General features: G+C 35.9%; 1 protein-coding gene across 1 annotated transcript; it reads right to left on the reverse strand.

Moving 5' to 3' along the window:
* Nucleotides 1–15,569: 15,569 nt before the first annotated feature.
* On the reverse strand, nucleotides 15,570–50,769 carry DSG1 (desmoglein 1). The gene is made up of 15 exons (XM_044243221.1): nucleotides 49,865–50,769; nucleotides 41,032–41,067; nucleotides 40,633–40,764; nucleotides 38,623–38,778; nucleotides 36,891–37,035; nucleotides 35,178–35,344; nucleotides 33,325–33,459; nucleotides 32,831–33,016; nucleotides 30,480–30,739; nucleotides 29,366–29,505; nucleotides 27,381–27,743; nucleotides 25,833–25,963; nucleotides 25,432–25,498; nucleotides 22,871–23,079; nucleotides 15,570–20,381 (listed from the first exon to the last, which is right to left on the reverse strand). Exons 1-15 carry the CDS (start codon nucleotides 49,907–49,909, stop codon nucleotides 19,335–19,337), a joined length of 3,219 nt encoding a protein of 1,072 aa, XP_044099156.1. The 5' UTR covers nucleotides 49,910–50,769; the 3' UTR covers nucleotides 15,570–19,334.
* Nucleotides 50,770–72,089: the final 21,320 nt, after the last annotated feature.

A 72,089-nucleotide genomic window follows, 5' to 3' on the forward strand; every position in this document is an offset into this window, starting at 1 on the left:
TGAGTTAAAAGCATGGAGATAACCCCCAGAAGTATAACAAGGGGTCTATACTGGTGATTCTCTTTTTTAAAAATAATTTTTTAGGGGGGCCTGGGTGGCTCAGTTGGTTAAGTGACTGCCTTCAGCTCAGGTCATGATCCTGGAGTCCTGGGATCGAGTCCCACATCAGGCTCCCAGCTCCTTGGGGAGTCTGCTTCTCCCTCTGACCTTCTCCTTGTTCATGCTCTCTCTCACTGTCTGTATCTTAAATAAATAAATAAAATATTTAAAAAAATAATTTTTTAAAAAAGGATTTTGTATATTGGAGAGAGAGCGAGTGAGAGAGAGAGAGTGTGTGAGCACGAGCTGGGGAAGCGGTGGACAGAGAGAGAGTGAGGAACAGACTCTGTGCTGAGCTGGAAGCCTCACGCGGGGCTCCGTCCCAGGACCCTGGGATCATGACTTGAGCTGACAGCAGATGCTTAACTGACTGAGCCACCCACATGCCCCAATATGGAGAATTCTTAATTTCTATTAAAAATTGAGTCAGACTCTTTCCTTTTCCTTTAATAACATAAGTAAATGATGGTTATTTTAACAAGCAATTACACTTCTTTTTGGAGTTTTTCAGTTTACAAATGTTCTTCAAAAGTGGTCTTATTTAATAATCTCCCAAACTCAGAGAATGGAATGTTCTACCACTATTCCCTTCCAAGCCTGGGCTGTGTGCTCTTTTGGCAGTGTTAGGCTCCTGCATTGCTTTTGAAGCTTGTGGAAACTGTGAAGCCCAAACGAATGGCACCTGCTGGGCCAACTGGGTGGCCATGTGTTCCCTTATCTCCCTAGCCTTGGCTGTGCTCTGCCTTTTAGAACTGATGTACAGATGAGTCCCATATAATGCCAGTTGCCTGAGAATATGGTGGAAATCATTTTCCAAACTAATATCTTAGTATCACTGTGGACATTCCTGGGAGACTGAGGTAAGGTAAAAAAATAGGGTATTTGTCTTTATTTGCTTTGAAAACAAAATATGTATGATTTCCTAATGATCCTCTCTTCTCCTTTACTTTTTCTTAACTGTGTTGACTGAATTGTTCTGTCATTTGACCATCAATAGACTTAGGTCTAATGTAATCTAACTTAGTTTAATTGTTTTTTTTTTTTTCAAAGATTATTCACTTATGAGAGAGAGAGAGAGAGAGAGAGTGTGTGCATGAATTGGGGGAGGGGCAAAGAAAGAGGGAGAGACCCTCAAGCAGACTCCTTGCTGAGTGCAGAACCCGTCTCGGGGCTCGGTTCCACTATCATGAGATGACATGAGCCAAAATCAAGTGTTGGATACTTAACTGACGAAGTCACCCAGGCCCCCTCAGTTGAGTTTTTAAAATAGATTTTTCTAGTTGAAAATTAGTGAATTGGCCAGCCTGATCTTCATTCTATAGGGGCCTGGCATCAGAAGCTGTCTTACCTTATTCAAGGATAGGATACTTGCTATGCAGAATACCTGTCTGGAAAGTAGTTCATGCCTTGAGCACCCAAGGGTTGGAGGAAACTAGTATAATATCCAAAAGTCATGTTTATTTTAAAGAAATATATCATTTAAATGGTTCCTTCCTGGACTGCAGGAATACTTTAATAGTGCCAGAAAGGGTTTGTCCTAATGACTTGGTTTTCTTCATTTTCTTTAGCCATTTCTGATAGGAAAAAAATTCTCATATGAGTTAAATATTTCATGGTTATTCACAATGCAATTTTGACATAGCTAACATTCCTTCATTTTTGAAACAAACCCACAGGGAAATAACGGCCTAAAAGAAATGGGCTTGACCAACTTTACTTCCCTACATATATAGAATCCATTTGCACTGGGAATTTTGACAGAAACCTGTTTGGTTTAAGTATAAATAAAAGAGAATAGAAAAATAATTTTGTTTCTGACTATAAATTTTAGAATTGTTCTGGTATTTAATCTGAATTAGACTATGCCTGTGATGCCATTGAATTCTAATCCCCCTGCTTTTCTATGGCATTTGGTCCCTAAAGCATGAAGAGTCCTTTCAAATCACCCCTGGCTAAACTCACAGAACTCTCTTTATAGCAACAGGTTTAGAAAGGAATAAATCCCATGCAGAAAGTCTGACAACTGACAGAAGAGTTAGGCCTTAAGTCTGCATTTCCTTTCCAGGCCTTTAAATTCTACTTACCATTAAAATGATCAAAAGGCAAATGTTTCTGAAAAGGAGCCAATCCATTCCTTCGAGTCTCTCTTGCACACAAACCCCAGTACAATTTGATGTTAGTCCTAATCCTCTGGGTTCTGAATTCGGCTCTGCAGCAAGATCTGTTTCAAGATGCTCTTTTAGGAGGGCATGGGTGATAACTCTGGTGCTCTCTGAGCAGAGGAATGAAGATGTTCTATAATGACTCTGTTTCCCCACCCCAAACTCTTGGGCTGGTCTGGAAGGCTGGCATTGTTTGAGTTCTGGGTAAGAACATAGACACACCTTGATTCTTATTGCAATGAAACCCTTTGTTGGACACCAAAGAAAAATCTTATAGAGTGAGGACAAGATTTACAGGGAAGATACCCAGTGAATAATAAATTACTCACAACATGAAAAATAATTAAAATGTTAGGGCCTATCATCATGCTGAATAAAATTAGTAGGCTTCTTCTTCTGCCAACATCGTAAAAGCAAAATTATATATACTGACAACACACACACACAGGTCCACTACAGAACCAACTTCAAGGACTGACACTTTGAGCAGAGGGCCTTGTGAAAAGGTATCAGGCCCAAAGGATGGTGTAGGGAGAGAGAGTAAGGAAACTCTCATCTCTTAATTCAGGTGGTTCCTGCTTCCCTCCTTGAGAAATCCTATCAAACCGCATTTCTCAACTTTAAAGATGTTCTGAAAAAATAAGGTTAGGATAAAGAGACTCTGATTTCACTAGTATGTTTGTTCCCACATTTTTGCACTTTCTTTCCTTAATATACAGTTGAACCTATTATATATGGTACTAATCGAATAAACTGTTTTAAGGTAACCACAAGACAGAGTTTGCTCATTCTTTGTGGTATTTCCACTGGTTAAAAAAAAAGAAAAGTATGTAACATGGGTAAAGAACACATTTGAAACCCTCTTAATTATTAAGGAGAAGCTGAAATCAGGAACCTGAGAATTTAAGGGGTAAACAGAGCTGCAGCTAGATGTTCCTGAAAAAATCACTTCCCTTTTTCCATTTCTCTTTTTATCCATTGCTAGTGTGGGTTTAAGATAGATATATTTTCCCCACGAAAAAATTGCAAGTTGGCAAGTACCATTAACGGACATAAAAAGAAAATGTGGTTGAATGTTCTCTAACTGCTAATATGTGTTGGTTGGGGAATTTGATAGTTCTTTACCTGCTAATACAGGTCGGTTGGAGACTGATCTTGTCTTCACTACCTCACTACTACAATTCTGGAATAAGAAGTGATCTATCATTGGTTGGTGGAAAGTATTCTAAATAACATTTAATCTTTGAGAATATTAGCTGGCATTTTGGGGAGCATAGGAGAGAGCAATAGAGGGCTGACATAGTATCCTAAAATGAAGATAAATGAATTATATGTTGAAAATATTTATAAGAAAGCAGGAAATTATATTTAAGCAATGGAAAAAGTGAATTATTACAAAAACGTGGTATTTGGATACATCCGTCCCAGCCAAATCTAATATTTGAAGATATCTACCTAATTCAGAAATATATAAATTGACCTGATTAAGCATGCGTATGGTATCAAGTTTTGAAGTACATCCAGAGATCCTCCAGATATTAATTTACTCTTCCGTTGTGTGTGAGATAAATACTTAAACCAAGAGTTATGGAAAACCATGCTTGAGTAAATAACCTTTTAAAAAAATTCTTTTACAACTGTTTTACATATAACTGAGCTTTCATCCTTTTTTTTTCATAAATTGTTCAGAGGTTTGAAATGTGACAATTGTCTCTACCTTGGAAAAACTTTATTTTATAGCAAGGTTAGAACAGCATTAAATACTTTTATTCTTCAAATATAACCTCTATCAATAGTGCTAGTGAATTTTGGGCTTTGGGGACACAGTGGCATTTTTCCTGTGTTTCTTAACATGTGAGAAATATAAAGGGCACTGTTGCTTGAAATGATTTCCAAGAGACAGGATGGTGTGAAGTGGTTCTCTCCAATCCAGCCCACCAAAGACCTTTTCATTGACTATAACTGTGTTTTGGCTTTGTTTTTGTTTTGTTTTGTTTTGGTTTGGTTTTTGTTTTAATTTTCACACAAAGCATTCAAATTATTTTAGAGTAGAGAAGGAAGGATGATATGAATATGGCTATATCAATGAATAGGGATAGTCCTTGGTGAACTGTGCATTATTATCCCTGTGAACATACCAGAAACAGCTATGGAGATGGTTTGTGTCTTGTGGAAATTCAGTGTGCTGTGCTGCTTCAGATTTGAATTATAGATATACAAGAGGAGAATACAAAGTGTGTCAAATAAATGGAATTTTAGGTTTTAAAAAAGATAAGGTTGACATCTTCTTTCTTTGTGCCCCCCCCAGCTGACCATGGCCCATGTACATGAAATTTCTTTTGGTGTCTGTAACGAAAGAAAAATATGAAGGCATAGAAGAGAATGCACAGCTTCTGGGCCATCAAGCAGAAATGAATCTGAGAGACCCTTTTATTGTAATGGGACTAACTGCAGAACAGTGGAGAATGGGATAAGCCAGTAAGGATTCTTAAACAGACTTATGGTTATAAACAATGGGTCAGTCAGAGCTTAAGAAGGAATTAAAAGTTCAGGGAGAAGTCAGTGGCTGTTATGATGGTTTTATTTCCACCACTACTTCCAAATAGGCTCTGAGTCAACATATAATAGTGCATTACATTAATATGCATCGTAGGGCAAGTTGATTATTGTGTAGTCAGCTAAAGAAATTCATTTTTGTATTTTGATTAATATTGAATTAGAATAATTTGATTTAGTTAAGAGAATTAATGAAACAGATCTAGATCTCTATGTGTTATTGTTTTTGACAAGGAGAAAAAATTATACTCTTCTCTGGCTATGTTTGATGGAGGTATTTGCAAGGGTTTCCAACCTTTGTATCGTGATTGGTTGATTTTTTCTGAAATATAAAATTTTCTGCTTGTCTGACTTGCTATTTATTCATAAGGTGAGTTTCAAAAAAAGAAAAGAAAAGAAACAGCAAGGAATAGACATAGGTACTAGATCTTTTAGGTGATTCCTCCATATTTCCCCATTTGTAACTCCTGTTCTCAGTGATTCAGAATTTGAATCTGGAGATTATGATTAGACACAGATTTAAAAGATTTTGCAGTAACTGAGAAGTGGACACTTGATGCCCCATCACCTCATTTGTATTTACTCCTTGGGACAGTTGTGGAAGTGATCTCAAAGTAGAATCCTGAAAGAAGTTCAGTTAGTGGCTAGTTACTAACCGAGATCTTTTTCCAGGCAAAACGTAGGTCATGATTTTGAGCTTAGGTAGATAAAGAGCAGTTACTTTTGTTTCTGTTGTGGGGTACCAGACATCTTAAAAACAGTATGAAAATATTAATGCTTAAAAATACCCATGAGATGATCTAATGCAATCTCTCCTCTCTTCCTTCTCTCTGATCTATGTTATAGGTGTAACACTGGGAGGCTGTACAGTGTAGTAATGCCAAAGGAGGGGAAGAATTCTACCTCCTGATAACAGTCCATTTCTATAAATACCACCATTATTCAGTATTGACTGGATATATGAAAGCAAAATAAAAAAGAGTTGATGGCCAAATGCTATTATCTGTTACAAAAACTCTTTACATAGTTTAGAGTTTACCAAACTATCAAGTTTAATAGCTAGTACTGCAAGCAAATTCTAAAAGTAAGTTTGTCCTTTTATTAATCTTTGATATCAAACCAGTAGCATCTCATTCGCTCGTATGAAAGTATGCATAGAATTTCAGGGATGCTCTTGATATTTAAGTATTGTTCTGTGCTTCTGTAATGTTGTCTTGTACTGGGACATTTTTAAAATAGTGGGACATTCTCATATTCTCATTCCATACATCATGTCCATCTAAAAGAGTATTTTAACACTTATATTTTTTAAAAAGTAATGCCATCAAAAACAGGTAATTGAATGCAGGTCAGTACAAATTATTTTTGAAAAAAAAAAAAAGAAATGTAATACGTTTCGGCCAAATAACATGATGTTAAGGCAGCATTTGCCATCAAGTTATCAGGGTCAGGTTACTGGGGGATATTATTTAAGTATCCAAGAGCAGCTCTATTTCTTCCTAGCTAGTCTTAGAAGAAAGGAAATTTAAAACGTGTATATATAGTTTTAAACTATGTTTGTCAAATGCCGAAGGCAAGTAGGTTCTAGAGTTGACTCAAGTAAGAAGGTTTTCATTAGCATAGGCCTGGGGGGGATGAACAAAATGTAAACAAAGCTTGTCTTGGTTTTGACTTAGAGCAGTGCTATGAATACACTTCTGTCTGTCCACCTTGAGTTAATGGCACTGAAGATAAACAAACTGTCCCCTTGTTAAAGCCAAATTTATGTATGGCAACCGTGGTGCCTGCAAACCAGGTTATTTGGGAGGTGTTGGAAATCACAGAGATTAAATGTCAGTTTCCTAAAGAGTTATGTTAATACCATAAGGATGATGTGAGTTTACACCCTAAAATCATACTTACACCCTGACAGAGGGGCCTTGTTGACTCTCTCTGTGACGTCATGTCCTCAGTGTGGGATGCCTTCTCAGTCAGTGCAGAAAGAATAGTGTAGCTTCTCACTCTGTGTTAATTAAAGCATGCCCTTACATACTTATTACATACTTGCTGCAGCCTTATCCCACAAAAATGTCATCTTTGTCTGTCCCCTGACTCCTGGTCGTGATGACAGTGGCCGCTCTTCTGCGCTATGATAATTACCTAAGTGTCATGCTGGTTTTTTCAGTGGCTCTGGCCATGACCCTGTTTGGCAAAGCTGTACTGTGTATGTAGTTTACCCTTTATGCTGTTAGTTTTGCATCTAGCAGTCTCTGAAGTGGGATGTGGGCTTAGGCTGTCTAGGAAGAAATTCAGGAGTAGGCAGGTCAAAAGCTAAGCAGTGGTTTTTGAAACAGATTCCTTGAACGGCTTGGACCCCAAAATCATAGGTCCAGTATAGAGTTACCTCTTCGTGCCTCTCCCTCCTGCCTCATACCCAAAGATCGCTATGGGGGGGGAAGCTTAGTTACAGAAAATAAAGATGACATCTTTAAGGAATCTGCCTTTCGGCTTCAACTTCTCTATGGACCAGTGATGTGGAATGGGTTCCTAGAAGAATGTTTTCTGATAATTCTATGGCTTGCTTACATCACTAGATCTTGAAAGAATGTGTTATTATCACACGTGTTAGCTTTTGTGTAGAATTCAATTTTATTTATGTAGTTTATCCCTAATTATAGCTTTGCACATAGAATTATCTATTTGTAGTTAAGGTAAATGTGTGATGCTATTGCAGCAGATTGAAATGGATAAAGATGCAGATCTGGTTCAAATGTCAGATATTTTATTAACTTGGTCTGTTGCTGTGGGTGAGTTAGTTTATCTCAATAAATTGTAATTACCTCATCTATTTTCTTACTGGTCAGATTTTGGGAGTTATATTAGATACATTTGTATAGAGAAACTAGCACTTAGTATGCTCTCTTTCACTAGTATTCTTTCTTCATCATTTCTAAAGTGAATATGTCTGTAATAGACTTACCATTTATTAAAGCCTATGGCATGACGTACAAATATGCTATTTTTTCTATTTACTAATATTTCATTTTTGGTGACAGTCAATAAATATGTCAATAAATATGGTTTTCCTTATTGCTTGCTCCTCTAGTTTATAGCACATTAATTTCTGACAGTTTCGTACTTGTGTTTGAAATTTTATTCTATGTAATTGATTTTAAATCTTCATTTGGCTTTAACAATTTTTAAAATACATTGTATATCTTTTTAAAGAAAGTTTATTTTTAAATATTTCATTTATTTGTTTCTTTTAGAGAGAGAGAATGAGAGAGAGAGAGAGCATGAGACAGGGGAGGGCCTGAGGGAGAAGCAGACTCCCTGCTGAGCCCGGAGCCTGATGCTGGACTGGATCCCAAGACTCCAGGATCATGACCTGAGCCGAAGGCAGTTGCTTTACCAACTGAGCCACGCAGGCTCAAGTTTATTTTTTATTTTTTAGATTTTATTTATTTATTTGAGAGAGAGAGAGAACGTAAAAGAGCACAAGCAGTGGGAGCTGCAAAGGCTAAGGGAGAACCAAACTCCCCACTGGGCAGGGAGCATGATGTGGGGCTCAACCCCAGAATCCTGGGATCATGACCTGAACAGAAGGCAGACACTTAACTGACTGAGCCACCCAGGCACCCTAAAATACATCATATGTCTTTTTAAAAATTTGGTTCATTAGGGGTGCCTGGTGGCTGGTAAGTTTATATTCAAGCTTTCTAGGCTCAGATTATTTTCATCTTTATATTTAAAGTAGATTATTTTTCTGGTAATTCGTGTTTAATAATCATGTTTACAGAAGATGATTTGTGAAGTAAAATATTAAATTATTAATTTGCCATGGGGAGAGTTTTCCACAGCAGGATAACTATAGAGTTTATATTCTTTCTCTGAATGCCTTCCACCTACCCTAGCAATCAAGGTACTAGGTCAAAAATTGTTTATTGGTCATGAATGAAAAGCAAAGTTGAATAGTTATTTTGACATGCCTTTCATCTAAGCTGTAGGGGTATCTAGTAAGATATTCTTTCACTAGGAAAGAAAATACCTTTATTTATTCTCCCATACAACAGCATATGGAAAGGCCCGAATTTCTACAAAGGTTTGGTTTAATCTATCAGGTGTATGTTTTAGAAAAATTGAGTAGTGATTGGATCACATTTATTTATCTGTCCAACGAATAATTATTGAGTTTCTACATGTTGATTTGTCAACCTCACAGAGTTCTGGGAACACTTGCAACTGCCCCCATGACCTTTGTCATACGAAGAAAGCCACATTTTCATCCCAAGTTTTTTTGGACTCTATTTTCCAAACACTGTCCACTAAAAACAGTTTAGTTATATTTAAAAATAAACTATTTTGGGGTGGCTCAGTGGGCTAAAGCCTCTGCCTTCGGCTCAGGTCATGATCCCAGGATCCGGGGATTGAGCCCCGCATCGGACTCTCTGCTCAGCAGGGAGCCTTCTTCCTCCTCCTCTCTCTCTCTCTCTGCCTGACTCTCTGCCTACTTGTGATCTCTGTTTGTCAAGTAAATAAATAAAATCTTTAAAAAAAACCAAAAAACCTATTTTTTAGTTTACCCTCTAATTCTAACTACATCCTAGTAAGATCTAATTTTTTATATATCTAACCCTTCCCCAAAGCATACTTAAGGCAATTGGTCAAAATTTATTTTACAATCTAAAAAAAATAAGTTATATTGTCCCTTATTTTAAAGAGGAATCATCAGGTCAAAGACTAGTTTAGAAGAAGTCCTGTTGGGAATGGTGGAATTTGACAAGTAATATAGAGTAGTCTGGGGACTCAGTTCTCATATAGATGGTCAATGCAAGGATGGATTTTAGAAAAGTTGTGTAGTGAATGGATTGCATTTATGTATGTATTCAACAAATAATTATTGAGTTTCTGTTTGTTGCTGTGCTAACTTCTATGTATCACACATCAATTCAAAATTTGTTATTTAATTACTTTCATATCCAAGGAATGACAAAACAATGTTTGATGTACCTTTTTAAATAAGCCAAGTGCAAGAACATGTCTTAGAAAGGGAGTGAATTAACATGGTGTTATTGGAAATAAACTTTTAAAATGTTGGGTTGTGTATTAAAAAAATGACAACTTTAATGGACCCATGACCCTTCTTTCTAGCAGTAAATAGATATCCAAACCAATTGTCTATCAAGGTCACTCCTAAGTTTATAACAGTAAAGCTAAGTCATCTCTTATAGGAGGATGATTATATGTCTGAACACTTTACAGGGACAGGCATCTAATTAACATGAATCATACAATATCATAAAGGTACAAATTAATGACGGGGGGACTTGAAGACTTTCCTATTTTACACCACCATGTTTTTAAATTCATTTTATCAATATACTAATTTATGATCCATTCTTGTTTACCGTGGAATATTTAGGAAAGGCCTATGAAATCTGAACGTTTTGTTTGTTGCTAGTTGCATATTCCACCAAAGTGCTGCTGAGTATAGCTGTGGTTGTTACACATCCCATTGGTGCCTTCTCCCTATATTTTGCCATTATGTTTCAGTACCCACACACCCAGTTTCTGACTGCTGCTATTGTGTTTCTTCACTGATGCTATAGCCACTTGGCCCACCTGTGCAGCAGGCATAGGTCATCCTCAACTATAAACTGATGATAGGTGTTGTCTAAATACACGGTCTCCCTCTTTTCTGGGATGGTTTAACTCTGCAATGCATGCGCTAGACCGGCTTCCAACATTTTCCCCAGGAGAGCTGAGCTTCAGTTGCCCATGGGCGTAACTGGCCTCTATTGGCTATTTTCCCTTCACTGTTTCGTTTCATATTTACTTACCAGTGTTCCTTTACATCCATCCTCTTCCCCCTCAGACTGCCTACAAATCCTGTTTCTCAGGCCCTAATTCTGGGTAAACCCAACCTCAGACGTGATCAGAACAGGTCAGTAATTTATCAAGTAGAAACTGGCATTCATTTTGAAAAAGATATCTATTAATTTGAACACTGCAAAGTATTTTCCACTGAAAAATATGATAAATTACATTCTGAGCCCAATCAGGCATAGCGCTTTTTTTTTTTTTTAAGATTTATTTGTTTATTTGAGAGAGAAAACCCACACAAGTGTGTGTGTGTGAGTGTGGGGAGGGGGAGAGGGAGAGGGAGGGAAACAGACTCACCACTCACTGAGTACAGAGCCCAACTCGGGGCTCAATCTCATGACCCTGAGATCATGACCTCAGTTGAAATCAAGAGTTGGATACTTAACTAAGTTACCCAAGCACCCGCAGATACGACCTTTGACAGGAATTGGAGCTTGACATTTTGAGCAGTTGTGGGAAATTTCTTGAAGCAAGGGCTCTTTCCCCTAGGTTTTATTTTATTATTTTTATTTTTATTTTATTTTAATTTTGGTTTAATTAACATACAGTGTTACATTAGTTTCAGGCATGCAATATAGTGATTCAACAATTTTATACAGTATGTGGTGCTCATCATGATAAGTGTATACTCTTAATCTCTCCATCTATTTCACTCATCCCCCACCCTCTCTGGCAACTACCAGTTTGTTCTTTATATTTAAGAATCTGTTTTCTTGTTTGTCTCTTTTTTCTTTGTTTTGTCTCTTAAATTCCACGTATGAGTGAAATCACATGGTATTTGTCTTTCCTTGATTGCCTTATTTCACTTAGCTTTATACCCTCTAGGTCTACCCATGTTGTTGCAAATGGCAAGATTTCATTCTTCTTTATGGCTGAGTAATATTCTATTGTATGTATCTATATGCTACATCTTATTTATCCATTCACTTATCAGTGGATACTTGGGCTGCTTTCATAGTTTGGTTATTGTAAATAATGCTGCAGTAAACATAAAGGTGCATATATCTTTTCAAATTAGGTTTTTTTTTATATTTTAGGTAAATATCCAGTAGTGGAATCACTGGATTATACGGTTATTCTATTTTTAATTTTTTAAAGAACTTCCAAACTGTTTTCCAGAGTGACTGAACCAATTCTCATTCCTGCCATCAATGTACAAGTGTTTCTTTTTCTCCCCACTTCACCAATACTTGTTATTTCTTTTTATTTTTTAAATTTTTAAAATTTTAGCTGTTCTGACAAATGTGAGGTGCTATCTCATTGTAGTTTTGATTTGCATTCCCTGATGATATGTGATGTTAAGCATCTTTTCATGTGTCTGTTGGCCATCTGTATGTCTTCTTTGGAGAAATGTCTGTTCATGTCTTCTGCCCATTGTTAAATTGTGTTGTTTATGGTTTTTTTGGTACTGAGTTGTATAAATTCTTCATATATTTTGGATATAACTCTTTATAGATGTCACTTGCAAATATCTTCTTCCATTTAGTAGGTTGTCTTTTAGTTTTGTTGACTATTTCCTTTGCTGTGCAGAGGCTTTTTATTTTGATGTAGTCCCAATAGTTTATTTGTACTTTTGTTTCCCTTGCCTCAGGAGACAGAGCCAGAAAAATGTTTCTATGGCCAAGGTCAGAGAAATTACTTCCTGTCTTCTCTTCTATGATTTTTACATTTTAGGTCTCATATTTAGGTCTTCAATCCATTTTGAATTTATTTTTGTGTATGGTGTAAGAAAGTGGTCTAGTTTCATACTTATGCATGTAGCTGTCCAGTTTTTTCTAACACTTGTTTTGAAAAGACTGTCTTTATCCTACTTTGTCGCCTCCTTTGTCAAAATTTAATTGACCATAGAATTATGGGTTTATTTCTAGGCTCTCCATTCCATTCTATTGATCTATGTGTTTGTTTTTGTGCTAGTACCATACTATTTGATTATTCTAGTTTTGTAGTATATCTTGAAATCTGGACTTGTGATACATATGGTTTTGTTTTTCTTTCTCAAGATTGCTTTAGTTATTTAGGCTCTTTTGTATAGTGATTCTATACAAATTTTAGGATTATTTGTTCTAGTTCTGTGAAAAATACTGTTGATATTTTAATAGGGATTACATTAAATCTATAGATTTCTTTGGATAGTATGCTCTTCCCCCTAGGTTTTATATAAGCAAGGATGGCTATCACATAGGCACAGAACAGATGGGGATATACAAGGTTTCTCATAATTAAGTTTTGTTTGTAAAATTAGGAAAAGTAAGGGTCAGCTAGAGTTTACCTTATTTGAACTCAGTCACTAAGTACATGCCCCCAAATTGGTTCATTTTCAAAATTTTTGAACCAATTTAATATGCTCCATTTGTGCTTACTATGCTTGATTTTTTTCAAGACACTTCTCTAATGAACTTTGGATTTAATCTAATAAAAATCCATCAAAATTCCTAAAACAAAGATTATAATCTAATTTACATTTATAATTAATTATAATTATATAATTAATTATAATCTAATTTACATTTTAGAAGGCCACATAGGCTCATCTGTAGAAAATTGTTTGAAGAAAGCCAGTATGGAAGTAGAGAGACTACTTGAGAGACAGTTCTAGGATGGTGGTGGCAGATGGGGATAGAAGCTGTTGAATGGCCTGAGCTATATTTTGGTCATAGAATCAGTCAAAGTCATAAGCACATACTAATGGGTCAAATGAGGGAGGGGGATGTGAAGGAAGGGATGAAATCAAGGAGTACTTAGCTTCTGTCTTCAGCAATGGATTGTTGGGGTCATGTTTATTGGGGGTATTGGGGAGTACAAGTGTGTTTAATAATTTTGAACATTTTAAAAGGGGCTTCGATGATGTCTCGTAGAGACAGTGTAGAGTGTTAAGAGCAGAGGACATGGAACCAAACTTTAGGGGGAACATCACCATTTAATAGTTGGGTAGATGGGAAAGAAACAAAATAAGAGAGAACATGGCCAATGAAATGTAAGCTGTATCTTGAAAGGATGGTATAAAAGCCAAGAAAGAAAAGTGTTGCAGTGAATGGAGAATAGTTACTTTTTTCAGATTCTTCCCAGAGGTTAAGAAAGATGAGGACAGAACAGTAGACCTTGTGTTTGGCCATCTGTAGGTCTTAGACAAATTTGACAAGGGCCATTCTGGCGGATGGATAGGATGGGGTTGAAGTTTGATTGGACATGAGAAAGTAAAGAAGGAACATATATATGAGTCTTAAGAAGGTTGGTGAGACGAAGTGCCTGGGTGGCTCAGTAGATTGAGCCTCTGCCTTCGACTCAGGTTGTGATCACAGGGTCCTGGGATTGAGCCCCGCATTGGGCTCTATCCTTAGTGGGGAGACTTCTTCCCCACCTCTTTCTCTGCCTGCTTCTCTGTCTACTTGTGATCTCTGTCTGTCAAATGAATGGGTAAAATCTTTAAAAAAAAAAAAAAAAAAGGTTGGTGAGACAAAAAAATGAGGAAGTAGCTCCAGGAAGGGATGCTGTTGAACAGGCTCTGAAAGAGAGTGAGAGATGGTTTCAAAAAAGGACTACTAGGGAAGGAGCAAAGTCATTGAGCAGAAATGGGGGATTGTCTTTTTATATAAATAGGACACTAGCTCCACTGTAATAAGATGGAGGGAGAGAGTGCAAGTACAGGTGGATGTCTCGTGAACAGTAAGAGTAGGTCATCAACTAAGAATGAGGAGGAAAAAAGAGGTGTGGGAGTTTTGACGACAGAGAAGGTATGGAATAGTGAGCTAGTATAATGAGATGAGAGGTCTATCAGAGTAGGTTGGATTGTGGGGAACCATGTTATATTAATCTGAGATTTGAGACTGAGTATTCAAAATGAAAAAAAAAAGTCAATTCTGTTGAATCACTTCTTTAACTGTTTGTGTGAGGACAGAGATGGAATGTGAGAGATTTGGGATGTGAAAGGGAGGAGCGGGGCAAGGAGTTCAAAGGCATTCACCAAAAGGCAGCATATTTGAACTCATGAAGCTTGATTAGACACGGAGGAAAGTGGGGTGGCAGATAGTGGAAAGTGAGAGGAGTCAAAACAAGGAAGCACCGATGAAGTGGAGGAACTGTGCCATCAGAATGCAGGAGCTAGTGAGCTGGAAGGAGAAGGGGGAGGAGGAAGTGGTCAGAGGCTGGGAAGACTGACACAGGGATCCAGAAACTGCCGTGCTGGGTTGGGAGGGGGAGAATGGAGGTCTGAGAATTCAGAATTCCAGGTGTCAGCTGCCTCCTCTGTGGGGTCACTTGAGTTCCTGTGAATGCTCTCTGGAGTTGGAGAGGTCACAGTGGACTCTGGGCCAGACTATGAGTCTTCAGTAAAAGTGAGAACCTTGTTGAGAGGTCAGGGAAAGACGCAAGCAGTAGAGAGGGGACAGGCGGTTCAGACAAGTCTGGAAAGGGTAAGGTTTTGGGTAAGAGGAAGGTGATCATGTTCTAAAAGTGGCACTGGAGAGCCAAAAGGAGATGTACGCCCAGGAAAGATGAAAGGGCATAATTTGAAAAGAAAATCTATTTTAAAAGAATTACAATGCCAGTGTAAAGTTGCTTAAGTATCCAACAACAGATGTTTAAAATGCCAGCTACTTGTCATTTATGTATTTGTGCGAGGCTGCTCAAGCCTGTGCTCAGACACTGCTGGGAAGCCCTCTGGAGAGAAGGCATCCCAGGAAGCTGAAAAAAGAAAAAAAAACCTAGACAATGGAAAATGAAAATAAGTTTTAACAATGTGAAAATAAAATAACAATGTGAAAAAAACAACGTGAAAATAAAAATATGAAAATAAAATAAATCATCTGGACTGAAAATGGTCATTAGACTTGCTGACCTCTAAGTATTCCTTACAGTCTAAACCTCCCCACCTTTACCATTCAGAAAAGATGATGGAAGCATACCAATCATTTTATTGCTGTCAACATAAGCCTTTGGAAATTACAAACCAACTTAAAATAGCCAATAAAGGACCAAGCAAGGAATTAGCACCCAAATAAGCCAAGAACTTTTATATTGAAACCTGAAAGAAAGCACCTTGTTTTAAACATCACCAAAGATGAATATTAGAGTTTAAAAATACTTGTAAAATAGCAAAAGAAAAATAAGTTAGACTAGGTACCACTTGATGATAAAGTGTTCAGTAATTCAGATATAACTAGATGGAAGGAATACAGACATTTAAACAATAGGTTATTTTTTGTTTTAAAATTTTTTTGGTGGTTAATAAGTTGATCCATTCATGCTTTTGTCCTAGCATAAATTGAACAATCGAGAACTAGGAGGCAGATTCTGTTTCATGAAAACTAGTAATCTGTGTGGACTGGGGTATTGCAGTGCAAAGGGAAGCAAGTCTTAAAAATACCAGAAATCCTACAAAAGTTTGGGGTTTATTAAATAGGCATGGGAAAATGTGGCAAATACTTTTAGAAGTTTTGGATTTTGAATGTCTTTCCTAAATTGGCTATTTTAGCCAATGATTAAAAACCTTTTAATTCCTACTCTAGCTAAAGGGTATCGTATGTGTTATACAATGGTTGACCTTCAGATGTTGGTATAAATTCAGAAATGAGTTGTGTATACAACTAAAAACATCCAGTTAGAGTGAATATGTAATGTTTGAAGGTATATAATTAAAATTCTGTCAGGAAATTACATTGAATGGAGATTACAAGGCTAAAAACTATATGCCAATAGAGAAGAGATGTCCAGATGAAGGCCTACGTATATCCCTAGATACATAATTTTTCTGTAAATTTTTCGTGTACATACAGTTACATCAGGCGATATACATCAAGGCTAATAAAATGTAGTAGATGTATCTGGAATTCAATGTCAAAATTAAGCTCAAGATGGTATTTTGGTTAATATTAAATTATAAAGAATTTATGATACACTAATTTTTGACCCTAAGGGCCATCTCTTTAGAAAGTCAGATGTTTTATAAATACCCCTTTCTTTTCAAACTATATACACATAATATTTAAATTACTATTTCTTCCTTCTCCCTTTTACTAAGAGTATGTTGATCTGAGATACAGCTTGCAATATAGATTTGAATTATAACTATTTTCTTATAAAATAATTTCTGTATCTTAGATCTGTAGAATGACCTAAGGTCTATGGGTTGCAGTAAAGGATCTACAGAGAAGAATTGATTTCTGCCCAAAGGTTGTTTATTGAAAAAAATGACATGTCTTTAAATGATTGTTAGAATTGTATCTTAAAAAGATAATTTTAAAATTTAAGAATAAAGAGTTAGAATATCAGTGTGTAATCCTGACAAAAAATTTATTTGAAAGTATCTTCCTAGAAGGATTGGCAACTAGTACTGTCACTTTTTATATCTTCCATGGTTTTTTTACTAATAGATCTTAATAATAATAATAGTTATTAAAGATGGTAAATCTGGCATTTTTTAGACAACTTAAAAAACTTTTTTGGAAGATATCAGGAGTCTTTAAAGAACACTTCTGATGATAAATCAAAGTGACACATAAGCTACTTATCATCAGATACCATCCCATTAATTAATTAACCATAATTATTTTTATTCCTTCAAACTTCTGAGCCCAGCATACTCAAGTATATTTCAATAAATACCTTTTGGCTTTATTTCTGGAAAGATCATCCATCATTAATGGAATACCCCTCCCCAAATGGGAGAGAAAGAAATAAAAGAAAGAGTTCCTCTGAATGACTTTATTTATACCTCTACATTTTGGCATGCTACAGACTATCAAAATTTCACATGGTCTACAGACATAAAATAAGATGTATATTGTGGCTTTGAAAATATTGACGTCATCTGCTATAATATAGAGCAAAATAGCTCTAATAAATTAGTTCACTCCCTGGCCCCCTTTGATAAGTGTTGGAAGTTGAAGGACTATTCTTTGATCTTGTAACACCCTGGGAAACTTGAGTAATTGGCAGGGAATAATCCTTTAAAGATTTTGTCATATCCAGTTTCACTTTCGTGAGCTCATATTAACGCTGAATTTAGAAAAGAGAATAAAATTGCTCTACTTTGCTATAGTAAACTTACCCATGTCTAAGAATGCTTTGATTCTATTTAGAGATTTTTAAAACCAGGTAATAACTATATAGCAAACACACAGAAATGACATACCATAAATAATACATTATTAAATTTTGAAGGTAGAAAAATATATCATACTATATAATTTGGGAACTGTCTTATCAATTGGAGCATTTTATAAGCCAAGAGCTTATAAGCAAATCAAATCAGGAATGTAACATTTATTCTAGTGAGAAAATTTAGTTAGGGAGTGAGAGTAAGGATATTTGGTGGTCTAGTACAATTTCAATTGGGTCAACACAATACCATCAACATTATTGAAAGTTTTTAGTTGACCCCTTTAAAATAGTAGCAGAACATTGTCTAGAAAAGTACTAAACTCAATTAAAACTAATAATGTGGTATTACGTTACAGAATAATTCTAACTTTTTGCATTAAACATTTTACATGTTCTAGAAACTTTTTTTTAGATCCCCTTAAGAAAAAATTCCCCCAAAGCTTAGCCATACTGCAGGCTTTTTTTCACAGCTCAACTTAAGTAAATTATTTTAACTTAAGAGATGTATAATAAAGAGCTGGATATAAATGAGTAACATTTAGTGAATACACATCTGAAATACTATGTGATTTCCATCTGCTTCTTTGGAAGGTAATTTACCATTAGGGATGACAACCATGTCAGGTGTTACTTGCTTCAGTCAGAGAAGTACACCTGGCAAATTCATACTATTAGGTCAGAGCCACAGTGATAAGGGGAAAAATAAGTGTGATATCCTGCAACCTCATCGGTATGCAATATTTATAAATACTGCATCTATTACTAAACACAAGCTAGAATCAGAAAACTCCTTGACTCTATGGGAATTTTAGCTGAAACCCCTTCTCAAGATCTGGGATCAGACATTGTCAATGTCCCCCAAATGAATCTCACCCTATTACCATTCTCTTTTGGAAGTTTCCTCCCAGGAAACATTTCCTAATTTAAGGTTTATTTTCTCTGGTACAATTATTAGGGTAGGAGTGCTTGGTGGCTTGTGAGCTTGTGAGCTGTGTAGTCAGATTTGTTTTCTTTAATTGTTAATCGTGGTCTGAGTATATGGTTGGATTTTTATTTCTATTATCTGTGAAATTGACCAGGTGCTTGGCACACATTTCGAGTTCTTCCTGAATACGTGAGCTCATATTACATGTTTAGTCCTTTTTGAATATTGCTTGAGCTACATGGCAATCAAAATAGGGCAAGGAGAATTGTGCCAATAGCCATCTCAAGGCCATTTGTTTTGCATGACTGAGTTTAATTTATTCCATGTGCTGGAGATACAGGACCGGCCACACAGAAGATCCTATCACTGTACTGGCACAGGAAAGACCCTGTCTCAAGTTTTAGTTCATTGTCGTGATTCCATTAGTATTAATGTAAGAAAAAGGTTTACAAATGCTAGGGAGAGCTCTTGCCCAACAGCACTGTTTACATATTTTTCTCATTGTGGTTTCCCACCTCACTCCACAGTTACGTAGCACCTAGTTGTGCATCATAAATCACGATGTAAGTTTTTTGGTGGTGGGAGTTGAAGCTGAATCACCACAGCTGAGAACAAGTGTGCTGGGATCCTGGCTACTTCGTATATTGTACTGTACTGTACTTCGTGATTCGACTTCGGGCAGTACTAGGGGAGGCAGATCCAAGGGTCTGGCTAAAGTGATGGTCAGAGGAGCTCCTCATGTGGCCAATGGTGGCTGTGCCCCCCATGCTGCTACTCAGGCCCCCACCTCCTCCCAGGCTGCTCAACCCAATGCCACCACCACTTCCTCCAGGTACACTGCCAACCAGGCCACTGCCTCCAGTCATCCCAGCTGGGCCACTAATTCCACTTATGCCAGAGCCAGAAACAACCCTCTCTGTCACAATCACATTTTGGGCATTTGATAACTCAGGGTGTATACTTAGATTGCCCATCATGCCAGAAGCTGGTCGGATTACTCTTTCTGTCACTACCACATTTGATGACTCTCTAGGATCAGGCATGGTCAAAGAGGTGGGTAGACTTGAACTTGGTGCTATTACCCTTTCTGTCACTATAATGTTTGACCCATCTCTCAAGTCAGGCATCTCCAACATTCCATGCAAATCAGTGCCAGAGATTGGGCCGACCACCCTCTCGGTCACCACTACATTTGATGCATGTCGATTATCATGAATATGGACAGAGGGCTTCAGAGTGCCAGAAGTGGTGTAAGACTCGGTCACAGTAACATTACCATAGCCCAGAGGATCAGGAATGGGCATAGGATGCTGTACACCAGGTCCAGAGGGGTAGGTACTCTCAGAAATGACTGTGGTGGCGCCAAAATGTGAAGAGATGGGTGGATGTCCACCAGGGATGGGGTCTGTTCCCTGCTGAGGGCAGATCGGTTCAGTGCCTTCAGGTGGCCAAGAAGGATCAGGGTCTGGATATGGTTCAACTTCTTTTCCTAGGCTGATATCTGCCAACTTCTTAAATTTAGGCCCCAGTGTATCCAAAAAGCTGTCATCCAAGTCTTCTCCAATGAAGCTACAACAACCCACAGAGCCAGCAGGGGAACCTACACCTTCAATGTCATATATGAGCAAACAGTCATTGGATGGGCGTCCTTCATCTTCATCTGCATAAGCATATGCTTTCTGGATTAATAGAGGAAAGAGAAAAATGAGATTATGGATACATATTTAACAATAATAGAAGTCTTGATCATTCTTTTTTCTTCTGGGACATTACCAAAGAGGGACCTAGAAGACAAAATTCTGACCTCTCCTAGAGATGCATTAAAAATAATTATATAATTTCCTGAAAGAATTTGGTTAGAAATTATTTTAACTGTAAGCCTGTTAATACATTTTGATTTTTAAAATTTATTTAAATGGACTTTCCTCTCACAGTGCACTTTGGATACAAAAGCACATGCAAAAAATCACATGAATTATTTTATAACCATGTTAGGAGGTACTTAAAAGTACTGTACAGGAAGTACACCAAATTGTGGGGGGTTTTCTTTTCTTTTTCTTCTTCTTCTATTTTGTTTGTTTGTTTGTATAAAAAAGGTAGCTCGTAGTTGATTTGGGTTCATTTGGGATTGCACTTTCTTTCCTCCAATGAAGTGAATGTGGTGGCTCTATAAAGATTTATTTCAGTGCAGCTTTTTCAGTAAAAAAGAACATTTGAATTTGGGTCTATGCCATTTTGGGGTTCATAATGGAAATTTTTTAAAAATAGGATCTCCTTCACAAAAAAAAAAAAAAAGAAGAAGAAGAAGAAGAGGAAGGGCACCTGGGTGGCTCAGATGGTTAAGCATCTGCTTTCAGCTCAGGTCATGATACTGGGCTCCTGGGATCAATCCCACATGGGGTTCCCTGCTCAATGGGGAGCCTGCTTCTCCCTCTGCCTCTCTCTCTCATGAATAAGCAAATAAAATCTTTTTTAAAAAATAAAATAAATAAAAATAGGATCTCTTTCAATTCAAAGTTAAAGCCCATAGACATGTGCGCTTTTTTCCTTTTTTTAAGGATTTTTAAAAAAAAAAATTTATTTCAGAGAGAGAGAACCACCACCAGGAGGGGTAGAGGGAGAGAGAATCTTAAGTATATTGCCCGCTGAGCATGGAGCCCGATGTGGGGGTCCACCTCACAACCCTGAGATCATGACCTGAGATGAAACCAAGAGTTGGACGCTCAACCAACTGTGCCACCCAGGTGCCCCAAACACATGCACTTTTATTTCATTTTTGTTGTTCATAATATTGGATTATAAATTTTCAGGTTAAGTATCAGAAATATCTTTATTAGCAGACCAATTGTTGCCATTTCCTTCAAAAAATATTTTTGAGTCCTTACTATTTGCCGGACACTCAATTAGGAACCTGGCAATGCAGTAGTGAACAAAAGCAGACGGAGTCTCTCTCTCTCATATGGCTTACCTTTTAGTAGGAGGAGACAGGCAATACATAAACATATGTGTCAGGAGGTGGTAAGCTCAGAGTGAAGGGATAGAGTGGCCACCGGCAGCCTCTCATAAAGTGATGTTTGATCAGAATCAGAAGTTAGAATAAAGCATCAGGGTGAGGAAAGTACATAGAGTGTACCGGGCAGAAGGAGTCATAGATGCAAAAGTTTTGAGGCAGAATTGTACATTCATTTGTAGGGACATGAATGGGAAGCATCCCTGTGGATTTAGCAACAGATTTATTATTATTATCTACTACTATTTGAAAGGCTTTTATCACTGTTTAATTTCAATATATCAGCCATCCTCTAAAGCAATAGAAGAGTTAAAGAAGGTATTTTAGGCCAGGATGTAGAAAGATGCAGATCTGTTAGAGACAGTTTCAGAGACGGGAAATCTCTGAAGGCTTAAGTACCATCTGGTGTGTAGCCACAGGCAATTTTGTCTCTACCTGAGGATGGCAAAATTAATTTTGCTGGTTCTTAGAATATTCTGGAAGTGTGCTATGGTTCTTGAACCCACACTTATGGAGTGTTTACTATGTGCCTGGAACTGAGCTAGGTACTGGCAACATGATATAGAGAACATATGGACAAGGCAATAAAAACCATGGTAGACATATAAACATATTTTAGCAATGATAGGTTCTATAAAATTTATACACAGAGCACTACAGAAATACAGATAAGGACACATCAATTCTATTTTGGATGTGAGGGTTATCAGTAAAAGGTTCAGAGAAGCAGTGATAGTTGAATTGAGTCTTTAAAGATGAATAGGAGTTTATGATAGAGATGATGGATAAAAGCATCCTGGGAGGGCAGAGCAAAGGCAAAGGCATAGTGTGAATGAGGCAAAGACACATGTGGGATTGGTGGTAAGGAGTAATTGGAAATGAGGGAAGAGATCATTTTATGAATAATCTTAATTGTCATATTATGGAGTTAGGACTTCATTGCCTTAGACAAATAGAACTGGGAGTCATTGGCTATTTTTAAGTAGAGGAGTAAAGTGATCAGTTCAGAATTACAGAAATGTTATCCAGCAGCAGTATGACTGTCAGGCATAGACTAGAGGCTGGGAACCTGCCAAAGCCCTGTTGAAAAATAGTGGTAGCCTGGAGTAGAGCTAGAGGCACAGAATGGAGAGGAAGCCATGGCACTTGAGACCTTACCTGACAGAAGTAGCTTTCCATGAAGTTCATATTCAGACCTCCTTCTCTACATTCTCTCATAGAATTTCTTCTTAATGTTCCAGAATATTCTTGACATATCTCAGGTACTCCTGAAGTTTTAACTCCTTCTGTTAGTTCAAATCCTGTTGTTCTTTCTCCTCCTCCCAGATCTTGCATTTCTCTGCCACCATACTCATTCGTGTAAACCCCTAGAAGTGTTGATAAAATTAAGTACACTTTCTATATAGCGTATTGTAGACCCAAAATAAATAACTTTCTATAATGTACAGTTTCATCATTGAGGTAAAACAAAGGTGATACATAAAGGGCTATACATACAATATGGAGTTCAAAATAATATTAGTAATCAGTTTGTTCATTTGTTAGTTGTTTGATGTTAATTATTTATTGCTAATTATGTGTCATGCTGGAAGAGCGGGGCTGCATAGAGGTTATAAAAACCTATGCTTTAGTGAGTTTGATTTCAAATTGAGGGAGTTTGGCGGGGGGGAAATACCCAAATTCTAAAAGTTAAATAGTATAAGAATATCCCCAACATATTGGAAGCACAGCGCTTCCAGAGGAAGACCTGAGAACCACTGGCTTTCAGAGAAGCCATGACTGTGGTGATAGGAAAGGTTGGCACCGAGACTCTTGCGTTTTCACTTGGATGTGATGGGTGACTAGAAGCTCGTTACCATATTCAAGGGAAGTTAGACAAAATGATTGTTCAGTCTGTGGAAGAGCCATGGATAGGGAAAGTATTGGCAGTGGGATAGGTGCCCTATGGCTTTAATATTTCAAAGATCTTGATTTTGGGGGACAATATGTTTTTCATCCTTTTATGACTCTGGTACGTCTCATTGTGCTTTGTTCCAGATTTGTGTAAAAAGTCTAGTAGATGTATTGAGGGGATAAATGCAGAAGTAAATTCTGATGGATCTGATGAGTTGACAAGTCTTGAGAACAGATTGGATGTCAAGAATAGGGAGATAAAAGAGTCATCCGGGGCTGCTGCTCTTGTGGTGAAAGGATGTTGATGTCATTAACACAAATGGAAACATCAAGAAGAGAAATAGGTTTAGAGACCAGTGTGTCTAGTAGTTTGAGTAAGGTGCAGTCCTATAAACATTCCTATGCCTCTCCTATTCTAAAGAGTTCAAAATAGGAACAAATTTGAAAAAGACTGGGAGAAAAAGAAGGGAATGACTAACTTTGATCACTCTATGAAAAAGTGAAACAGTACAACTAGTTTTCAAAGATACAAAAAGTTTAAAAAAAAAAATTTATTAGTATGGTAGTTATCCCCTTGCTTTGAAATTCAAATTGTTCCCTTGTTTCTGCCTGCAAACTGGTCTAGACCCCTGTTTCTTGTTGGTTGGTTTGTTTGTTTTAAGCTTTTATGTATTTATTTTTATTATTATTATTATTATTATTATTATTATTTTTATTTGACACAGAACAAAAGAGCGAGACAGCAAGAGCAGGAATACAAGCAGGGGAAGGAGAGGGAGAAGCAGACTTCCCATTGAGCAGGGAGCCTGATGCAGGGCTCGTTCCCAGGACCCTGTGATCATGACCTGAGCCAAAGGCAGACACTTAATGACTGAGCCACCCATGCGTCTCTAGCCCCTGTTTTAAGGCGTATTGTCATTAGAGTCTTGGTTAACCATGTGCAAGGAGATACTCTACCCCCTGCACATGGCCTCAGCTGACAACCTGGAAAGATTCTGATAGTGTTTCATTCACTTACTTTCAGTTTAAGAAACGGGACAAAATTTTTCAGATTAGCTTTCTGCTCATGCTGAGAATGGATGCAGTTTTGTTTTTTGTTTGTTTGTTTGTTTTGTCATGATAGCAGCTCAAGTTGGAGTGGGTTTGTATGCAGATAATTTTTTTTTAATGGATACAGTTCAGTAATAGAAATATTTTTATCTTCCTTGTGATTTTCTTAATAACAATTTCTTTTCTCCAACTTACTTTATTGTAAGAATACAGTATATTTTACATATATATACATATATATATGTATATATATATATATATATATATATATATGACATACAAATTGTGTGCTAACCAACTGTTTATGTTAACAGTAAGTCATCTAGTAGTTAAGTAAGTAGTTAAGTTTTGGGAGAGCCAAAAATTAGTACTTGTATTTTTGACTGATGGAAATCAGCATCCTTAACACCTGTGCTATTGAAGGGCCAATGGTATTTTTTTTTCTGATAAATAATGTTTTCTCTATTAGACAGAAAATGTGGACCAGAATTGACTTGTGGTTCTTCTCTCCTACTTATAGAGTTCTGATACAGTCATCTCCTAAGTACTCTCTGATGATTGAGGAAGATTTAAAAAATTCAACATATAAGAGTAATAATTCCTGGAGATTTTTCCCTTACCATTTGATCTGCAAATTAGTCATTTAAAAATGAATGAAAGAAACAATGTTAAAGAAAAGATAATTGAGAAATAGTAAGGTATGCAGGGTTAGAGCAGAATTCTTTCCTAATCATTTGAGCTGTTAAAATTAAAAAGACCAAATAAAATCTTCTTACCTGAAGTGTCAATGCATTCAATTAGATTTACCTCAGGAGGTGAGATGGGTGGTACACAGACAGTGTCCTAAAAGATAAGAAACATGTCCTCATTTGTAATGGCTCTTTTCTGTCTATCCTTTTACATTGGGTTTCTTCGCAAAATAGACTCAGATTCTAAAAGAATACTATTTACAAAACTTCTGAAATCCATTTAAAACTTGCACTTCATTTGAGAAAGCCTTTTCTGATGACTTCCATCTAATTTGGGTGTACCTTTGACTTCTCCTCTTCATTTTCCCACCAACTATCCCAGAACGAAGAACAGCATAGACTGTGAGGGGTCACCACCATCTGGCTCATGTGCACGAGAATGAGTTTCGGGGACTACCAAAGGCCATTTCTTACAAGTTAGCACTTACAGGAGGCAACTGTGGGCCTTCTACTGCCCATGTGTGAAGTGCTCCTTCTGAACATTCGGGGACAGGTTCAAAGCCAGCTCCCCCGCCAGGGGCACCTCCACATTCACAGCACATCAACAAAAATGGGACCACTGTTGGTGAAAAGAAAGGAATACTGGAATTAGCAGTGGAACCACATTAAAATAAAACAACTTTCTCTTTTATGATTACTTCTGAAACCCTAATACCATTGCATTTGACTTCAAAATTCTTATGAAAGTTTCAGAAAACAAATTGAACAATGGTTAGATACCAAAATCAATATGAGCTTCAGTATACTAGACTGCAATCCATTCTGATTTGTTATATAGTATTCAAATGGCAAGTAGTATTATGTCATTAAAACAGATGAGTCTTTTCACTGTCATTTCTCTGAAAAATATTAAAGGAGACAGGAGAGCTGCTGAGGACAGGCCATATGTTTGAGTCTTTGTGTTCCATCCTCCATGGCTTTCCTTTTGTTCCTTTCAGACATGCCTATCGTTTTAATTTGCACAGTAAATAAAATCTTACTCATGCCTCAGGTAATTATTCCCTCTATTATTTTCCTCTACATGGATTTTCTTTCTTGAAATTACTCCTGCACAAATGGAAAACATTATACTGGTTAACCATGTCTTTCTGTTAAGCAGTTGGGTTTCCTTATTCACCTAAATACATGTCTAGCCCAGAGCCTTTTATATAATACAATCTTGGTAAATTATTTGGAATGAATGGATGGATGAAGGAAAGTATGTGTAAGTCGAAGATGTGATGAAGGAAGAAAAGAAACAAGAGGGAGGTGAGGTAGAGAAGAAGGAACATAGTAAGGATAGTAATAAGGGAGGGATGGTAAGAGATGAAAAAAGGAAAGAAAGGAATGAAAGAATCCTGTGCATTTTGCTTTCATCAAGATTTGCTAGGCTTAGAGAAATCTTTGAATGTAGAGGTGTTTGACCCCAAATACGTAATTTTTCAATTTTTTATTAACTACGCTACTCAAAGGCAATCAACAATATAAAGGAACAAGCTCAAAGTCAAAGTCATGTATTACTTGCCATAGAGATAGTCAACTCCTGGGTAATTAAGTTACTTTTATAAAGTACTTAATTCTAAAGTTTTTAAGTGTTGGTTAATACTTAATATGGCTAACAAAATGAAATTAGAGTATGATCTTTTCTCATGTATTTTATGTTACATTCTGCAAGTTTGCTTTCTCTGTGTAGCCGCTTCTGATTGTTTGGATCCTCTCTGACTGTCTTCTTCACTCAAATAGCAATCCGAGCCTGCCTGTTAGGGCACTTTCCCATGACACTGAAATTGAATGCAAAGAAGTTTTTATCCTCCACTGCACTGTAAGTGGTCAAGAAGCTTGATTTTTTCATCTTACAGACTCAACAGTAAACAAGCATCTCTTGATAGGGCACAAAATAAGATTTGGTAAAGTATATTTTATCAAAGGATCAAAAAGCTTATCTCCTCCCCATAATTTCAGGGGGAAATATGAATAGGATTGTTGAAAGTACTTACGTCCTAGGACCAAGAATCCCATGATGAGCAGTCCAATGCCAGCAGGACCAAAATGGACATTATCTGAGAGATTTGCTCCTACCCCTTCACCACCTTCCATTGTCTGGGTCCCAGTGCCATATTCACTGGAAGTTTGGTCGCCTGTGCCAGTACTGGTTTCACCACCTTCATTCATATTTTCAGTGCTACTTCCACCAGTACTCCCACTGCCTCCACTAGTACCCTCACTGCCTCCACTAGTACCCTCACTGCCTCCACTAGTTCCGGAATTGGTATCACCATGAATATCCTTTTCATTCTCAGCCCAGCCAGAACCTTGAAGGTCAATATTAATGGTTCCAGTACAAGTTCTTTGAAGATTATCTGCAACAAGATTCAAAAGGGAAGAAATATGTAACGCATGCAGTGTAATACTCATTGAACAATCCAAAACCACTTTTCTTTTCTTTTTTTTTTTTGCATCAGTAACTTATTTCAAGGTCTTTATTCTCATCAATTCAGTAACTTCCCAAATCATCTTTTGTTTGTGATTTGGTTTTTAAATCAAACCATGATGAGGATTAGTGCTCCTGAAAGACTGTGCCATATGTTGAGAAGCATAAACAGTAAATGCCATGTCATAGATATGCTGTCATTCACCTTAGATAAATAAGTCAGTCATATTCCACATACTATTTAAATGAATGGAAGCTACTTGTATTTGTATTTTATATGCAGTAGTTAGTTGCTTTATTTTCTTTTAAATTACCTTGACAGGGATTCCTTCATCACATCTGCACTATCCACTTCCCATAAGATTTGAATATATGATAATCTCTGATTAGGAACTGCTCAGTGCAGATAACCCACAATACTGAAAGTTCAGGTATGATTTTTTTTTTCTCCTTCAGAGAGAAGATTTCCAAAGTCTAGAATCTACCTGTAGAGCTATTAGGTCAGAAATGTGTCATAACTCTGAGACTCTGGCCGGACATTGGTGATTATAATTCTTACTACAGTGTAGGAATGATACTGATGGAATATTATCCTTTTCTGTAGCCCAATTAAAACTATTTATATGTAGTTATGTCTGAAGTGGTTTTTTAAAATTCCATGATAAACCTTCCAATTTCATTGAGATATTATAAAAATGAAATAACATTGTATAAACTTGAGTTCATGGTGTGTTGTTATGATATACATATATATATTGCAGTATGTTTTCCATCTAAGTGTTAACCAACATCTCCATCACCTCACATGACTACTATTTTGTTTTTTGTGATGAGAATATTTAGGATCTACTATCTCAGGAAGTTTTAAAAATATAGCAACTGTACTGTCATTAATAATCATAAGGCAAGACTCTGCCTTAGATCCCCAGAAATTAATCATCTTGTGACTGGAAGTTTGTAATTTTTAACCAACATCTCCTCACCTCCCCATCCCTTTAGTGGTCAGCCTAATTTTAATTTTGTTGGTTTGGAAAAGTAATATAAGAATGCAGCTTCCAAATTGTTCACACAATGTTGTACATCAGGTTTTCAAAGATTACATAAAGTTAAGTTAACTTTGCTTCTGGACCAATTAGTTGAAAGTAACTTAAGAATATAATGTTAAAATTTCATTTATTGAGATTAATAAGAACTAACGTTGAGTACCAGCACTCTTCTAAGTGCTTTACATCTAATAACTTCTTTAATATCTCCAAATCCATAATGTTAGTGTCCCATTTCATAGAAGAAAAGGGCGAGGAATAAATGGGTTAAATGACTTCTCTAAAATCCCATAGCTACTAAGTGATGGTACAAGATACCAACCGAGTCTCACTCCAGAACTCGTGGACTTGGCACTGAGTTATACTGTCCCTTATATTATTAAAAATTTGATTCTATAATACCCAGTATGATTTTTTGTTGTTGATGAGAAAGGGTTATCTTAAAATACAATTAAAACTTTAATTTGAGTGTATATATAATTTCCTCCAAGTTAAATTGATTTCTTACCATCTATAGATAAAATTGTTCCTTGGTATTTTCCCCCAAGCATGTTATATTGTTCCCTGGTAACTCTGTTTCTCAAAATAATTACGCCTGTTTTTGAGTCAACATCAAGTAGGCTAGCTGGATTATTTCCCATTACATATCTGTATTTGAAGAAACAATATGAATTAATGTTAGCTTTTGAAAGAGAGAGAGATTTTGATTATAAAACACATTTCAAGTCAGTGGTTGTAACCTCTGGATATCATTTTCAATTATTAGGGACTTTTTTTTTTTTTTCAAGGCAAGATGGAATGATCTCTTATGTCCACTTGGATGTTACAACAATCTTTGATTCTTGCAGTCTTCTTTTCGTTTGGTTTTGGCAGCATTAGAACTCTCCCGGAAGACCCAGAACCTGGGACCTCCTGGGCTGTTTCTAATTCTGAACTGTTCTCTTATCAAAGAAGTTACTTCTCCATCAGCTTGGGGCTTCATTCTCTCCCTATTCTCACTCTCCCTCCCCATACACGCGATGACTTTATAGGACTTCTTTTGAATTCCGTTCTCATTTATGTATTTGTTAAACATTGTTGGATAACTGTCTCAAGTACTGTGCTAAACTCAAAGACCTAGAACTTTGAAAGGAGCAGAGTTGGGTGGGGAGGGTGGGATGGTCTGTCCTCAGTGAACTCACATCTGTGGAGTACAAGAGAGTTTATCAATATCTAATGCTGATTAAAGTGAAGAGAGTTACTGAAATAAGCTAACTCTAATTGATTTCAATCTGGGCGCACTTGCAATGGGAAAATCTTTTGGGGGAATAACCATGATATGTGGTAATCAGCTAATTGGCCAATAAAATACATAAATACAGAAATGTCAAACTTTCAAGATTCAATATTTTCCACATTTTACATCTTCACACTTTTTGCATTTTACTTTTTGCCCATTTTCCCCCCCCTAAGGTCAAAGCTATAAATTAAATAGCAATTCAGTAGTTCGTATTTTTTATGATTGAATGATGGTTTCAAAAATAATGAAAAATATTTTAATTCAGAGACTTAAAATTTCTAAAAAGAACATGTATACTTTAGTTCAATGTATGGTAAAATTATTTGGAAAATGTTAGTCTTACCTAACAGTTGTTGAAGCACTACCTGTGTCCAGATCAGTGGCTATAAAGTCTCCCACTTTATAATTCTGTCCCATGTTACTATTTACCACATATGTCTTTGAACCTGGACGGAACACCGAACCTTCAATTACATTTGACACAGCCACAGTGACTGCTGTTGCTGTGAGTTTATACTGAGACATAATTGAAGAGTGAAATTCAGCTTTATTTCTGACACCGAGACTTAGTTGCATCGTCTGCATAGCTTCGTAATCTAGGGGCTAGAAAATACAGAGTGGGATGGTTTTACTCTTAAAATAAAAACAATTCTGGAAGAAAGACAAATCCTTTCATTATAGGCAAGAAAACTCCCACATTTCTTTCTTTAATTAAATATAAATACATACAAATACACACTCTATCCTTTATCTTTAATGCAACAGAAATGCAGTAGGATACAGAAATATAGTAGGAAAAAAAAAAAGAAATATAGTAGGAAAAAAGTTGGAAATATATGGCATGAGTTTTACTTATCCATCAAAGAATTTTAAAAACATAATATAGATGGTCAAATCCATGCATTTTATAGTGCAAAGATAGTTTATTTTAACTTCTGTCACTTCATTTTTCTCACAAAGTAGCTCTATTTATTACAAAGTATGGGCCGACTATAAAGTACGTTCAATCATTTGACTGGTTTTATCTGTAAAGAACTATTTAGAAGAAATTTTACTTCTGTAAATATGACTTCCTTCAATAAGCCCAGTAATAGAACAAAGTATAAAAATAATAAAAATCCTTATTTTCTTCAACATATTCTGGAAAAAAATTATTTCCAGTAGCTATTTTTATTATGAAGTTGGTGTCAATACCTACTACTTAACGAAATTCACAAACTATGCAGTATGCCCATGTTCCAAATATATTTTTCTAAATTTTCATGTGAGAGTAATTTAGATGACTCTCGATTCACACATCAAACTCTCCACTTAGTAAAATCTTCAATTTTGGCTCCAATGTTGGCTTTATTTGTTATTCCAAAAACGGCTATAAAATCACGTATACATGTACATCACACACGCATACGCCTAACAGAGGAATTAAGATATGATGTCATGCTTGGGAGAAAAATCAACATTACTTCCATTTCACAAATAGAGATATTGAGGATAAATAGACTAATTTTTTAAAGTAATATAGTAGTTTGGGGTAAAATAGATTAGGACGGTTTCCCCAGCATGGAATCACAGCTAGAATAGTGATGATGGTTTGAACTTAATAGATAGAGAATTTGAATGTCAGCTATTCCACTTACTAGCTATCAGAATTTGAATGGGGTACAACTCTCTCTTGTATTTATCTGCAATATGGGCATATAACCTAATTTTCTGGGATGCTGTGAGGGGTCAACTAAAGCATCTGCACCCTGTCTCAGGAAATGGACTCTATAGCCAGAGGGACACTTTATGAAGACATGAAAGAAATGATCCCAGAATTCCTCTGGGAAGAGAATTCCTTAGAAGTCTACTTCCTGGGACTATTTTGAAGAAAGGAAATAACTAAAAAAGGACTGAATTCTACCATTGCATGTTTCACACACAATCCTTGCATAACTATTGCAGATTAAAAAAACCCCAAAAAACAAAAAAACAAAACAAAACAAAAAAACAGACTCAAGTCTTACAGTACAGGCTGAAATCTTCACCATAAACTCCCTGTTTTTTTCCCTCAAATCTTAGAGGCAATTCTACCTCTGGTACATGAGGTGGATCACTAACGTAGGGGGGACATAGGAAGATTCTGTTGATGTAGACCAAATCTTTGTGACTTGGACAAATCTCCAGGCTATTTATGTTCATAATAAGCCCTGGTCAGCAGCTGCAGGGAGATGGGAATGTGATAATCCTATAATTACAGTAATTTAATTTTAATTTTATAAAAACACACCAGAGAACTAAACAACTTTTAATTTACATGAGAAATATTCTCAGTGCATACTAATTAATGTATGATGTTGACAAAGACACATTTTATAAGGCCATGTGAAATCTGCTTAAAAAACATTCTTCAAAAACATCTAAAACAAAACTTTAAGCATAAAATAAGATCCATTTTTAGAAATGCTCTTAATTTATATGATCTGTGAAGGAGTAGTATATTAATAGAAGAGAGTTTCGAGTTTAATGCCTGTTTTCATAAATGGATCTAAGTGGAAAAATTGTTAAAAAGCTCTCTAATCTTATATCATTTTAAAACATGGTAATTTTTATTCTTTCACCCCCTGAATTTTGTGAAATGTTAACATTTTATTTCAAGATTAACATTTTGAAAAAGACCAAGAAAACAAAATATTTAGGATAATTATACCATACCTTAATAACCTTTAAAATTCCCACATTTGTCCTTTCATTCATTTCTATGTCAAACCAACCTCCCTCATTTCCGGAGATAAAGAAAATCACTGCCACCCAGTTAGCTGAGTACTCTTCATCCAAATCGATTACTCTAATCTGGAGCAAACTTGAGTGGAGGGCGTTTTCTTCAATACTAGTGGAATACTGAAATGAGAAGCAAAAAAATCTTAACACCAACTGTGTGAGTGAGAGAACAACTACCCTGGACTTACAAAGGATGTTTAAAACCACTCATTATTTAGAAACAAGATCTGTGTTTATAAGCTCACATTTCATTGTCCAAATACATATATTTTTCCTACGTATTATTTGAACAAACACAAGGCAAAGTACGTGTCTACATTTGGGTTGTACATGACTAAAGATAACATGGACCTCTGTAAAAAGAATTGTATGAACAAATTTTAGAATGTAATGAATTGACGTTGTTCATTTCAAGGACAAGTACTTACGGAGGGCTGATCCATGTATGGGATGTTGTCATTAACATCGAGGATTCTAATGTTGCATTCACACTCTGCTGACATGCCGTCTGCCCCACCATCTCGGTCAGAGCCTCTCACAGCAAGGGAATACTGGCTGTATTGCTAAAAGCACACATTACCAAAAAAATCACAGTTGATCTAGACAATCCTTATTCTGTCTCATGAAAAGTTCTTTTAAAATGTTGGCTCAACATTTACTTAAATCTATGATCAAGATACGGGTAACAGACTAATGAAAATCCACAGATCTCACATGAATCAGTATGACTGTTACCACTTCTATTTCCAGCAGTGCTTACCTAGCATCATTTAAAAGAAAGAACACGTTTGAAGGCCTCATGCCTTATTATATGTCCAGGGGTTGAAAAAGTTTATAAAGGGTAAAGTGGACCAAAATGCTTAGGAGGAGAGAGATGAAGGTTTACCAAGAATTTATGGCATGAAAATTCCATACTGTCAATAATCATCCCTAAAATGTGCAAGTAAAACAAAGAATGTAACAAATGGTTTACAGTTCTGGGAGGCAGTGGGTGGGGGGCTGGAGGAGTGGAGTTATTGATAATCAATCTTCTTGATTCAGCTCAATGATGCTTAAATTTGTAGAACTGGCAAAAGCAATGAAGCCTTTCCCAGACACATGCATGCACTCATCATTCAAAAATGTGGATATAAGTTTAGAGGATTCATAGTAAGAGACATCTTGAGGTCTCTCCATGAACTCCAGGTTGAAAATATCTGCTTTGGTGGCTTGCTAGTAACTTTATTCCTTTAGTTTTTAAAGTTCTTCACCACAAAAACTCTTTTGACATTAAAGGACTCCCATTGGGCTCTTTAAGGAAGTTTGATCAAGAAAAAGTTAATAGTCAATTTCTTCTGATGGTTATTTTCACACAAGTGAAAAAGCAGATATAGATAATTTAGGAACTGATAGGATTTGGATCATTAAAGAATGAAAATGATCTGATTTATTCTAAGCCTAGGAGTCATTAACAGGGGGATTGTCATTTCAAAATAACTATAATAATTAAAATAAAATTTAATTAAGTACAAATTCAAAAGTAACACTTCTTCATTTATATCCCTAAAATACTTACAGATCAGGTAAATCCTATCAATACTCTAAAAATGATGAAAAAGTTGATACTTTTATATTGAATAATGGGACCATATGTTATTAATAGAAACCATGCTGATTCTAACTTGCTAACAATCTCTAATTATTTTCTCGTTTATAAATGAAATATTGGTCTAGATGTTACTCAGTTGCTATCCATCATTCTGATTCTGTGTTACATTTCCCAAAGTAATCAGGGGACTATCGGTAGGTAAGAGAGAGGAAGGAAAAAGAAGAGTCGTGTTGTCAAATGAGTGTAGGATATTCTGGGTTAAAGAAAAAGAAACAAATTTCTTAGTCTGTAAGAATTCTTGGAGCATTTACCATGTTCATGCATTGTGAATTGCCAAGATGGCTGACAATAACAATCGTTTCTTAAATCTATTTCAATGTACATCACACATTTTTTAATAGAGCTTCTACCTTTGCCTTATGTATATTCTTGTGTATCCTCAGAATATAGTTTTCTTAAATTGAGGCAGATATTAAGTTTGAATTGATTGAATGAAAAATGACAGTTTAAAATGTATTTGAGGAATCCCCTTTTTTTCATTTTAAAGATATTTCTTATGTCATTACCATGATGTGAAAAGGTTATATAATCATAACATATTATTTTCTTTTTCTTTCTTTCTTAGTTAGGTACTCTTGCTTTTAGCATAACTTCCTTTGAAACTAACAAACCATCCAAAGAAAAAAAAATTACCTCTCTATCTAGAAAATTATTCATTGTTCGAATTTCTCCAGTGTTTCTGTTAATAATAAACATTGGTGAATCGGAAGGTTCCTGTCTTATGATCTTGAAGGCTATTTTTGAGTTCAAATTATTAGGTTCATCTGCATCAGTAGCATTGAGTATCATCACCAGCGTATCTAGAAATCAAGGAAAATGGTTGCAAGTGGATAGTTTGCATTTTCGTTATAGTATACTTTATTGTTTTTCTAACAAGGTGTTAGGGTTGGTTGGTCTATATTGTGTATGTGCTACCATTTTTCCTTTCCTCTTCTTCAACATATCATTAGCTTAGCTCCTTTTATACTTTGCTTTGACAAAACATTACATTTTTTCAGGAACTTACACATTACTGGTAGTTAGAAAACAAATGTTTTAATTCTGCCTTTTCTTTCCTTATTCTATTATAATCCTTTTTTTTTAAGGCTGCTGTGGTGAAATAAAATGATATTAAAGCTAGACCAACTCTTTCCCAACTATAGAACTTTCTAGCTCTATGATTTTGGCTTCAGTTTCCACATCTGTATACGGGGATGATAATAGCACTGTCCTCACTGAGTTCATGAGAGAGTTGAACAGTTTAATGAGAGAAACTCATAGAAAGTTCTGACTGGCTAATGTACACTCAATAAATGTACATTATTATTCTGTTTTGCATGGTCCCAAGTGAAGTGCTAGGTAAACTATTAGGTTGAAAGAGATGCTTGTTTAACTACATATTTTGTCTTATCCCTTATCTTTTCTGGGAATTTTATAAGCCATTTTGATGAAGGACACTGGAGAAGGAAAAGCTGCCAGTGTTCATAAACTGGAAATCTCTACACTGAAAGTCTGTTTCAAGCACAATTGTCCTGTCTGTAAACACAAATGCAACGGAGTATCTCCCTTCTGCCTTTTATTTTCTCTCTCAATCTTTGTGTGTGTTTGTGTAATTCACTTCAGCATTCTTTTAAAAATATTTTCAGTAGGCAATTAATTATGGCACATTCATACAGTAAAATCTAATGCAGCTATTAAAAGGAATGAAGACATTTCATTTCCTAATATAGAAAAATGTTAAAAATATATTTAAATAAAGATTTACATTATGATTTGTATGTAAAATATTTTCCTATTTGTTTCCGAAAGTATGTTTATATAATCATAAAACATACGTAAATAACTAAGTATGTACGTACTTACATACGTAAGTAACATAAGTAAGTTCTTGCCTCTTAAGAATTATAGTAGGGAAAACAAAGAATGGATTTCTATTCCATTTTTACTTTCCATATTGTGTGAATTTTTACAACAAACATTTTTTAAATGATATTTTAGATTGGATACTTATTCCAAGTATAATATAGTGTTTTAATGAATAAAAGTGAGATGTAAGGATTTTTGGAATGTATAAGAAATTTTACCACTCAACGGTTAAGAGTAACTATGGTAAGTTGAAGCTTTAAATTCAAATGAGAAATTGTCTTTGCTATTTTTAATATATTTAGGACAATCTTCACTAGTGTGTTAGGCAGTTAATTTTCTCAAGTGACTGAGAACTGAAGACTTATGCCATTCTGCTCTGGATGCTTTTCTATATTTAATCTCTTACATTCATGATGAAGTGGTACCTTCTTAGTTTGTCCTCCCTTTGCTTGGCTAAGAGTGATCTGGATGTCAGTATACTTAATAAGATGGATTACTTACTTGCATTAGAATTTTCTTCTATTTGTCCTACAAAAGTAGACATAGAAAATACTGGAGGGTTGTCATTTATATCCAAAACTCTGACTCTGAGCTCAAGAGGCCTCTCTAAATCTTGACCCAGTGAATTCAGAGCCCGGCAATAGATCTAAGACAGAAGACAAGAATAATTATTTGGTGCAACAGATATTTAAGTTCTTACTTTGTTTGGACACTATGCTAGGCACTGTGGGTAACCAAAAAAAGTAAGACATATTATTTTCTACTACAACGTAGATATAAGCAGCACTTAAAATCAATAAGGGGAGGCAAACACAAATTCAAGATACTATTTGCGAAAAAGCAACATGATAAGTTATTTAAAAGAAGAATAGAAATACTATGACATCATAGGATGATGGATGATTGAGAAAGATCCTGAAAGAGAATTTCAGTAAGTGGAACTGGTATTTGGAAAGATGTTCCAAGTAAAGGGATTTATGTGAGGAAAGAAGCAGAGTAGTGAAAATACATTTTTTGAAATTGGGAGTAGGGGCTATTGACTTTGAGGATAGGGTAAAGGAGAGTCACACAGGGGCTTCAATGAAAGGTAGTTTTCACAAGCTACATAGGAGACTATGCGGGTGTTCTTATTGTTGTTGTTATTATTATTTATATGTGAGGTGTACATAAGTATAATGTATGCTACATTACCTGTGTGCTATATTCATATAAAAATTCAAGAAAAGCTAATAGGTTGGCATGCTGACCTCGAGAGTTAGTGGGTAAATATTGTGAGAGATAAGGCAGGAATATAGATTTGGAATAGAAGACTAAGGAATTAAAGTAGCTTAGGCAGTATAACTGAAAACACAAGCACCCATTACTATTTGAACATCTTTGGGGATATGGATGGATGGGGTTTTAACTGAAGAACATACAAGTTCAAGGAAGGTTTTCTGTATGTCCTTTTTATTCTAAGTATTAACAAGTGTCGACTATGATGATAAACGGAAATGGAAGCAGGCAAGGAGCAAGCAGAAAAGAGATGATAAAATTGATCAAATAAGGTTCTTGAAGAAACAGGTAATTATAGAATAATGGATCCTCTTGGAGGTAAGCTGTGGAAAAAAGCAGAAAATTAATCCTGTTTTTGGATTTAAGGCAGAACATTTCTGAAGGAGGGGAGAGAAAATTGTGGGAGTGTGTGATGAAGGCCTCAGAATTTCTAATGAAGCTGGTCATCATGTCAGCAGCTTAAAGTGGAAAGGAGGTTGAGTGTTTGGAGTTTCCTCACAGCTACTGTCAAGAACAGAAGTAGGATTCAGCTAAGGATGGTTTAGAGTATTCCCGAAGCACCTTCTGAGCTCAGGTGAGCTGCAGCAATGTGGATTTATAATAAAGTATGTTTACTTGAAGAGGCTCCCTTGGTAGCTCAAAAATCATCACTTGACACGAGAACCAATATTCTCCGCCGAATTAAAGAAAACGAATGAAGAGTTAGGTCCTTGCCCTTCCAAACAGATATTCTAGCTTGCCACTAGGGACAGACCAGAGTCTCACATTTTTGCTGAGACGTTTCGGCAGGGCATTTCTCCTAATTTCTTTGTTTGTGTTGGTTCATGAGATGCTCGTGAATTGAGACAACCAAAAATAATATTGGGATTTTTGAAGTCAAATCAAATATGATCTGAGTTTAAGATACTCCAAAAATAATGGAAGCCTGAACACATATAAAGATGTGGAGCCCACTTACAATGAAAAACGGGGTGACCTCTCGATCAACTATGGATGTAATATTAATTTCACCAGTTTTTTGATTAATGACGAAGATTCCATAAGGTGGCTGATCAATTCCCACTCCGGAGATGCGGTATGTAACTTGCTGGTTTGCAGCACAATCTGAGTGAATCTGCAGAGAGGGCACAGGTGAAAGTATTACAGAGAGCAAATAAAAAGTGCTAGGTTTGATTAACAACAACTACCTTTCTCAAAAACTGTCGAATGTGAGTACCTGTTATCTTTTGGGAAATGCTGGAAATAGTTATTTCTCTAGTTACAACTCTAGCATATTCCATAACTAGCAAGTTAACAAAAGAAATTCAATTTCTATTTCTACCAAATAAGAAAAAAAAATCACTTTAATAAATCCAAGACAATGCAGTCATCATTCATTCATTCATTTATTCATTCATTCAACATTTACAATTGATCGTATTATTTTCCTGCTCTAGTGCTAGCACTGGCGTTAGAGTAGGGAACTCTTCACCTAAACTCTTAAGGAGTTTACCAGTGTTGTCATTATGTAATTTTGATCCCTGACCCAAAGATTTTTTAAAAATTTCAAGTTTTAGAAGAAAATTTTAAGTAGATTTATGTAGGTGACTGACTACAGAGTCCTCTGACACTGTGTTGAAGCCCTTAATTCTGAAAATAGGGAGGATGTATTATCAGAAAAGTAAGGAAATTGCCCCAAATAAATGATTTATAGAAGCTGGGAGTCTGTCTTCAAAATGAAATATATAGGGACTCTAAGCAAATCTAACTCAGTTGTCTCTGTGTATCTGTCTGAATGTGTGTATATATTTGTATATGTAATCTGTGTGTGGGGATATATTTGTGTGTGTGTGTTTGTACAAAGAAAGACAAAGGGAAATGGATGGAAAAGAGAGTAGGAAACAGGGTACATTGTGAATTCTTGTTTTAAAAAAAATTAATCTTGGATCACTGAAAAAAAATTAATTTAATTTAGTTTTTAATTAACATTTTAATTTTTAATTGAATTAAATTAAAATTTTTTAATTTAATTTTTAATTAAATTTTTAATTAAAATTTTAATTTTTAATTAAATTAAATTTTTAATTTATTTTAATTTAATTTATTTTTTTCAGTGATCCAAGACTGAAAAAAAAATAATTTAATTTAGTTTTTAATTAACATTTTAATTTTTAATTGAATTAAATTAAAAATTTTTAATTTAATTTTTAAATTTAATTTTTAATTAAATTTTTAATTAAAATTTTAATTTTTAATTAAATTAAATTTTTAATTTATTTTTTTCAGTGATCCAAGATTAATTTTTTTTTAAAACAAGAATTCACAATGTACCCTGTTTCCTACTCTCTTTTCCATCCATTTCCCTTTGTCTTTCTTTGTACAAACACACACATGCAAATACATCCCCAAAATAATCTGAGGGGTTTGAAGTGGCGGTGGGGTGGGAGGTTGGGGTACCAGGTGGTGGGTATTATAGAGGGCACGGATTGCATGGAGCACTGGGTGTGGTGAAAAAATAATGAATACTGTTTTTCTGAAAATAAATTAATTAATAAAAAAATTAAAAATTAAATTTAAAATTAAATTTAAAAAAATTAAATAAAAAATAAAAGCCAAAAGTAGGAATTCAATTCTAATGGATTAAGGCATAAAGAATACAGATTAAAATAGTCTCTCTGTGTGAGCTGGCTGTTAAATTCATTATTTAAATCACTATATTTTTCTACCTAGAATTTGGGTTAATTATGATCATGTGTAGTTATTTTACCAATGAGTTGCATCAGTGTTTAACTGTTTACCCCAGTGCCCAAGTTTCTTAATCTATCCTTTCAATAGCTTCAGTTTTCATAATATGAGTGACTATACTTCTGTTTTGTGTCAGAACTTCCCAGTGAGTTGTATTCATAAAATATTTAAGAGACAGTTTCTTTCGATATTTAATGCCATCCATTCTTATTTTTTGATTTTATGCTTTGGTGTTGATACTTACTTTGGCAATTGGGTTCCTCTTTGAATTGTCTTCACCTTCACGACAGGCTGCAGCAAACTTGATCCATTCACGTTTTTGCCTCCTGATTGAATGCCACTTGACGGTGCCATTTTTGGTGTTGTAATCTCTTACCTTGAATGGGCATGATAAAGTAGTGGTATCTATTAACTTTTATTCATAATGTACATGTCACTGAAGGTTTTGGAGGAGAGGATAATTGTAATATCGGAAAGAGAAGATGTTTAATTGGGAAAATTGGTGATTTGATAATCTATTAATTTTAGCATAACATTATTTTTTTTACTTATAAGGCTATATTTTCTTTGTAAAATGTGTTGTTACCCCCAAGCCATTTTTCCTAGTTTTTAATTTGGAAAAGATAGATTTGCTGTGTATTACCTGGATTCGAAATTCACTGTTAACTTCCACCACCACCTGTAAAAAACAAAATGATCACAAAAGTTAATTTTATTAAGTGCTTTATAATTCATGTTATCCAAACATTTAAAAAAATCAAATAAATCTTGTGAGTCATTAGAATTATTTTATCAGTCCGGATAGCAGATGGACGTGGCTTCTCTCTTAAGTCTAATGATGATGCTGTGGATCCCTTTCCTTTTGTCTTTACTTTTCAGTTATGCCCTTCTTTTTAATTACTTTTATTTTTTAACCTCTTTTTCATTTTTCACCTATGAAGATACTTGTTATGATATGAACTAGGACACTTAACCTAGGGGGAGTGAGGAGAGAAAATTTAGGCTTTCTTAGTAAATCTTATGCCTATGGAGCTAGAGATAATTTGCTACTATTCAGTGATATTCAACAGTAAGTTATGATACTTAAACTTTTGACTCTAGTTTCAGGATCTGACTAGCCATAGATGGATATAGGAAAAAACGTGTATCTGAAAAGTTTCAGAATATCTGCTCCTTCATATTCTATTTTAAATGGAAGATTTTCTAGTATTTTTGAAAATCTCAAGATGATAGATTTACTTTGAAATATGAGAATAGGGGCACTTGGGTGGCTCCATCATTAAACATCTGCCTTCGGCTCAGGTAACAATCCCACAGTCCTGGGATCAAGCCCCACGTGGGGCTTCCTCTCTGTGGGTGAGCCTGCTTCTCCCTCTCCCACTCCCCCTGCTTGTGTCCTCCCCCATCAAATAAATAAAATGTTAAAAAAAAAAAAAAGAAATATGAGAATGAAAGTTCTAAAATAAAAGCAAGTAATTTCCTCTGTAAAAATGAGTTCTTGCTTCATGTTTTATGCCATATATATATATATATATATATATATGCATCCTTCTATAGTTCCATAGCAAGGAGAAGACATTGTAGGCATGTAGGGACAAATTAGTGGGTAAGCAACTTCTATTAGTCTCTTCTAACAATTTCTCTGCTCAAAAAATGAGCTACTCAAGCAGAGCTTTGCCTTGTTTCAACTTGGCCTCAATCTTTACATATGATTTGTAGTGGAAGATCAGGATAATTTAAATAACTTTTCTCTATTTCTAAAAAGACAGACATCTATATATTAAGGTTAATATGTCAGTATACTTAAGACAGAGTAAAAGACTGATCTAAAAAATTAGGTCTAGATGTGAAGGTTAATTTGCACTTATTAAGTTTTAACTTGCACTTAGAGTCATTAAAGATGATATAAATCCTTAGTTTTTATTTCTCCCTAAATTTTCAATTTCTTTTTGAATTTTTTTCAGAATTCCACTTATGAAATTATCACAATTAGATGGCATCTGTATCACTGGTAAAAGAAATTATATCTTGTATTTTAAGAATACTAGTAATAGTAATTTCAAAATATAGTGAGTTACTTTTTGTAGTTTCAATCTCACCATTAGATTAAAAATAAAATTTTGGTTTTCAAGTACATATTTTTAAAAAATTGTTATAATTGATAATTCAGGAAAATGTGAATTTTTTGATTAATGAGAGTAACATAAAGATATTTTTATAGGGATTATATATGCATGATATCCACTTAATGTTGATTATTATTATCACTGTTAATATTCACTGAATAATGACTAATTACTAGACAATGTGTTTAGAGAAATTCATGCATTCAGTGTTCACAAATACATGTGGTCAATACTATAATTTCATTATTTCCATTTTACAGATGAGGATATTGAGTTTGGAATACTAATTTATGGCTAAATATTACCCAATACAATTTAGCCTAAATTTGGGTTTGTGGTATGGGTTTTACAATAAAATGCAAGATAGCCTATTCCAACTAAATTACTAAATAAAATATACTACAGAGAATTGACATTACACCTTTGGGAATTCAAAACATTCTGATTTTAATCTCATCTCATATTAGCCTTACAATTAAGAATGTTCATGTATAACAACAACAACAATATTAGTGATTTCAGGGGGAAAAGAAGTAGATGGTGCAAATGGTTTGGTCAAATGGTCACTGAAAATGTTGTTGTTGAGTCCCTCTTGGGTGCAGAATTAAGGTGATGTTTCTTCGTGCTGCCTGTGAACTCATGAGCAGTTTATCCTCTCTTTCATTTGTGGGTGTGGAATGGGAATCTGGGGATACCTTCTTTGTCTATTTGGAAGCCATTTCTTCATAGCTACAGAGTTGTGTAGGCATCTCTTATCTGTCTTGCACTTCCTTTCCACACTGAAGTGTCAGAGCGTACTGTTTGTTTTGGAGAACTATGCCAGATGACTAATAAACCTTCCAACTTTATGAAGCTGGGTCATTCTTTTTCCCATGAGAGGCAATTTAGGCAGAAGACCAAGTCAGTTTCACCATAGTGTCAGGCTCCCGATTGAATTAGTAATCTAAAAACTGCCAAGTCTGCTTAAAAATATGTTGTGTTGACATAGCCTTATTGTCGTTTGTTCAGAGTCTAGATTAAACAAAGTCACTCTTGGACTTTCAAAGGCAAAATAATGAGATAGAGTGGGTATTTGGTAGAGTCAGAAAGCTTTCAATGTACTTCCTAAGTTCTCAAGTCTTAGTTTTCTCATTTGTAAAATGACAGGGGTAAACCAAATTATATACAGTTACCTTTCCAGTTCGAATACCAAATCCCTGTGTGCAGTAGGAAAGTATCAAAGTTACTTGATCATGAAAAAGGCATGATAAAATTGTGGGTCTAAAAGATCACTCTCACCACAGGTGGTGGAAAGAGGCAGGATCATAGGCCAGGAGTAGTGGAGTGTTCCACATCAAAACAGACCAGAGAAGAACAGAAGCAGTAGCAGGGGTAACAGACTGGGAAGATCAAGGGAGAGATTGTACACAATTGAAACTGATGGGACTTGAGAACATGTAGGACATGGGAGTCAGGAGAAGGAAGGATCTTAAGTGATGGCAGTTTCAAACTAAGAGATGAGGAGCAAGGCAGAAGCAGAATTTAGCAGGTTAGAAAACAATGACTTTGAGATGCTACAGAAATGGTGAGGTGAAGGTGCTTAGCAATTTGAAATATGTCTCAACATGATTAACAATAGTTCAGTCCTCATACACATATTTGAGGGACACCTCAGGTAAAACAGTTTAAATCATGGGAGAATTTGAAGACCCTAAAGTAGGGAATACAACAAAGAAACAGCCATGTGGCTGAGCATGAAACTAGGGCAATAGCTACATGGATAGACTAGGGAACAATGGCAGAAACAAGCAATAAAGAAAAAGAGAAAAGAAGTGACCAAAGAAATGGGAAGACAAGATAATGCAATATCACAGATGTCAAAGGAAGGGAGAACTGAAAGAGACATGAGATGTGAACAAGTGTCAGATGACATAACATAGTTGAGTAGAGTGAATCTCAAGGTTTCCTGTGACCTTCAGAATTCTTTCAGTTCCATGGAACAAGTCCTTCCTGACCAAAAGGGATTGGGGAACAAAATGGAGGGGAAAAAATATAAAGATGACCACCTTTCCAAGAAAATCGATTATAAAAGGAAACAAAGATGGAATGATAGAATGAGATCTGGCATCCAAGAAATATTCTGGGAGAGGGAGACATGGATTTTTGAAGTGAAGAAAGAAGGAAGTAGGAGATTTTGTTTGGAAAAAGAGGTTCAAAAAGAAAGTACTTTGTGGAAGTGTAATAGAGAGAGCAGGAGGGGATAGGTAGAAAGAAAAGACCCTGAAGACAGAGGGTAAGGAAGAGAGGAAGGATGGAGAGTTAAATCAATAGACTATGAGAGGTACTTGAAGGACATCATCCAATTGATCTAGACCCTGTCTGTAGAGTAAGGATAAGGTTATTTTCTATCAATCAGGGAAGCAGTTTGGATTCCTAGATGAGCTGGAAATATGTACTATGGAGGCTTGTGATGGAGATTCACTTACAAATGAATACAGGCATTATTAGGCTGAGTATCTCATCTCTCTTGCCTACTGGGTGTGTCCCTCTGTGCATCTGTTTCCTCAGCAGTTTATAAGACTAAAGCCCTTTCTAATTCAAAAATTCTTAAAAAGTAGTGGATATAATCCTTGAAGTGCATCCTCAGTGAGTCCTTTCTTCATTTCTATTTGAAGAGTCAATCCACATAAAGACTTAAAAAGCCACAAGACACAAAATTGTATGCTATTTTCAATGATTCTCTAATTCTTTTTTTCCCTTTGATACTGAGGTTTACATCTCTTTGCAAATAATAAAATGGTCTTGAAAGTAATAAATAATTTCAACAAGAGGTTTTCCTCTTGTATATAGAATTGGGAAGTGGTTTTCCATAGCCACTTTCTGGTTGTTAAGCATCAAATGCTGATGTATTTGAAAATTGTATTTTACATCACAAGAAAGAACTTGAGACAGAATCAAAATATAACAATTCGCTTCTTTTCAAAAACCTCCTCTTTTGTCTTTGTATTATAAGTTTGGAGTTGACAATACTTCTTTAGGTTGTTGATTTTTCTTTCTTGCTCATTGGCTTATTTATTTATTTGACAAAAATATGTACTGAATGTATATTATGTGGAATCAAGGCTGGATTAAAAGGCTTAACCCCTAAAAAATACTGTGGTAAACCTTAGATGGAATGTAAAGTAAATGTAATAAAACACCATAAAAATAAGTGTTAAGGAAATTCAACCTGATTATTTCTATGTTAAATACCTTGATGGTTTTTTTGGAACGTGTAGGGGAAGGGAAATATAAACTATCTCCAAATTGCCTTCTGATGCCCCTACTTTGTGTGATTAAACATCTATTGAGCAATCTTGCCCTGGTGCAAGGCACTACGAAGAATACAAAAGTGAATCAGATACAGAATCTGCCCCCAAATAACTTACAGTTCAAGTAGTTTTATGAGCAACCGGCAGCCATTAATTTGTGGAGATGTGGTTTTTCATTAGACAAGTGTAAAAGGCTGCACCCTATTCTCCTAGACCAATAGAGAATATAGATCATCAGCCAATGGCATTTAAACTACTTCGACCTGCCTAAGTCTTTAAAGGAATTTGCGTGGCAAGCATAACCAGCAAGAGTGGCGTGTCCCAGCACTCTGTAGGGCGTTCCCTCGTTGACAGAGCATAATAAGTAACTGCAATGCCAAGCATGCTTTCTGCTTATTTGTTAGGCAATACCTGTTAGGACATGGGGATACTCAGTACCAATGAAGAAGGTATAGTGGAGAGTTACCTGAAATTAAGTGCTCTGGGTATAGACAGGAGTGTTTTTTTTTTTTTCTACATCCATAATCCTTGTCAAATAGGTGAATCTTGTTCCTTGGGGAACAGCATTTCTCAGTGGTTTAGGTTTTTCTATTACCTAAGTCAGGCATCGCAAAATCTTTTCCTCTAATTCAAACCAGTTAAATGATGGTAAATTTCTAGTCCCTGTTTTCACAAAGGTGCAAGAAGATGCTGATCTTAAATCTTCAGTGAAATAATAAAGCTTTTAAGAACACATGGAAATGGAAATGATTTTCCTTAAATACAAATTGTTAATTTTGCTGGAACAGGTGAACAGAAATATTTCCATTTTCTATGAAATAATTTAGTGATGTACTATTACCTATAATATATATCCCTATAATATATGTACAAGAAAGCATAGAGAATCCTCTCCTTTGCTTGTCTTCTGTTTGGTCTGTACTAGTTTTTAGTCCTTCTCTTGCTTTAAGCATCAATGAACACAATTATGGGAATTTAAGAAGTCTGGTTCAAGTAAGTTGATGAACTATGTAATGGAGTATATATTTTTTTTCCTGTGAATTTTAGCCTGAATCCTGAGAAATACTTTGAAAACTCCTGCTTCTATCCTAAATTATTTCAGCTAAGTCAGATTGTGGAGCTAGTTTATCAGGTGGCTAGAGGTTTTCTTTTGAAAGGAAATATTAACCGTGAGAGGAGCAGAAGCTAAGCTGGTGTGATAAACTCTACAAACTGAATTTTTCTTGGAAATCAGTAAAGACAGGTTTGCTTGTTCTCTGAGGATAAGCTGCAGAAGTTAGCCTTTATAGAAAAAGATACCTTGAGTCTGTATTGACTTGCGTTGACTAATTGAATCTGACAAAGTTGCAAGTAATTTTCAGAAATCATTAGAACTATAACAATTCTACCACTTCTGTTTGCTTTCCTGCAGTGGCCTGGCCAGATATTATCTCATTGTCATAACCATTCACATAGATTTCTTGTGTATGGTACCTGGGTGACATTGTTCTCTGGTCTAGAATACATTCCCAATCCCTCCTCCCCAATACACGAGATTTCATGGAGAGAAAAAGAAAGAAAAATAAATGAGGAGTCAGTAACATTTCTTTGGCTTACAGTGTTATAACGGGTATAAGCTCTTGTCTCTCTAGGAGGCTTATCTAAATCATGGAATAGTCCTGTGGCCATCTTGCTTGTTTTAAGAGTGGATTCTCCATCTTTATTCTCCATGATCTAACTCACTGCTCTGAACATGACCTGAAACTCTCAGGTACATTAAGGAGACTCCACAACGTACATGTGAATAGTTGTCTGCTCAGCTCTTAAATGGATTTGCATTAAAGATATTACCAGTTTAAATGTCTTAAAGGACTTTTAATTGTCCAAGTACGCTCCCTAAGGTAGATTTTCACTCTGAGAAGAGAAGAAGAAAGACTTTACATAGATTTTTTTTTTTTTTTTTATGTCAAAGCAAACTTTCCTAGTGAGGCTAGCAGAAAGCTAAGTGGAAGAGCTTGCTATAGTGGTAGTTAATTCTCGGGGAAAAATATATTTTTTTAAGATTTTATTTATTTATTTGACAGCGATAGAGAGAGGATGACCATGAATGAGAGAGAAACAGACTCCTCATTGACCAGGGAGCCCGTTGCAGGACTCAATCCTAGGACCCTGAGATGGACCCAAGCCAAGGGCAGATGCTTAACCAACTGAGCTATCCAGGCACCCCAGAAAAAAATATATTCTAAAACAAAAATAGATTGTATAACCCCAAAGGACATTTATCCAAATCATCTGGTAAAATCTGTACTAAAAATAAATGATGATTTTTCAGACCTTAGAAAATAAAATGTTTTATAAAGCAAGTTACCATAATATGAAAAAGAAACATTTTATTTCACTACAGAGTAAGTTCTTTGAGAAATAATTTTCACCAGACAAGTGAAAAACTTGTAATTGATTCCAAAGTAAAATACGGCAACAAATAAAGGATCCACAAACAAAAAACCAAAACCATCCAAACTTAGACAATAAAGTACAAAAACCGAAACCTCTCTACAAAGAAGAAAGGTCGTTGAGAATACATGATTTTGATAAAACAATATATTTTATGAAGAATGACTAAACAGTGACTATTTAAAGAAATTTCATCGTATGTAATTAATTATAAATAATCATAAAATAAATAAGTTATTTTATACTTTTAATTAAAGCACATAAGTACCTCAATAAACTCTAATCAACCAAAGCTATAATAGGCTTTAATCAGATTTATATGAAATTAAAAATGAAAGTATTTGATTACCTTGCAATATACAGATGTTCCTATATTTAAATAACATAGTGTATAGTGCTTGTTAATCCCTGCCACATCCCAAATTATAATATTAACTGGTCCTAAAGATCCATTAAAAAGTCCATGATCTAGGGCTGGTCTTTGAAGGCAGCTTGGAACTAAAGCTACCTGCTTATTGATGTTTATTTGTAACAAATCCACTGGTATAACCTCTTTGAGTTAATAAACTGAATTCAAACTAACCAGCATACACTGACTCAAAGGTCTAACTTGTTAATTATAGAAACCCAACAATCCGGTTCAAAAATTAAGCAAGTAAAAACAAATACGAACCACAGCACTAAATCCTGCCAAATTGGAGAGTGATTTACCCGGCACTTGCCTCTTGAGATTGCATTAACCTGACTGTGAGAAAGACTATGATTTTAAAATCTCCGACCTCTGTGAAATTTGGTGCAGCACCTTAGTGTTATCTTACTTATCTCTAAAAAGAGAAAATTAATAACGTGTAAGGGAGACAGTGATAAAGCATCGCATTACATTTGTCTAAACATCAAATATACAATTTTTCTATCACAGTCATTACTGACTTTCCAGTAGTAAGAACCTGTATCATAATAATTATACTTACTCCTTAATTATAGCTATTCCTTCACTTATTATATCATTTATAAATCTTCCATACTGCCATGTTTTTTGAGATTAAAAAAAATGTTGTTTTAAATACAATCATAGTGTAGCTGTGTGGGCTTTTGATATTAGTGGTATGGATCCCAACCACATATGGAACCGATGAGAGAGATCGTTTGGCTCTTGGGGCCAGTTGCACGTTGCTAGGGTTTAAATGTATATGTATCCTATTTTTGTGTTTTAAAATTATAGTGAATCTGCCAGCAGAGATCCCCAAAGAATGGAAAAATGTTTAGGGTAAAGATCAGGACCACCCGTGATACTAGTTTAAGAGCCCATCTGCAAAAAAGAATTTGAATGACCAAACGCTAGTGAGTGGTGATAAGACTTTCCCAAATTCGGTGTTTTCCCAGCATGACTTAGCACTGACTTCAGTGTCAGAGATGTGATATGATGAGTTAACTCCGATGCATTAATATGCTCGAGTCTTCAATTAAAGAGAGAAACCCTATTTAAAAATCTAGTTCATAAAATCACCTTGTCATTAACATAAACTTTTAATGGGTTTAGGTTAGAAATAACACTAACACTTTCTAAAAAGTTCTCCCTTATTCACAATGAGCGTGATTAGGAGGGTTTTGAACAGAATACACTTACCAGAAAAATGAACAGCACCGCGGCTCTGATAGAGTGCCAGTCCATTGCAGCTGGGTTCCTTACATCCAAGACCGAGGGAGTTGTGTTTGTTCTTCTCTGTTCTTTTTCTTTCCCCCGCTCAGCTGGTGTCTGATTAAAATAATTTCTCAGTAGATGTTCCTACATGCAGGCTTTGAGGTGTTTCTGCCTTCTCTGGGAGAAGAACTGAAGCTACGTATAACCAGTCTAGATCCCCACCCTAAAAACTTGGGCTGGTCTCCCTGAAATGCTTGACAAGATCATCATTGCTCCCAGGTAAAAGCTCAGGGACACACCCTTCTTCCAGCTGAAAGGCCGCTCTCTGTGGGGTTGGAAGATTCAGTCCTTTAATGAAGGTGTTCAAAGTCAGGCGTTTAAAATGATCCGGAGTCGTACAGTTGAGAGGGGCTTTGCCACCTGTGCTCTATTTACAAGTTGTTACGCTTCTTCTCTCTTAAAAAAGCAAAATCGTCTGGACGCTGATAATATTCAAAGAGGATTATCTGGTTCATACTCATAGCCAGACACTCAGGTCAAAATCAAAAATCATAAACTTTGCACTTCAGTGGATGTTACAAAATATTCAGTCGTTTTCTAAGCTGTCATCAAAGAAACAGAAAATCTTGCTCATGTGAAGAGTGGGGATTTTTTTTTTTTTAAGTATTCATTCAAGCAAGCAAAACTATGCTACTTACAATGATAAGGTCCCCTGCATAAGTCACAGTTCCTTTAAGTGGACAGCTTGAGTCCAGGGAAGCCTCTGCTTTTTCTCTGAGTATCTTCTCTCCCCAGTTATTTTTCTCTCTTTAAGATTCTGCCCTTTTCAAATGTAGCGAAACAAAATTTAAAGTATCTCCAAGCCAGATTAAAAGTAAAAAATCAGAGCCACCAATTAAAATCTTGTTGATCATTGTACGAATGAAGATCAGCGTCTGAAATGCTAATGGGAACACAGAAAGCTGCTCTGCAGGTGAGGTGGGTGAAAAGTCAATGACGAGTCCCAAGCACAGAGCCAAGAATCTGGATAATCAGCCAATTAGAACATGGGCAATGCACTGGAGAAATGGCTGCCCACACACAAGCAAATGGGAGACTGAGCGCAGCCCTGAGATTTATGAAAAGAGTGACTCTCACAAGGCAGCATTGAAAGTGTTTGTGGGTAATCCTCTCTTCACCTGGCTACATCGAGTATAAATATTGTGAGTGGCGGGAAGTCTTGAAACGGAACAAGAGAGCCATCTGGTAAGCTGTGGATTGTGGTCAGAAAGATGCTAATCACATCCCAGAAAGGGAAGATGTCTCTGAGAGTCAGAGGCTCTATGAAATGCTGTCATCTCACGACAGGTGTGTGGTAAAGAAGGTTACTCAACAGTAGTTTGAAATTTCATTCCCTTCCTCCTGGAGCTTAGAGAGAAGGAGCTACGATGCCCATATGTAGTTTCAGTGAATAGGATGCTTATGGTAAGAATTGGTTGATATGAATTAATGGCCTAAAAGGAGGTGCTTAGGTCAAATTCCTCTTAGTGGAGTAAGATAGAATATGAATATCGACCTATGACATAGTCTGAGTAATTTATTAGTGTAGGATTGTATGACTGGGAATGACTGAGGCCTCACTGAGCACTGGAGAGGAAAGACTCTACTCCTGCAGCTTTCCAGTGGCAAGTGAATGTTTTATCCACCTTGAGTTCTCACCACGGTGCTAGCTTGCGCACCGGCCCTCTTCATCCATTGAATGGTCCTTCCCCAATCCCAACCCTGGATCCACCCCTAACTCAATGCCCTGCTCCAAAAGTCCCAACCACCTCAAGCATTAGTCAGGCAGCCACCTCTCCAGCAGATCTCTGGAGAGGAGGTGTGGCAGAACCTTAATATAGGAAAGCCATGGCTCTCTTAACTGTCACATGAGGACTAGTGATTGTGAGCACAAGTGGGAAAGGGAGTGTTCGAATCATCCATCATTCCTTCTCCTTCCCTGCTTTCCTGCCTTTTTTTCTTTCCTACTGTCTTAATCTCCTTAGAGCATTGTTGTCCGATAGAAGTTCCTGAAACGTGGAAATGTTCTCTCTCTGTGCTATCCAGTATGGTGGCCACTAACCACCTATGGCTATGGAGCATTTGACATGTGGCTTAATATGACTGAGGATCAGAATTTTTAGTTTCATTTAATTTTAGTTTAAGTTCAAACAACCACGCGTGGCCAGTGGCTAGCATATCGCGCAGTGCAAAGAAGTGAGGGCAGCATTGCTCATTGTCTTCTATCTTGTTTTAAGCCTTCACTCCTTTTGTTCTTATACACTCGGCTCCCTTTAATTACACCTACTCTATTCCTTTTCTCAACTGTATTCCTCTGTCTTTCAGAGTTTCCAGTCAATACCTTTTGATTCCCTTTCCTTTATGTGCTCTTGTTACATGAGTTGGCCATCTCCTTCTCCCTGACTCCTTCCTGATCCTATTTCCCAATACCGGTGAGTTAAGATACTTTAAAACACAGGCAATGCAAACCTCTCATTTGCCTATTGATGGAATATTTTCTCAATTATTTTCTCATTTATTTTCTCAATTTTCTCAGCTGTTTCTTCCAGCCATCTTACCTGTAATTTCGTATCATGTTGTCAGAGAACTGTGAGGCATGGTTGGCTTCTGGTCTCCCTAGACACTGTTTCTATCTGAACATTGGTTGATGTTTGGATCTCCGCGTACATACCAATAGTTCTCATTTCATAGACATTTTATGAAATTTGGCATGATTTTTCTGCTTGGAATTTCCCTGATAAGCAAAAGATTTTCTCACGGGATCAAAAGTTTCCTGGGAAGGGATTTTCCTCTCTTATAAGGTGTTTGCAAACTCCAGAATTCCATCTCCAGTGCCTCCATTTCTGTAATTGTTCACAGCGTGGGGTACTGTAACACCTTCTTACAAAACAAAATAATCAGCATCTTTCAGTAAAGGTGATGGATTCTAGTGATCGAAATTTTTAAAAAAGACTTTAATCATTTATTTGAGAGAGAGAGTGAGAGAGAGGGAGCGGGGTGGGGGGTGGCAGGCAGAGGGAGAAGCAGACTCCCCATGAGTAGGGAGTCCAAGTAGGGAGCTCCATCCCAGGACCCTGATATCATTACCTGAGCTGAAGGCCGATGCTTAACCAACCGAGCCACCAAGGTACCCCGCGATTTAGAATTTCTTTAGCCCAATTAAAGTACCTGATCATTCTACCCACTTCATATACATAGCATGAATTCATATATTTCAGAGAAACCCAGTGTAATAAGCTTTTATGTCACATATGAAATTCTACTTTCATATCTGTATCAAATTACTCTAATCATCTCTACAAGTTATTTTTTTTTAAGATTTTATTTATTTATTTGACAGACAGAGATCACAAGTAGGCAGAGAGGCAGGCAGAGAGAGAAGGGGGGAGGGGAAGCAGGCTCCCTGATGAGCAGAGAGCCCGATGTGGGGCTCAATCCCAGGACCCTGGGCTCATGACCTAAGCCAAAGGCAGAGGCTTTAACCCACTAAGCCACCCAGGTGCCCCTCTATAAGTTATTTTTAAAAATAGGTGAAAGCTGAAAATAAATCTTAAAAATAAAAAAATTGAGGTAAATATGTTAAGGATAATATAAACAAAAATTTTTGTATTTGTCTCTATATTAATGTTCCTATGAGATGTATTGACTCTAGAACTTGTTTACTCTCAGGGAGTCACAAGAAATTCTGTGGGATGGAGCCTATTTTTTTAGATTAAAGGATCCTTTTCTTTTAATATGTAGCAACCAAGTATAATGCCTGATCCTTAATTGGATTATTCCTGATTTGAACAAAAGAGCTATGGAGATGATTTTGGAGATATTTGGTGAAATTTAAATATAGACTTTTGGGGAATTATTATAAATTTTATTAGGTTATGTAGCAGTTTGTCTTTGTTTTTGAAGATACATGCTAAATCATGCAAGGCAAAACTGCTGACAGAAATTTTCTTTATGGTAATTTAGCAGTAACATACATAAAGGAAATACGGTAAAATGTTAATGGCCAAATCTAAATGAGAGTATATGGTCTTCTCTTTATTTTCCTGTGTATTCAAGAATTTTCATAATAAAATTTAAAATAATGGTCTAAAGTAGGGGTTGGCAGATTATAGCCATGGGCCAAATTTGGCTCACTGCCTTTTTTGTTATTTTATTGAAAAATGACCATGCCCATTTACTTATGCATTGTCTATGGCTACTTTTCCTCTATGACAGCAGAACTGAAGAGTTATGACAAAGTGGCTTGCAAAACCTAAAATAACTACTTATCTGGCTCTTTACAGAAGTTTGCTGACCCCTGCACTAGGTGAGCAGATTATAGTTTGTAATACAAAATATGATTCATTAGGAAATTAGTTGACCTTAGGAGAATCCAAAAAATTGATTGAAAGTATATGAACAGAAATTATCATGACTTAAAGTAACCACTAAAATTAAAGCAATTAATCAGAGGAAAAGGTGCATCTTTATAATCAAAATATATTTTTAGTTTTATATTTCCAGAAAGACTGCTTAATTGACTAGAATAATTTATGGCCCAACTCTTCTGCCTTTCTTTTAAACCAATTTTAAGGTAAACCTTAATTTTATTTTTTTCTAGTCAATTCTAGAATAAGAATTTGATAGCATCACATCTTAATGTATTTTTCTCTATATAAAAAGAATATTTGTGACGAGAGAAAAGTCTCCAATTATTTTATGAGCTTGAGGCTCTATCTTGACACTTAAATATTTTATGATAAAATAAGAGCTGTCAAAGAAACTAAGCTATTATTGTTGATTCCTTTAAAAAAATTTAAAATAATTCTGATGGAGAATCCACTGCATTTTCATTGGGGTAGTAGGCATTGTGGAACGTTCAAAATAATTTTGAACTTTATGTTTACAGAGGTTACTCTGTAGCTGTAAATATAGTGTAATAGAAAAATTACTTCTCCCTTCTGAAATACTTTCTTACTCACATACCTATGTCTATTAGCTACTACCTCAGTGTTTATTTGGATTTTATGTGCAAATTCAGTCCTTTCTTTTACTTATAGTAAATTACCAACAGGGTAGTTCTATGACTTTTTGTTTTCCCCTACTATTTCTTGACTATATACTATACTAGGGACTGGGCTTATAAAGATGAATATACTTTGGTCTTTGCATTCAAGTGGCTCCAAGCTAGCTGGAATGGGAAAGAACAGATTTTCCCCTAACATGCTAAATAGAAACAAGCTTGGGGTGTGTTGGGAGCCCTTAGCCCTATTTTGTTGAAGGTGACTGGAGAAATCTTATACTGTTAAAGACTACAGCTGTATGACATAATAAAATTGAATTCTAAAATGCTGGATTTTTTTTACTTCTTTTCTTAGTAGTTTACCTAAACCAACTCATGTATGCGTTCAAACTTACATCTTCTTTTGTCTCAACGTTGCCTTTCTGTCTTCATTTCTGCTGCTGTAGGTCCTCTCCACCCAGCATCGTCATGGCACACTTCTAACTGCACTTCAGCACTTGCCCTTTTAATCCATCTTGGATTCATTTTCCGGAATAATGTTTTTGGAACACTGATCTCCTTATGTCACACTTCTTTTCAAAAACCACAGTAACTTCATATTTCCTCCCAGATCAAAATGTCTTCATATTGGAACCCTTCAGCAACAAATTTACATCTCCAAGTTATTTAGTGTCTCTAGTGAAAACAAAATGCAGTCACCCTCCACATTCTTAAGATTTTCCGTTTTCCACCATCGCTTTCATTTTTGAAGACCCTGTTTTTGATGATGATGATACTACTAGGTTTCAGAATAATACACTGATTGATATTTGTTTGGAATATTTTCCATTTAGGGGTGTATGTATAGTCTACGAGCAGCTAAAAAGTTGTCATTTTCAGAAACTATTGGTGACTGTGGTTTTAAAAATTCAATTCCACCAATATTTCTTGAGATTACTAGGGACTGTACTAGTTGTCAGGAGAGATAAAAGTAGGTAATAGAAGTTTTTGTCTTCAAGAAGGCTATGACCTTGACTGGATCTCAAAGGAAATGATGAGGGTTGTCTCTATGTTAAGACACATTAAGTATGTGCTGTAGGAAAGACATATAGTGTTTTATTAACCCTGCAAAAGAGAAAGAACTCCCACAATAAGGTAGTTGGGGAACTCTTCATGGAAGAGGTAGAATCTGAAATTTTTAGGTTGGCTACATTCTCAACAAATGGATATGTAGATGAGAAAGAAGGCAGAAAGGAATACAATTTTTTCAGGGCAAAAAGGATTCAAATTGGACTATCTGTACCATTTATGAGAGGGAGCAGAGCTGATGTGTTAACAGAATGTGGAGGACTTTATTATTTTTTTAAAGATTTTATTTATTTATTTGACAGAGAGAGATTACAAGTAGGCAGAGAGGCAAGGCAGGCAGAGAGAGAGAGAGAGAAGCAGGCTCCCCGCTGAGCAGAGAGCCCGATGCGGGACTCGATCCCAGGACCCTGAGATCATGACCCGAGCCGAAGGCAGCAGCCCAACCGACTGAGCCACCCAGGTTCCCCAGAACGTGGAGGACTTTAAATGCCTCTCTGAGGAATGTGGATGATATTCTATGGCAAACAAAAAACCACTGTGGGTTTTGAGCACGATGTGGACCTAGTCAACACTGTGCTGTGGGAATTTGTCCTGGAGCATTTGCTGCACTTGATCTTAGCCAAAAGGCTGAGAAACGATGTCCTGGAACATTTGGAATGGAAGAGAAAAGACAACAGAGGGAAAAAGATGAATTTGGAGGTCACCATAATAGTTTAAGTGATGAACCTGAAATAGTGTGGTTTCAGTGGGAAAGGGAAAATGAGGTAGAAGTGTGACAAAAGTAAAATAAACAGTACAAGCTGGCAGATTGGATGGAGGACAGAGGAATAAGGTGCTTGGGACTGGAGAAAGACTTCCTTCTTTCTCATATTAGATGCAACAGAAGAGAAAGGAATCTGGGGTTTTGGTGTAAGAACTAAGCAGTTTTTAACATTTTATCTGTTTGTACTTTGATTCCTTCTCTGCTTGAAAAAAATTCAAATCTTCTTTCAGTTACAATTTGCCAACACTTTTCCACATTAGCTCTCTCTTCATTCATGCATACCTTTTGGGGAGTATTTTGTATAATTTGTGTATTCAAATATTTCGAATAATTTGGAAGTAAGTTGCGTATATCATAACACTTATGATATCATGACGGTATATATCTACTAATAATATGGACTTCTGCTTCATAATTTGTATTTTTGATGCAAAAATTATCAAAAAGAATAATGGTGCAAATGAGCTATGATACATTGAATAAAAAAGAATACATGATCCCCTAGCATTTCTCAAAAGGGCAGTGAGGTGAAAAGTAAGCTCTTCTTTAGGAGAGATTGCCAGCTATAAATATAGGTGAAAAAGTAGAATTAGATAATTTGTAATAGTGCGCCCAGCAAAATAGTAACTGATTCAGGTAAAGATCATCAATGGGTGTTAATACTAGTGAATGAAAATTTGTTGGGAAATCAGGCTTTTACATGATCTCAAAATATCACATCATCTCACCAGCTGATGAGACTAAGCATTGGGACCAATTGACAAGGTATTCCTCCTTGCATGATGCTACAAAAACTATACAATGTCACCCTATGATATTCTTGCCCAGAATGCTTAACTTGAATCATAAAATGAGAAAACAGTAAGAATAATATCAATTTGGGATTTTTCTGTAATAAAATGTCCTGGATCCTGTAAAAATATCAGTTATGATATAGAAAATAAAATGGGAAGTTGTACTAGATTAAAGGAGACATTAAAACTAAACATATAATGTTTGATTCTTTGTTCTGAACCCTAGGCCACTCAATGGCAATGATGATTAGCCATTAGGAGCTTTTGATGGGACAATTGAAAATTTTTGATTTGGGGCATTTTAACCCTAGAAAATATCATGTTTTTAATGTCCATTTTTCTAAAGATTTTTACCACTAGTCTATACAAAATAAAAAGTAGGAATAGCATCATAAATTGTCAGTAAAACATAGTTTAATTGAAGCAAGATTTTAAAAAAATAATAATTAAATATCACAGAAAATACTTTTCATGATTATTCAATAATTGTCATGAATATTTTTTTCGTCAAGTAAAAAAAGCATAGCATGCTCCAAGGGAACAAATGCAGGGGAAATAGAACTAAGATATTTTCATTTATAATCTTAGTCATTGACAGATTATAAAAATATGATTCGGAAAATAAATTAGACAAAGACAACAAAAACAAAAATCAACAACAATAACAAAACCAAAGAAAACAATCTAATTCATTAATATAATTGCTGTAATTTGAAATGGTGTATTGACGTATGGATTTGGGGAGCACATTAAAATCATTATGACTAGTTGAAAGGCTCTCTAGGAATGTAAGGTAGTTCAAAATTAGAAAAACCTATTGCAGTGTCTAACCACTGTAATAACTCAAATTAATAAAATAACTTCCAGGACCATCTGGGTGTCTCATTTAATTAAGCATCTGCCTTCAGCTCAGGTCATGATCCTGGAGTCCTGGGATCAAGCCCAGCACTGGGCTCGCTCCTCATTGGGAGCCTGCTTCTCCCTCTCCCTGCTCCCTGATCTCTCTCTCTCTCTTGCTATCTCTCTGTCTCTCAAATAAATAAAATCGAGAAAAAAGAGAAAAAAGAAAAATAACTTCCATAGATGCTCTAAAAAGCTTAATTTAATTCATCATATACTTTTAAATGAAGGAATTTTGAAGATTAAGAAATAGAACAGTCCCTAACTTGATAAAAATTGTATATCATACAAAAATCTACCATTCTACTCAGTGTCAAAATGATAAACACATTCTTATTAAATTCTGAAAAGAGATCTCACTGTTAAATTACTTAATATTTTCTGCAATGAATAGTCAAATAAAAATATCAAAAAATTATGATTATTCACAGATCACACAATTTTCTGTATGAGAATTCCCAGAAAATGAGTTAAAAAATTATTGCAAGCAACTTGAAAATTTTAGTTGACTGAGCACCTAATTAATAAACTAAATTCAGTAATCTAAATAATAAATATCAGTTAGGGATTATAATGGAAGAAATATAATAGTTTATAGTAGTAACTATACACGTAAACTATCTCATTGTGAAGCAGAGCAGAAAAGTATAGAACCTGCATGATAAAACTTTTTTTTATTTAAATTCAATTCACCAACATATCACATCATTAGTTTTTGACATAGTGTTCAGTGATTCATTAGTTGTGTGTAACACCCAGTGCTCATAACACGTGCCCTCCTTAATGTCCATCACCCACTTATCACATCCCCCCACCCACCTCCCTTTCCACAACCCTGTTTGTTTCCTGAAGTTGAGTCTCTCATGATTTGTCTCTGTCTCTGATTTCTTCCCATTCAGTTTTCCCTACCTTCCCCTATGATAAAAATTTTAAGGATTTCCTACAGAACATAGGGAAGACATGAATCAATCAAAAGACATCCTTTTTTTTTCTCACAGAAAGATACCATATTATAATGAGACCGTCAAAATAATTTTTTTGTAGAATATGACAAAATGATTCCATATTCATGTAGGATGAAGAAAATCAAGAATAGAAATTAAAGTTGTGCTTTGAAAAGCACAATAATGAGTGAAGTCAAACCTGGCAAAGGTATTAACCATAATTCTGCAATGATTAACATAATCTAGAATCAGAAAATGAATAAAAAGATCAATGAAATAGATTTATGATTCGAGAAATAGATTTTATGTATGGATAAAGAAAAGATCTCTAGTCTGAAATACTGGTGTCTTTTCAAATCACTGAGAAAAATGTACATAATTCAAAAGATAGTGTCAAGGGAGTTAACTACTTAGAACAAAACTAACATACTCCTTATACCAGAAAAAATTTTAGATGGAGAAAAGATTTAAATTGAGAGGAAGCCATTCATAGAAGAAAAGAACTAAGTAAAAATTTAAATACCTTGAAATGGGGAATGTCTATCTAAATCCAGAACCCTAAAAGTGAAGGACTGATAAATTTTAGTAACATAAAATTTAGTAACATAAAAATTAAAACATGTATATAGCGAATAATAGCCTGAGGGAAAAAAATAGTAAGCTAGTAAAAAAATTTTTTTACATATGTAACAAAGTCCAGTTCCCATAATATTTAATGAGCTTTTGCACCTCTATAAGAAAAAGTTGTCAGCCCAAAAGAAAAATAGGCAGAGGATTAAATAAGGCCTTTCACTTAAAAGAACATAAAATATTAATAGGCAGAAAAAAAAGATATTCAACCTTAGTCAGAATTGGACATATACATAACAAAAACAACAACAAAATAAGGATGTTTCACCAGTCAGATAAACATTTGATAACAAAACATTTTCTAAAATATTATCTAATACCCATTGTTGGGGAGGAAGTAGGAAAATAGGAAATCATCTTCTTGACCGAAAGTGGAAGTGCAAGTTGGTAGAATGTTTTGGGAAGGTAATTTGACAATAACTGACAAAAAAATTATGTATACACTTTGATGGAACAATTTCTATTCTTAGAATTTAGCCCCAGATACACTGATTAAAAAATATATATACAAGGATGCTTATTGCATTATTATAATAGTGAAAATTGGTAATGATTCAAATGTCTCAGAGCATAATTTGCTTTGTGGATTAGGGTACATTATAATTTGAATTTTTTAAAAAAATGAGACAAATCTAAATATACTGATATGAAAAGAGGTCTGTTACAGTAATTTTTAAAACCAAGATGTAAAAAATAAAAAAATAAAAAAAATAAAAACCAAGATGTAGAACACTGCAAAAATACACGTTGTATATATGCACTTTTATATCTGCATGGAAATTTTCTGAGATTGTTCACAAAAACCTGTTTATTGGAAAAGAAAATGTATGCTCTTTTGCTTTGAATACAAAGCTCTTATGCTTTGTATTCTTCTGATCCATATCCATATTTTATTGTCAGCAGGACTTTATTTAATAATAAAAGGTGAAGATATTTGAAGCTTTGCAATTGACCTTTTAAAAATAGAAGAGATAATCTTAAGTGTCCATTTGAAGACAGATGGAGAGAAAAGGATTAGAGATATATACATGAAAGTTGTCAGTTTCAAGATGACAATGAAACTGTAAAAGTGGTAGAATCACTTAGAGAGAGCATTAAGAGAAAGAGCATGAAGAGAAAACTTAACGTGTTTATGTTTGCTCAGAAAAGGGGAGGAAGAGTTAGCAAAAGAGGTGGAAAAGGTGCTTTAAAGATGTGATCTCACTCCTATGTGGAATTTAAGAAACACAAAAGAAGATCGTAGGGGAAGAGAGGAAAAAATAAAGCAAGACAAAATCAGAGAGGGAGACAAACCATGAGACTCTTACTCATAGGAAACAAATTGAGGGTTGCTGGAGGGGACGGAGTGTGGGAGAATGGAATAGCTGGTGATGGACATTAAGGAGGGCACATGAGGTAATGAGCACAGGGTGTTATATAAGACTGATGAATCACTGACCTCTATCTCTGAAATCAATAATACATTATATATTAATTGAATTTAAAATAAAATTAAATATTAATTAATTGTTGGGGTGGCGGAAGATGTGGTCAAATCAGTTCAATCCAATGTAATTTAAATCATAGCAAAAATTTGAAGATGACTAGTGTCCAGAACAGTCCTGAAATGAAAAAAGAAATAGAGCACAAATATTCTCCTGATTGATCTCCCAACTCCCTGACTCTAGCTGTTGTGTTTGTTTGCAGGCATATTTTTTCCTGACCATCCATTTGATGCATAGTTTCATGAAGTTTGGTCTTGTATCCTGTTCCCCTAGATTGGTTTCATGCAGTAACAATCTAGAGGTGGATTTATTCAGTCCAAGCCTTTATTACTCAACTCTAGACCTATATATCCAAATGCCTATTTGACACATCCAAAATGTCATTTCCTTTTGGAAAAGTCAAATACAGATCAAAGTGTGGAGAACACATGTTTTCCCTCTCAGAAAGAGTTCCTTCCTTTGTTTTTGTTTTGATTTGCTTTAATTCCAGTTGTTAACATACAGTTATATTAATTTCAGGTGTACAATATAGTGATTCAATAATTCCATATATTACTCAGTGCTCATTAAGTGTACTCTTAATACCCTCTATCTGTTGTACCCCTCCCCCTACCACCTCTCCTCTGGTAACTCTGTTTTCTGTAGTTAAGAGTCTAATTTTGGATTTGTCTCTTTTTTCCCCTTTGTTTATTTGTTTTGTTTCTTAAATTCCACATATGAATGAAATCATATAGCATTTGTCTTTCTCTGACTGTCTTATTTCACTTAGCATTATACTCTCTAGATCCATCCATGTTGTTGCAGATGGCAAACCTTCATTCTTTTTTGGCTGAATAACATTTCCTTATATGCATAGATGTATATGTACTTACATATACCACCTCTTTATCCATTCATCTATCAATGGACACTTGGTTTGCTTCCGTAACGTGGCTATTGTAAATAATGCTGCAATAAACATAAGGGTGCATATGTCCTTTTGAATTAATGTTTTTGTATTTTGGGGGTAAATACCCAGTAGTACAATTCCTGCATCATAGGGTAGCTCTATTTTTAATTTTTTTGAGGAACCTCCATAGTGTTTTCCACAGTGGCTACAGCAGTTTGCAGGATTCCTTCACTCGGACAGGCAATAAAATCACCTTCTATCTAGCTGTGCAAGAGAGAAGCCTGAGAGATATTCTCAAGACATTTTTCTTCTTAGCCTTCCATTTCCAATCTATCAGCAAGTTCTATTGATTTTATATCTAAAATATCTCTCAAATTCATTGCTTCTCTCCATCTTGCCTCTACCACCATCTTGGCCAAACAATTATGGTGCCCCACCTGGATGGCTGTTGTAAATTCCTAACAGATCTGCATTACATTCTGGCTAACTTCTAACCTGTTTACTACACTATTGCTGGAAAAATGTATTTCCAAGAGCAAACCTAAACATATCAATCTCTTTTAATGGCCTTTAGAGTAAAGGGTAACAAAAGTCAGGGTTTTGTACATTTCCTTTGCAGTTATAGTTAAAAGCTTATGCATTTTCGTGTGATTGTGACTCTCTGTCCTCACCACTATACTGTTATGTTCATGAGAATAGGAACCGTGCTGTTTTTTTTTTTTTTTCATCAAAATTGTATTTCTGGAACCTAGGCACATGATAGTTGTCAATAAATATTTTAAATTAATAAGTGGTTGAAAACAAAAAGGAGTTTCAAAGAAAGTATGTGTCTTAACCTTTGTTAAGAGATCTAAAAGGAGGATGGTAAAAACTAAGAAGTAGACAAATTTGATGACTTGATGAAATATATGATTACTGGTAAGTTTGTGAATAACGTGAAGGTGAATATTATCAAGACTACCCAAAGAGACTGACTATGGAGTATGTCCTGGGAAGTGAGGAGTAGATCTGCTAGGTGATTAAATCTGATGAAAGGTAGGGTATAGCTCTCCAGAGATCTTACTAACATCAAAGACGTATGTATTAGAAGCAAAAGAGCGAGGCCATAGGAACTTAGGTGTGGAACGTAGGAACTGGTGTTTATGAGGGTGTGAATTGTACTCTTGATATCATGCATATGCTTCTTCAGAAAAAGCTCTTTAAAACTGGGGATTGTGTCTGCCTTCTGCCTTCCTAGAATTGCCTGGGAACCCATATTATTAATATTTTAAGGTAAGTTGAATTAAAGACCCATTTTTCAGAAATTCTGCCACCTTAATTCTTACAGCATTTTTTAGACTAGATTTCTTATAGTTACATCCATGTAAATTCTACTTCATTGCAACTTCTTGAAAAATAATCAGGATTTGTTGTATCGACTTCCTCATCACTTGATCTCAAGCAGTGATTTTTTAAAAAATGTTCTACTATTGGGGGTTTCAAGAATGAGTTTCAGTCGCAGTCAATGAGAAGTGCATATTTTTTGGCAATTATGACAGATTTACAACAAGAAACCTGGGAACAGGTTTTTAAAACATGTTTCTGGTTTTTGGGAGGGTTTTTCAGCTCCAGCATCTGCAAACATCATCAGAATCCCATGATATAATCTATTAGCTACTATGAAATGTTGATGACTAACCTCTGGAACTGCACATCGAAGCAGTCAGACTTGTATATTGTGAGTCACAGAAATGCAGATTTAGAGTCAGTGAGAAGAACACCCAGGAAAATCTGCATACATTCAGAGATATTGATTGAGAACGAAATGTAAGAGAAACACCCAATTCTATCAGGAATCTTGTGTCAATTTTATATCATCAACTCATCTCAGGCTAATATCGAGTAACTATAGAATCTTAATGTAAGTTTTTACCATCAAACATATTTACTTCCACTTAGAGGTATTAAGTTTCATGGTAAGAAATGCTTTGCACAATAAGAAATATATGGAAAATTATTTTTAAAAAACATCTTGCTGTTAATTCTTGGGTTTTATCTTACATTTACTAAATCCATATTTTTTAGGATACGAGGTCCAGAAAACTACATAGTTAGTGCCCAAAGTGGATTGGATGTATCTTTAAGTTTGAAACCTTGATTTTATTTCTAAGTTGTCTTGGTGTATGTATCACAAATTAGAGAGACACAGGGATCCCTAGATCTGTTATTCCCTAGATCTGTACTCTGTTATTTCAACTATCAGTGCCAGTTTCTGGCATTGCCCACAAGGAAGAACAACACAAATGCTTCTGTTAGGAGAAATTGTTTGGCTTAAAAGGACAAACTTGAGATCAAATCCCGACCTTCCACTGTGTGACCTTGTCCCATTCAATCAATGTCCTTGAGTTTTAGTTTTCTCATTTGAGAAATGGAGATAATGAAATATGTTTAATAGACAGCGGTTTGTGGGAATTAAGTGAGGGGCATGAGAAATCGGGATAAGTGCATGGGTCTTCAAGTAGTTCAATAGCAGTATGAGAGACAGAACCAGAGGGGTCAGCAGGAGTCAGGTTATAAATCATTTTATAGCTGCAGGGAGTCATTTGGGCCTGCTGTAATAGCTTTTAAAATCCTAGCATGTGGTCTCATGGGCTTTATTTGATCAGAGATACCTAAGTAACTTTTCTTCCCTCTTCTTGAACAATCTCTACCCCATTCAGCCCAAGCCTCACTGTCTTAAGAATCCTGATGAAGATGATAAGGATGTTGTTTCAAGATTCCTTGAGAATATGGAGGGTAAAGCTGGCCAGTCTCATGGCCAGCAAGAAGGGTTAGCAGTGACAACCTGGGCGTTCTCAGTGGGATCTGCCAGGGAGTCAGGGAGAGTTACACTCACTGGTACTGAAACATGAACAAGAATTATTGAGCACACATTTGAGAATATGAATATAATTGAGGAATGTGTGCTGTTAACTAACACATAATGGTTTTGTTTTGTTTTATTTTATATGCCGGTAAAAAACAAATAAAATGTTACACCACAGCTTCTGTGATAGGAGTTTGTATAATGAGCCCTGGATATTATATGAGACTGATGAATCACTGAACTCTACCTCTGAAACTAGTAATATGGTATATATGAATTAATTTAATTTAAATTAAAAGAAAAGAAAAAACTTATATAGAGAAAAAAAATTCACTATAGAGAAAACACTAAGCTGCTTTAAAGGGAGGAGTCTTGGGGCACCTGGTTGTGCAGTTGAGTGTCTAGCTTTTAGTTTCAGCTCAGGTGCAGTTGAGTGTCTAGCTTTTAGTTTCAGCTCAGGTAAAGATCTTAGGGTCTTGGGATTGAACCCTGCATTGGGCTCCACGCTTGGAGTCTGCTTGACACTCTCTCCCTCTCCCTTTGCCCCTCCCCCTGCATGCTCTTTCTCTTTCTCTCTTTCTCTCTCTCTCTCAAATAAATAAATAAATCTTAAAAAAAAAAAAAGAGTGATAGGAGTCTCCATAGACATGGGCCTTTTGGGATATGGAGGATGTCTGGAAATGGAGAAGGTTGTGGGTAAGGGGAGTGCATTGTTCTAGAGGGGAAACTACCAATGTCACAATGAGCCTAAACCTGTAGAGCTGAAAGAGGTAGGATCTGGCAGGATTGTTCTTGGGGTTAGCTCCACTAGAACCTGCCATGTTTTATTTTAATCCAAGAGGAGATACAGGTGAACTTTCTTTTCCTGCTGTTGAGTAAAGGCTGCAAACCATCACTAACTTGCTTACATCAGCTCACATCAGAAGTACTTTTCTGAAGGCCAAGTACTACTTTCCCGGTGTTTGCTCAACAGTTGATTTAGGTTACTCATCTGCGAAACATCTTAGGATGCCCCATAATAAGCTGCTTCTCCTCAGCACAAGCTGAAAATGAGGTTCCTGATGGGAAAGTTTTGTGTTCATTTTATGTAGGTAATGGAATCCAAAACAACTCTCTTAAATGCTAGGTTTTCCTTTCCAAACATTTGTCTAGCAGTTTATTACTGCTGCTTATCTTCTCTCCAGAGGATGACCTCAGTCCCTCTGTGTGTGTGTTTATGTGTGTGTGTTGGTTCCTGTGTATGCTGCGGGTGTATGTCTTTTCTGTAAACCCCCCACAGTATACTATGATTGTCCTCTCCTTGCCTTTTGTCTGTCATCAAGACTTTAGGAATTGGGGCTAGAAACCCCATTGTAAAACCTCCATGAACCTTTCTCCCTATTTCTAAAAGTGAGGGCTTTTTGGCATTGAATAAGACATTATATGTAAAGCCCAGCTTGGGCTAGGGTTCCTCCCAGCCAGACTCTTTGTGAAAAGCAGTTTCACCTTCAGCAGTTAATTACTCTTTAAAGAAAACACTTCCCAGAGACCTTCTTTGTTTTGAGACAGGAGGTAGAAATAGGGCTGCACTACCACGTAGCGTGGGCCATAGCATGGTCTGGTCCATGGTATGGTCACGTTTCAGCAGGGATTCCCCTTACTCCTCACAATGCCTCCTCCTCCATCCACACTCAGATCCCAGCAAACACTCATTTGATTTAAGAATACACACCGGTTATTAAAACAAAAAGATCCTGTCAGTGGAATACTGAGAAAGTGATAGAGAGAATGGTGGAGAATGAAGTTATAGAAACCTGACAATTAGTGAAATTCAATAACTTCTTTGTTCATGCAATAAATGTGGATTGAGTTCTTAGTATGTGTCAAATGCTATGGCAGGAGTTGGAGATCTAGTGTATCCATAAGGAACTCACATTTTGGTGAACATGATGCCCTGAGGAAAAAATGACAGTATTATTTTGTATTTGTATTTGTATTATTTATTTTCCTCTGGTTAGTGCAGCCCAACCTATAAGCCAGAAACTTGGTAGGTTGAAACTATTGCAAGGAGCCTCTGATACCATATATCTACCCATCATCATCTGTAGATTGAATAATTGATAGATCCAAATTTATATATTCTCTATTTACTAAATAATTAGTAATATTTCTAAACATTTATTCAAATTATCAGATAGTTATAAAAATGAGTCTATTTGTAAAATAAAACGAAAGTAGTAAAATATAAATTAAATTGTTACTTTAGTCGTCAAGTATTTTCTTGACAGATAGTACTAGTAGTATAAGCTAGTGGTATAATCTAGTAAAAAGTTTTTATATAAATACAAGCTACCTAAATATTTAAAAAGGAAATCTAATACTTTAAAAATAGAAATCATCTGTGAACCACTGCCCATTTACATTATTAACATGAATGAGCCTAACACATATTTCTTTTGAAACAAATAATGGGTAATTTGCTAATACTGGGTTTTTTTTCACTCATAAGGAATTTTCCAAGAGTTTTTGAGATTTAAATTTATTCTTCCATTTATTCCAGTAGTATTTATGAGTACCTACAACTAGACACTATATAACACAGAATAGTGTTTAAAAACCTGATAAATATTTGTGAGATTAACCATTTCATAAAATATATCGATAAATTTATTTCTGTGCAGTGAATCTACTTTTCTTATTAGTTTTTACATAAAGTTGTTAATGTTTCAAATAGAGTATTATCAGTAAATAATATGGTCTTCAAGTATGAATGGAGAAAAAAAAGTGGACGCAGCAAAAATGTTTTTTACTACAAAAATTGGATGAGATTTTTCCTCTCATTGGCTCTCTGACTTGATTCTTGAGTTATCCTCATCACGTTCGATGTGAAACTGTTAAATAATTTTAAACTTTTCAAAGTTCAAAAATTTATAGATGTATTGAAATAATCCCCGATAGTATTGTTCTGTATTCAGGATTAGTAACAGAATGAGTCCTGAAAAATAAAAGCAAATATAAAATCAGAAATTCTGGTAGTGTGGTTATCTGCCCTATGCATTTTACTGAAACAGAGCTAGAAGACCAAAGAGTGTCCAAGTTATTGGAAATCCTTGAAGAACTCCTTCACTCTTAAATTTGAAGTGTATGTTAAATGAAACATTTCTTTTGCAGACACTATGAAACGCACCAGTTGCCATCTTCTGAGACATCTTTATATTTAAGAATCTTACGCATAGTTTGTTGTCCTTGAATTTTAAAAAGTTGTGGCTCTTAAAACTAAAGATTGTCAGGGGCGCCTGGGTGGCTCAGTGGGTTGAGCCGCTGCCTTCGGCTCAGGTCATGATCTCAGGGTCCTGGGATCGAGTCCCGCATCAGGCTCTCTGCTCAGCGGGGAGCCTGCTTCCCTCTCTCTCTCTCTCTGCCTGCCTCTCTGCCTACTTGTGATTTCTCTCTGTCAAATAAATAAATAAAATCTTAAAAAAAAAATAAAAAAAACAACAAAACTAAAGATTGTCAGAACCAGCTAAAAGATAAATGGCTGCTTCTGGGGCCTGGGTTAGGTCTAGAGCCAGCCAACATTCGCCAACAAGGGACAGACGAGTAGATAGCCACAGTTTATCCTTCTTCTCAAACTAACTGCGCATATACTTAAGGGACAGTTGCTTACTAGGGGCTAATAACACATCAAGATGGAATTTGCAGAGTCTAGCCAGGTAATGACCTTCCTGAACTTTGATAGTGAATAAATTGTGAGGTTGTTACATTCTGCAGCTTCCCGGATCCCCACCTTCCCAGATCCCTTAGATCCCCAGATATACCCCTCGAAAGCAAGAGGGGGACAAATGGTGACATACGGTTGCCAGGTTCTCTAAGCAGAGGTGAATATTTGATTTAATGGGTAAACCTTTGATTTCAAAATGACTTTGAAATTAGAGCCACTCCTAGAAGCTGAATGGACTTTTACTGCCTAATGGCATATCTGTTCCTTTAGAGATATCTCCCCGATAGAGACAAAATCGTAAATGTTACCTCACACTCATGCACAGATTGTGTTGGAATCTAACTTGTGAACTGTGTGAGAGATTTGACCATTGTCCCATGTCCACTGCTATCTCATTATCTTACCACCTACTACAGTTGCTTTATAATGATATTACTATTATTTTGCTAAATTAATAGGTCTAGTAAATGTATGTTCTCAGCAGAACTTGTTAAACTTGTTTTGTGTGTGTGTGTGTGTGTGTGTGTGTCTGAGTAGGCGTGACCCATTAGTGAAACTTCACAGTGGCTCTGTTATTTCTCTGTACCGACTCACAGAGACCTTAGTTTGAAAACAAAGCACTTTAAATACTTCAAAGACATGGAAACATTAAGAAAATCAACTGATCTTTTTAAGCACCATTTTAAAATCTGTGACATGATAAATGGGTTTTCTTGACAATATTCAAGGAAAGTTGTGGTTAATGTTTTTAAAGCCTTCCTACCATACCTTTTGAAGTAAATTCTACCATGAACTAAGTTGCCATCTCTCTGGGTCTCAAAGCTTTTTTCCACAAAGTGGAAATGTTCTGGTAGGAGAAATAAGGCTCCTACTTCTAAGAGTTTCTGATTCTGGGAAATAAGTGTTTTGTAATAAATACATTTTGCTATAAACTTAAGAGAAAGAAAACTTTGGAATTGCATTAAATAAAGCTGCCCGGGTGGGGAGTGAAGATAAAGGTCTAAGTAGCTTGGGAGAGCTTGCAATCAGCCTATTGCCTCCAGGTGTAGACTGGGCGGGGGACGAGGGAGGTGGCTGGAGAGCTATAACAGGGTGGAGGTGGAGAAGCCCCAGATCATGCAGCAACCTGTGCTCAGACTCTGGGTTGGGCTGTGAGGGGTGGAGAGCTCCGCTGAGATGAGACACGTTGGTCCTGCAAAGGACAGGGTGCAGATTGGGAGAAGCAAGAGAAAATATTTAGGTATGCTTGCTCTTGGCATGAGATGTGGTTCTGAGAATAGCATGGTTGGAAACTTGTTAGGGAAAAGATAGAGGGATAGACGGGGTGGGGGGTAAGGTAGTGAAAGAAGTTAGGGGAAAAGGTAAGGAAAGGATGGAGTCAGTTGAATGAGGATCTCGACATGCTCCACTCCTTATGACTCAAGGTGATGGCTTGCTGCTCTTAGGCCAATTAAGAGCTAAATCCAACAATGGGAAATGGAAGTTTGTACTGGCTGTACTGGCTGTAGTATGTGGGAATAAAAAAGCTGTCACTACATTAGTGAAGTGCAAAGTTTGGTCTCTGTAGCTGATGAGGAGCTTTTGTGTAATTGTTGAGTTCATAATGAATTGAACAAGCCCAAAGGGTAATGGGTGTGGTTTTCAGTGTGATCTACTTTGGGGCTTTTCTAAGGAGGCAGTGAACCAACCCAAGAAACCAGCTAGATATTATAGTTACCCACTCAAACTGGTAAACAAATGGTCCGGATGCAATGTAGGACAATTATCTTCTGCTGGGTAATTCATGCCCCTAGGTCACAGAAAAGACCACCCTCCCAACTCTCAATCATTTCTGAGATTTCTTGGAGGATTTCATCAAAGTGTCCATAAACAGATCAGATGATGCCATGCGTACCACTGCCCTTGGGCAGATAACCCCTGCCCTCCCACTGGGAAGAGCTGGATCCCACAACATGGCTCCCTGCGGAGAAGAAAAGGAAATGTCATTGTCTTTTACTTTGGAGGGGTATCAAACTGATGATGCATTGTAGCTTTCAAAGATGAAGATTTTTGTATCACTGTCTTCCTCAGTCTCAGGCATGGGGGAGCCAGGACAAATTCTGAGTAATACACACCATACCATTCTCAGTTGTGTGCGTTTCACTCACCCAGAACCAAGGTTCTGTTCCTGGGCCAAACTATGCTTGTCTCTTACCCCCTCCCCACCTTTTTTTGTCCGCTTGTCTTTTTCCTGTAGGTGAAGTCTTAACCTCCTTCCTCACCCCATAATGATTATCAGTGTAACTTTTTGTAAATAACTTTACTTGATTATTTAAAAAAAAAATTCACAGGATAATAAAGGGAAATAATTTTTTTTTAATTTTAGAGCTTCTAAAGCGTTTTTTAAAATACAGCATTTGGCAATTGCAATGAATAAATAGATAGCTACATAAAATGTGTCCTCTGTTTCTCTGGCTCTTCCTAAAAGGTAAGGGCGGGCAACACATGGAAAACATGAATTGAAGGGAAGGAAAGGCTTCTGTCTCTCACTCACCCGTGTGCCTCTGGGTTTGGCATGTATGAGATCGGCCCACTAGAGACTAAGGTATGCATGAGGGTTGGGGGAAAAACCCAGAAGAGAATGTCACCTGGGAGAAGAGTCAGGAAGATAACTTTGGTCCAGGAAACAGCGCACTGGTTGTCAGAAGGCAAGACATGCTCATGAATACAGTATGTTGTTCATCATGTCGATTTGTCTCTTGACTTCAATGCATGCCTAATTCCAATGGGATAGGAAGTTCTCTGATAAAATGAAATAATATTTTCACAAAAGCCTACAAACACTGATTACCAGCAGCACCGATACATGGTTTCCAGTTGGAAATAAAAGATATAATAACCTTTCCTTGTGGAACCCATTGTAGTATCGAAATTTTGAGGATTCCAGGAGATGGTGGTGTGTGGCAGTAGATGATGATAATCCTGTAAAAGTGCTCATCTCTGAGCACTCTGCCCATTAAAATACAGTCTTTAGATCACACAAACCTTCCTTTTAGTCCAACATCTGGCATGTAGTCCACTGAACTACTTCTTTCTCCAAATCCTCCAAAAAACCCTTTCACTCATGTTACTTTGCTCACATGATTTTATCTCCTTGGGATGTCTTCCCTTAG

The sequence above is a fragment of the Neovison vison genome, chromosome 3 (genome assembly GCF_020171115.1).
Source record: "Neovison vison isolate M4711 chromosome 3, ASM_NN_V1, whole genome shotgun sequence".
In the NCBI taxonomy this organism is placed as follows: Eukaryota; Metazoa; Chordata; class Mammalia; order Carnivora; family Mustelidae; genus Neogale; species Neogale vison.

What these genes read in the sequence shown, in the direction of transcription:
- DSG1 (XM_044243221.1), bottom strand. Translation starts at nt 49,909, where the DNA reads ATGGACTGGCACTCTATCAGAGCCGCGGTGCTGTTCATTTTTCTG. An exon ending in CGGTGCTGTTCATTTTTCTG is followed by an intron (nt 41,068 to 49,864) that starts GTAAGTGTATTC and finishes TGTTTTTTACAG; the next exon opens with GTGGTGGTGGAAGTTAACAG. An exon ending in ACAGTGAATTTCGAATCCAG is followed by an intron (nt 40,765 to 41,031) that starts GTAATACACAGC and finishes TGCCCATTCAAG; the next exon opens with GTAAGAGATTACAACACCAA.